This window comes from Cornus florida, unplaced genomic scaffold (assembly GCF_030987335.1).
Source record: "Cornus florida cultivar Cherokee Brave unplaced genomic scaffold, ASM3098733v1 CherokeeBrave_3.0.0_Hap2_Chr08, whole genome shotgun sequence".
Classification (NCBI taxonomy): Eukaryota; Viridiplantae; Streptophyta; class Magnoliopsida; order Cornales; family Cornaceae; genus Cornus; species Cornus florida.
Window position 1 is genome coordinate 9,318,815 of NW_026775578.1, and position 71,439 is coordinate 9,390,253.

Genomic DNA, 71,439 nt, shown 5'->3' on the forward strand with positions numbered 1-71,439 from the left:
TATACTCAATTTTTGTCTTATAAGCAAGCATCTAATTCATCTTCCACGGCTACCTTTGCCCAGCCAGGTACTGTACACACATGTCTATTGTCTTTCACTCACAGTCCTTGGATCATAAACATTGGAGCATCCGATTATATGACTGGATGTTCTTCTCTTCTATCAGACATTAATTATGTACCTCCTTCTCAAAGTGTTACTCTTGTTAATGGTTCATTCACTAAGGTTTTAGGTTTGGGAACAACTCAACTTAGTGATTCATTGTCTCTCTCGTCTGTTTTATATGTTCCTCAATTTCCTTTTAATTTAATGTCTATCAGTAAGCTTACTAAATCTCTCCAGTGCTCTGTTACATTTTATCCTACTTCTTGTGCGTTTCAGGATCTCAAGACGAAGAAGAAGATTGGTACGGGGCATGAAACTGGTGGCTTATATTAATTTGATTTGGAACCTTATCTTGTGGCTCTTTAGTCTTCTCTGTCTCCATTCCAGTGGCACTATTGTCTTGCTCACCCGTCATTTCAAGTTTTGCAGCGTCAAGTTCCTAGTCTTAGTCATTTAAAATTCTTGTCATGTGAATTTTGTCAACTTAGTAAGCACCATCGCGTGTCTTTCAGGTCTAGGGCTAATAAACGTGTCTCTAGTCATTTTCATTTGGTTCATTCAGATGTATAGGGTCCAATAAAGCATTCTTTAATCAATAAATTTCATTATTTTGTGACATTTGTGGATGATTATTCTCGCCTGACTCGGTTGTTTCTAATGAAAGATCGTTCCAAGTTATTTTTAATTTTTTAAAAATTTCGAAAAGAAATCAAAACTCAGTTTAGATACCCAATTCGTATCCTACATTCTGATAATGCTAAGGAATATTCTTCAGCCCCTTTTGATACATATCTTAGTGATAAAGGAATTATTCATCAAAATTCATGTATTTATACTCCTCAACAAAATGGAGTTGCAGAACGTAAGAATCGATACCTCTTAGAAGTAACCCGTGCTCTTTTGTTTCATATGCGTATGCCTAAACGTTTTTGGGGTGATGCCGTTCTTACTGCCTGTCATCTTATTAATCGTATGCCGTCCTCTGTATTAGATGCAAATCTCCACATTTTATTTTATTTCCTGATTCTCCTTTGTTTTCTCTTACTCATAGAGTTTTTGGTTGTGTATGTTATGTCCACAATCTTGGTCCTGGTTTTGATAAACTAGACCCACGTGCCGCAAAGTGTGTATTCTTAGATACTCTAGTTCTCATAAAGGTTATCACTGCTATAGTCCTGTTTCTCAACGGTACTTTATTAGCGCGGATGTAAATTTTTGTGAGTCTATCCCATATTTTTCAGATACTATTCACTTCTTGATATCACTTCTGAGTTGCCTCTTCCTGCTGTTACTCTTCCTTTACTTTCTCTTCAACCTAGATCTCATTTGCCTGTAACAGGTGTACACTTGAAGACCAAAGCCGTCTGCTATCATGCTTCCTCTATCATCTTCAGAGTATTTGGATCGAACACCATCCACTGTGTCTGATTCCTTGCCTATTACACTTCATAAATGTATTCGATCTTGTGTCACTAATCATCCCATTGCGCATTATGTCTCTTATAATTCCTTATCGCCATCCTTCTTATGTTTTTCATCTCAGTTGTTTACTACATTTGTTCTTAAGATTATGCAAGCTACTTTGTCTTATTCGGGCCGGAGGAAAGCAATGCAAGATGAAATAGATGCTTTAAATTTACATCAGAATGACACGTGAAATCTTGTTCCATTACCTCCAGGTGCCAAACTTGTTGGTTATCGCTGGGTATATAATGTGAAGTATCTTCCAGATGGGTCCGTTGAGCATTTAAAAGTACGTCTTGTTGCCAAAAGTTATACCCAGACTTATGGTGTTGACTATGATGAGACGTTTGCCCCCGTTGCTAAGATTTCTTCTATTCGTTTTTGATTTCTCTTGCTGCTAATCGAAATTGGCCTCTGCTTTAGTTAGACGTTAAAAATACCTTTTTACATGGTGACTTAGCATAAGAGATTTATATGGAACAACTACATGGGTTTGTTGCTTAAGGGGAGTATCGTCACATTGTTTGTCGCCTTAAAAATGCCCTATATGGATTGAAACAATCTCCACAGGATTGGTTTGGAAAATTCTCTGAGGCGGCATTAAAATTTGGTCTTAACAAATGTCAGACCGACCATTTAGTATTTCACTAGCGCACTAAAGTTGGCTTCATATTTCTTGTGGTGTATGTAGATGATATTGTGATCACATGTGATGATTTTGAAGGCATTGCTAAGTTGAAGTTGTTTCTGCAACATCGATTCCACACTAAAGACTTAGGTAAACTTAGGTATTTCTTGGGTATTGAAGTTGCTAGATCCAAGAAGGGTATAAATTTATCTCAACGAAAATATGTGTTGGACTTATTAGAAGAAACAGGTATGTTGGGTGGTCGTCCGGTTGATACGTCTATGGATTCAAATACAAAACTTGTGTCTGATGAGGGTGATCTATTTAATGAACCAGGCAGATTTCATCGCCTTATTGGGAAATTAATTTATCTCACTATCACTTGACCTGATATTTCATATGCAGTTAGTGTTATAAATTAGTTCACGGGAGCTCCTAGAATGCCACATTGGATTGTTGTTCTTCGGATTATCTGATATCTCAAGTAAGCTCCAGGTTTTGGGTTACTATATAAATCAAATGGTCATCTCAGGGTGGAAGGTTTTACAGATGCCAACTAGGCTGGTTCTCATTTAGATAGGAAATCTACTACAAGCTACTGCACATTTGTAGGAGGAAATCTTGTTATATGGCGAAGTAAAAAACAAACGGTGGTAGCTCGATCTAGTACTGAAGCTGAGTGTAGGGCAATAGCCCGTACCACTAGCGAGTTGACAAGGATACAACATTTTCTAAAAGAACTTGGGTTGACAGTTGAAGCTTCTACTCCATTGTTCTGTGATAATCAAGTAGCAATTCACATTGCATCAAATCCTGTATTTCATGAGAGGACCAAACATATTGAAGTTGATTGTCACTTCATTCGAGAAAAAATATTATGTGGGAGCATCTCTACTTCATTCGTGAAGTTTGAAAATCAATTAGTTGATATGTTTACCAAAGCATTGGTCATAACCGGTTAAGAACTATGTGTTCCAAGTTAGGATTATTTGATATATATTCTCCAGCTTAAAGGGGAGTGTTAGAATGTTTATATATATATATATATATATATATATATATATATATATATGTGTTGGGTCATTATGTAATTACATATAATTGGTAGGGCCTTTGTGTTATTAAGCAAGTCTTGTATCTTTTATATAAGCCTGCATAGGCTTATTAGGGTTAAGCAATATATACAAAATGTCTGCACACACACTCTCTCTCTCTCATGATTTTGAACACTTTCTTATGGCCTTGAATGGCACCGTTTGGTTTTCATATAATTATTTTACTCACTATTAATCTCTAGCTCTTACTAAATTTTGGGCAGTTTTTGAAGTTCCCAAAATCATGTCTTCTAATCTTATAATTAACTTCATTGACATGCAGAAAATTGAGAAATATTGATAAACTACCGACAATGATCTAAACTATAAAATTCTTATTTGATATATAAAATTGTAATGGTCCAATTTTATCCGAATAAAAATGAATCAAAAATTGTAAATTTTCTTCTTATTCATTATTTTCAAGGTATAGTTATTATACTTTATAAGTTGATTTGTTTGAGAGATCTTCCTTAAGATATAAGATTATAATTTTTAGGAATTTTTTTAATACTACTGAGTTATAGTTTAAGAAATAATGATCATTGCTGATTAATTTCAAAATTTTGCCAACTGTTTATAGGTGTTTCAAAAGTATGCATATCAATCGTTTGCAAATATCAAGTTGTCATATGAGTTGTTATTGAGATTGTCTATAACCCTAACCACATTCTTTACGTATGCATGAGCTTAGAATCATTCAGAAAAGATGATATATTAAAACAACAAAGTGAGAAGGGACCGTCTCTATAAATATTCTATAAAGAGCATTTTGGAATGAAACTTGTTTTCTTGATTTTTTTTTTTGGAAGTTAAAGTAATTACTCACACATAAAGAAGCCTTAATTTTTTAAATTGGTAAATTGCAAACTAAAAAGAAAAAAAGAAAACGTTGGATTAGAGAGAGAGAGAGAGGAGGGGGATGAACTCAATGAGTTATTATTTGTATTGGATGTCAATTTTGTCATCTAAAATTTATTTTTAAAATGTTTATCAAACCTTTAAGCGTTTTTGACCAAATTATCATTAAATGATCACTTATCAATTAAGTTTTTACATTGGTCACTATTCACCTTTTCTTGACTTTAAGATCACTGTAGAGCAATTATGTTTAATTTTGATCACCAAAATATAATTTTTCCATAACCATATAGCAGATAAGACACAAGACAACTTTCAGATAATTTCTATGAATATCACTTTTAGCATCAGCAAAAGCAAAACATTCTGACACTGTTAACGGATACAACATAGTGCCAAAAAACTAATCACAAGAGGGCATCACAGGATATCTTTCTAGGGTGACACGCACACACATATATGTTACCATGTAGATATGCCACACACACACTTATATGTTACCATGTAGATATGCCAGACCATTACAGATTACTCAACAAGGATATGATACACATAAGAAGATGAAAACAACACTTCAGAGAAAAGGGCAGGTTAGAAAAATGTACAAACATTAGATAGGTTGAGAAAATCGGACATGTGAATATTCAAGGAAGCTGCTTCTACTCCTGCAGAGATGGTGCTTGTTGGTGCTGCTGCTGCTGTTGATCACCCTGCCAAACCCAAACGATATCTCGAAGAGCAGGTCTAATACCCTCTTTCAATATCTTCTGATATTCGAGAGTATCTCCGTTGCATTTCTTCACCTCCACCAAATGAAAAAATGGTGTGACCTCAAATATCTCTGCATCAATGGATAAGATCCCCTTTCTACCTTCCTCTGTTCCTTCCATTTTTAACAACCCTCCATCTTTTTTCCTCACCTTCAGCCTCAGATGCTTAGCAATTTCTTCCAGTTTAGAGATGATGACCGATGCAGGTCTCTGAGAAGTAAATACTGCTTCTTTCTTTAGACAAGGTTCCTCAAACAAGCCAGATAGGTCAAATCCAGCAGAACGGGCGATGATATCAAATGCATTCAAGTTAGTAGGCTTTGTTAGGTCTTGCTTTTCCACAGCAGTTGTACTGCTGTTCTCGCAGGGACTAGAAGCTGCACCCATATTTGGAGGTACCATCTCCTTTCTTTTTGCCTCATTTTGCAATGTTTTCGAGTCCAATCCCCTTTTGAACCAAGAATTTTCCTTAATTTTGGTAATCGAAATTCTAGTATGCGGATTGGGATCCAGTATCCTTGACAGTAGCCTGCGGACTTCTGCTGGAAACCAGCTCGGGCATTTAAACTCTGCTTTACCAATCTTCCTATACATCTCCATTAAATTTGAATCATTAAAAGGGGAATAACCAGCCAATAGAATAAACAGGATCACCCCACATGACCAAATATCAGCTTTGGCCCCATCATAACCTTTCCTACCAATCACCTCAGGGGCGACGTAGGCAGGGGTACCACAAGCGGTGTGAAACAGCCCATCGTGGTGCTTGGATTCAGCAAGGGTACTTAACCCAAAATCTGAAACCTTCAGATTATCATTTTCATCTAGCAGCAAGTTTTCTAGTTTCAAATCCCGGTGGTAAACACCTCTACTGTGACAGAAATCAACAGCTTTAATCAACTGTTGAAAATATTTCCGAGCAACATTTTCCTTTAACTTTCCTCTAGACACCTTGTTATAAAGCTCGCCCCCTCTAGCAAATTCCATGACAAAATAAATCTTGGTTTTGGTAGCCATGACTTCATAAAGCTGCACAATATTAGGGTGTCTGACCAGTCTCATAACAGATATTTCTCGCTTTATCTGATCGATGAGACCAACCCTTGGAACCTTCTCCTTGTCTATTACTTTGATGGCCACGTTCTGGCCAGTCTTGAGACTCCTTGCATAGTAAACCTTAGCAAAGGTGCCTTGGCCAAGTAATCTCCCTAATTCATATCTTTGCATCAACACACTTCCTTTGTTATCCATCCTAAAGCTACAAAATCTGCTACAAATTTTTTTGTGCAGGAGTAGTCAACGTATAAGCAGTTCAACCATCTACACAAAGCTCGTGCATTAACACAACCGCAACTTTATAAATCATTGGTCTGTTTTGCATTCGGACAGGAGAGAATGGGCTACTATGGACACTCCCACTCTCATCAAGAATAAAGAAAGGCAGCTCTTGTAAGGCCAAAATATTGTGCACTTCAATGAAAGGACTCTCAGCGCTCAAACACATCTTACAAAGAATGCTGAAATGACATATACGCAATCAAACAAAGAACGTTCAGCTAAATACTCAATGAAATAACACAGAAATTCTGAGAATTCAATTTGCAAGCATACAACACAAGGAAAAAAAAAACAAAAAGGAATACGTTTTTGCTTCAAAACAATAGATACAGAATGAAATGGAAAAAATAATCAATAAATGCTGAAATAAATAAACGGTAGAACCCACCTATAATAACAATCATTCAGAAGAGGATGCAAAAAGACCTTATGCATATATGAAAAACAACTACCATTGTTGCTTTAGATTTTATGTCAACAAACTATGAACATAAATTTCGAGAGATAAGAATCATACACTTGCTTTCTGAAATTATATCTTGCAATTCTAGCACATGAAGGTCAACTAAAACGTTTTCGTGCCACAAATCCACATCTTCAAAGTTCAAATACTACCCAAAAATGTAAATGCTGACAGTAAAAAGTAGAAAAGAAAATTCACCAAGACTAACCCCTCCCCCTTCTATGGTGAATTGAAGCACACAACCTGAACTCAAGGTCTAATTTTGAAAATCTTCCATACAAATCTATGCTAAACCTCGCCCATTTTGATGTCCACTTATATGAAAATCTTCCACATCATGCACCTAATGCAATAAATAAATAAAATATTAAAAAAAAAAAAAAAAAAAATTCAAACTCTACTCGTCGATCACTTTGATCAGATTCTAGAGAGAAGTAATTGATTGAGATTAATTTTGCTTATAAGTGATGGTCCTAGGATGAGTAAAACATAAACAAATACAACCCAACGAATATTTGTACGAGTACAGTTAAAGAATGAACTTAGAAAAAACCACAATTCTACCAAACCTATTCGCAGACAGAGTTCTATGCATAAAGAATTGAATTTTGATTACCTTTTTTTCTTCAAACTCAGAATTTCCAACGGAGAACAAATTACAGGGGGAAGAGAGAGATACTGCAATTCAGAGCGAGCTAATTCACCTGACATTAAGTCATACTTATATATACATATTATATATATATATATATATATATATAAACCCTCGCACACTATGTGCTGTTTTTGGATGATTTAGTCCGTCTACTATTTATATTTTTTTGAGTTAAAGACAATGTGTTACACTTTGTCTCAATTTGATAATTGGTAATAATTTCTTTCCCACTGTTTTGTAATTTCATTTCAATTATTGAATGTTATGGTTTAATGAGATCCGCACAATTCTAGTAACTTAGTCGTTTGTAGCATCATTAATTCAGGAGAGAATTATTATTTAATCATTTTCTTTCTAATTCCTCGGGCCCACTTCACATCATCACATGTATTTATGTAGCTGTGCATTGATTTTCATACTCTGCATTCCGAATATTCTTAGGTTTTGTTTTATTTTTCTTTTCTGGGATTTTATAAATTATAACTGACACTCATGTAAATACTTATGTAACACATATCATATATATTAAGTGAAAAAAAAAAAAAAACATATAATATATTTATATTTTAATATTTATATAATAATATTAAGTTGCAATGTTATAACATTACAAAATTAAAATATATACTCCGTAGGTTCTTTCATTATCAATTTAAAATGATTACTTTGTTGATTTATAAGTCTAATTTTCTCCTTGGTAGAATAGAACTAGCTTATTCATGAAAACCCAATTCCTAAGTATAGAGAATACAGTGACGGAAACCTATTTTTCTGTAACGGCAGCGAGGATAGCCGTTACTCAAATTCGAAGATTGGCGGGAACGTCAAGAAGACCAAAGCTTACCAAAGAAAGAAAGAAAGAAAGAAAGAAAGAAAAGAACTGCAAGGAAACTAAAAATTCAATAAATAAATAAATACAGTAAGAAAAATGATGTTCTGATTCTGAAGCTCGAACTGTTTGATTTTGATGAATTCGATTCCCAAAATTATTCCATCTCTTCTTGATTACATAACATCCACACTTCACCATAAATTCCTAAACCTCACCCAATTACAACAAATCCATGCTCAAATCCTCACCAATGGATATATCCATTCCACGCCTCTCCTTACCAACTTCGTCTCTTCGTGTTATCGATCGCACAAACCTCAGTACGCAGTTCTGTTCCTGCAAAATCTACCAAAGCCCGGCTCACTGCTATGGGATTCGATGATCCGTGTTTCGTTAGAATCCGATAATTGTCAAGATTTTGTGCGTTTTTTTAATGGGTTACGATGTAATCATGTCATTCCCAGTAAAAGTACGTTATCTCTAATCCTCCGTTCATGTGCTGGTCATTGTGCGACCCAACTGGGGGAATTGTTTCATTGTCATATAGTAAAAATGGGTTTTGTTTTTGATTTAGTTTTGCAAACTGGGTTGCTTGATTTTTATGCAAAGGTTGGAAATTTGGGGTCTGCGAAGCTGGTGTTTGTGGAAATGCCTGAAAGAGATGTTGTGGCATGTAATGCAATGATTTCAGCGTTGGGTAAGCACGGATTTGTTGAGGAAGCACGGAATCTATTTGATGGTATGCTGGAGAGGGATTCCTGTTCTTGGAATTCCATGATCAGTTGCTATTGCAAATTGGGTGACATTGATTCTGCTCGTTTGATCTTTGATGGGAATCCAGTCAAAGATGTGATCTCATGGAATGCAATGATCGATGGATATTGTAAGTCAGGTCAACTAATGAATGCTGAAAGGTTGTTTTTTAGGATGGGATCTGCTAAAAATTTTGTCACATGGAATACCATGATCTCGGGATATGTGCAATATAGGGAATTCAGGAGAGCCATTTATGCTTTTCAACAAATGCAAGCTGAGAGAGTGAAGCCAACCGAAATAACAATGGTTGGCTTGTTATCTGCATGTGCTCACCTTGGCGCTTTAGATATGGGTGTATGGTTTCATGCTTACATTAGAAGAAAAAACTTAAAAATTGATGTTGTTTTAGGTAATGCTCTTATAGACATGTACTGCAAGTGTGGGAGTATAGAAGCTGCATTTGATGTTTTTCATGACCTTCCTGTGAAGAACGTATTTTGTTGGAATTCTATCATTGTAGGACTAGGAATGCATGGTTACGCGAAGGAAGCAATAGATGTTTTCATGTCAATGGAGAAGGAGGGGATAAAACCGGATGGGGTCACCTTTGTTGGGCTGTTGTGTGGTTGTAGCCATTCGGGATTGATATCTGTTGGTAGAAGCTATTTCTCCCAAATGCATGCCATTTATGGGGTTAAACCTGGAATTGAACATTATGGCTGCATGATTGACCTTTTAGGGCGAGCAGGGCTTCTTGAAGAGGCGTTAAACCTCATATTGACCATGCCCATAAAACCAAATTCAGTGGTGTGGGGAAGCCTTCTCCGAGCATGTCAGATTCATAAGGATACCAAATTAACTGAGCATGTGACCCAGAATCTAATGAAGTTGGATCCATGTGATGGAGGAAATTATGTGTTTTTGTCCAATATATATGCATCGTTAAAGCGTTGGGATGATGTGGATATGTGCCGGAAATTAATGATTGAGAGGGGAGTGCGTAAAACACCTGGATGCAGTTCAATCGAGGTGGATAATATAATACATGAGTTTGTGGCAGGGGATTCTTCACATCCCCAATTCCCACAAATTAATGTGTTTCTGGACAAGATTGCAAAGGAATTGAGAGGGCATGGGCATGAGCCAGATACAGCTTCTGTGCTCCATGACATAGAGGATGAGGAGAAAGAGAGTGCAATTATATATCATAGTGAGAGAATTGCTGTTGCTTTTGGACTAATGAACACACCACCTGGAAAGACAATTCGAGTGGTGAAAAACCTTCGAACATGTAGTGATTGCCATACTGCCATGAAGCATATATCAGAATTATTTAAGAGAGAGATAATTGTGAGGGATCGAAATCGGTTTCACCATTTCCGGAATGGGATCTGTTCCTGTAAGGATTACTGGTAATTGATGGTATGTACTCATCTTTATTGCCATTTTGTTTTGTCATATACATTGAAGTGAAGGTTTAGTTACAATGCTCTTCCTTACTTGGGGCTTTGAAGAGAAACATCTTGTTCCAGTGCTGGTATTACTTTACCTTTGCTTGCTGTTTCACATTCTAGCACTGAAATTGCAGGTTAATATTCTCTGACCGGTTACTGAATGCTTCAACCAATATGTGACCCTTTTTGGCCAATCTAGGACTATGTGAATCTTTGAATACGCTAGATGTCAAATTCAAATTTTTTACACCCTTGGAGTTGCAATAACTAAGTAGGTAGTTTCTCATGGGTATATCTCCATACCAATACGTGCGTAAGAGATGTCAACTTCAAATTTTTACACCTGTGAGTTGCAATAACCAAGTACTTTCTAATTTGATGATTTATTAGGATGTTTGAATATTTCAAGCATCGGTATCAATACATCTCAGAAATTTATTTTTTGTGGAAAGACAACAGTATAAAATTCTCATGTCCGTGATCCTTATAATTATAAACAATACAAAATTATTTAATTTAAGTAAGCCCCACCATTTGAAAGCTGCAAAGCTTACAGTGATGTGGTAAAAAATTTGTCTAGGATGGGTAATTGATGGTTGGTGCACTTGGGTCTTAAGACAGTGCTCAGGTGAATACAGAACTCTCGAAAGAAGAAAATTTCGGTTGGGGAAGAGGTGAAGGAAGGATATATAATCAGTCATGTTAATCTGGCATGAGCTGTCTTTATGTGGCGATGTTTGGCTGAAGATGGAGTTTTCGGAGAATGATTTTAGCTGTCCGATTCTCTGTACTGGGTGTTAAATCAGATGCTCCTATGGTTTCAGCGGCTCAATACCATTATTAAATCAAAATGCAAATCAAATTTGTAATAGAGGCAATGCTCAAAAGCACCCCCTGGAATAAATATGCAGTGCAGGTGCCGCAGCAGTTGAATTCTTCTTATTTGGCATCTCTACCTTGATCATCATATGATGAAGTAAGCCTACGAAACCATATTCCTTCATATACTGCATCTTCTGTTTTATCCTCTTGTGGTATTCTTCTTCGTTTGTTAAATGTACGCATCTTCTGTTTACGAAAAGGCCTCTAACCCAATGGTATAACTTCCCCATCCTCAATAAGGAGGGGAGGGGTTTGAGCCTGGGCGAGGGAAAAAGTGTGTGTGTGTGAGTACTTACCTGACCAAAAAAGAAAAAAACATGAGTAATCAACTTGTACCTCCTCTATCAAACTGTCGATATATTTTTTAATCCATGTATTAAATTGGCAGTTTTTGCTGCAAAAAGAGATGCAAAACAAAAGTACTGGTTCATTATGTATGTAATCTAAATTGTCCAATTGATTGATTGTCATGTAATGTGCATGATGACCCGTTTCATTTGGATATTTTGTACCCTTATTACTTTGGTTGGGCTACTGGATACATTCGATCGTCCATCCAATAAGACTTTGGTTCATTTGTGACAGATAATAATTACACGTGGAGGCTATTATACTGTTCTGATTTGTCTTTCTCGGTTTGGTACCATTCAACTGTCCATCTAAGATGATGGGTAATATTCACATGTGGATGTTATTACTCTTTTTCCTCTCCTCTTAATCGTTATGATAAATGCCTCTTCCCAAGATGATGCATGCATGCTGACAACACTTAGAAAGGATTGGAAACATGGAATCTTCTACATGTTGATGCTTTAGGTGTTAAATGAAAAGTCCAATAAGAAGCCTTCATCCTTGAAATAGCCTACAGCCTTCCCTGAAAAAACAAAAACCTTTGCCTCAAAGGACAATACAAGGTCAAATGCTGGAAATGTCGCCTCGGGTAATTTGTTATCCAAGAGAACTTTTCCATGCCAAAGTCAAACTAGAAACCTCAATTTTTTGAATGATATACAGGAAGAACTATCTTTGTAAATCATTGAAGAAAAACATGGTTTTTTGGGCATTGAAATGCTCTATGCTTTGATTTTGATACCCTGTTTAAGATTTTTGAAACATTCTACTCAGATATTCTACAAGTACACTGAAATCCTTTTATGTAATTTCGCTTTCTGGGTAATTTCCTTTAAATATTATTAAGAGTCTACAAGTTTAAGAAGTTCCATATCTAGTGTTTAAAATGTTTAGAGCTTTCATGATCTTTCTGAAGCCCTGCTCACATGATATTACTCATGCATGTTGAAATAAATAGAAGTTTGGACACTGTGTTTCCATTACTTTTACATGTATTTTTCTAAATATGCAGAAATTGGACTGACTTCACATAGCTCAGAAGAGGCTGAAGGAATATATTTTTGTGTGAATTGCCTCTTTGTTTGTGTATTTCTAGTATAAATCTTTCAATGCATTTTGGCATGCTGCTTTATTATGTATCTGGTAAATGAGATACAGTATTTGAAAATTTTCAAATGCTAGAAGTTCATTCTTTATTAACCTCACAAAGGGATTGCCTTGTTTTTTTAGAGGTAAGCATGGCACTCATAAGACACTGTTTGCGTAAATGAGAACCATATAAAAGGTAAAGTGCATCAGAACTGAGTTATTTGGTAGATCCTTGTTTAGGACTGAGGTCTTACCATCTTAGGATTATATTCGGTGGACTCAACCAAGTGGCTAAACCAGCGGTTTTGTAATTCTGTATTGTATTGGGTTAAGTTACTATGTTCATCTGTGTATGAAAAATGGAAGGAACATTCCATTAACATGGATCGTAATCAAGTATAGGTAGACACACTAAAATATGATAAGGACCTTGTAACAGTTCGATGGTTTTGAATATGATGTTAAATTTGTCAATTTGATTAGTAAAGGTTTGACAAATTAAACGGTGATGAGGATGATGGTGATAGATTAACTAATAAGTGTAGGTTTTCAAAACATGGGTGTCCCCCTAGTTGATGTTTTCTAGGATGTGTATTTTTGCTACAGGGCAGAAGAAAAGAAAGGGGGTTAGAGGGGGGCATTGAGATGGGACATGTCAGGATATGCATGTGGCCTGGGCTTCTGTATGGGTACCATCCTCATTGGCATAAGCCTTTGTACGTTAACCTAACTATCTCACCTGAGGCTACAGCTTCATTTTAAACTTAAAATTCAAGTTTGGCATTTGAAAGATGTGGTCAGAGGTAGACTTCTGAACTCTTTTACCTAATATATTATTTCGATATTTTTGCTGAATGATGATAACAGTATTGGTTTTAGCTGATTTATGGTCATGAGGTTAGAAGATCTCAGCACTCCATTTTTCTGATTTTTACTGTCATTTATTCGAGAACTTAGTTTTCCACAATGCCAATATATGATAAAGTTGGCTGATTCTGACTTGGGGTTATCAACCAGCTGTGCACCCGGACTTGGTCTAGATTAGCTAGTTTAAATTGATATCACGTTTAAAAGCATGGGATTGGCACCTTGGAATTGTAATTGTAATCGGAGGAAAATTAGTTTATCCAATACCTCCAAAAGTAACATGAGTGTTTTTCTAATCAGATTGCATCTGAATTAGATTCATCAACCTATCACATTCAAACCACTTCATCAGCAATTTTTCCTATATTTTAAAATTATTTTATTTAATTATTATTTTTTATATGTTTATTAACTTCTTAGAATTTGTTTGGCAGGTTGACCTTAGGGTTGTGTCCTCCTAACTTGGTCAAGTACAAGATGGACCATACAGGGTCCTTCATTTCCTTTATAGCTTGTAATCTGCAACATGGCATGAGCAATGGGTACATGGTACGTCTACTATTTTTTTGGAACTTCAAATTGATTTCTGCCATGGTGAGTTTAAGTCATTCTCAGAGGTAGTTGTGCATACACAGTGGGTGATATAAGTTATGGCTTGGTGGGGACATTTTGTGCATTATTATCATTTAGAGTTGGGTTTCTCTTTAACTTCATAATTTTAATGTTAAAGCACATAGTGGCGCTAAACTACAATATGCTCATCCAATACAGTTGCACCCTCCGGTAGATAATTTAATGATACTATATGCTAGAATGTGGATCTCACATGTGCTTCCTTCCTGATCTATATAAATACATCTGTGCATGTAAATTCTTAAGTGACATAGTTCATTCAGCTAAGATTAGTGTGTTTTCTAACATACTGCTTTTCATCCTTTTTTCCCCCTTCTTTTCTCTAATTATCAATTTAGTTGACTTTGGGAATTCTAAATATATGCAAGTAAACTGAGTCATGCCCTTATGTTAGGAATTCATGTGCAGGAACTTAACCTAATTATTCAAAATGCCAAGAACCCACAAATGCTAGCCACTCTATTTAGCTAAACACTCCATCACCATTGTTATCTACTCCCTCTTAGTTTCAGAAGCATTTTGAAGTGAAAATGCATACAGGTAGCTCAGGTCTCCCTGAAAGGTTGATCAAGATCAAGCAGGGTGACAAGTTCCCGAATAGGCCTCCGTCTAGGGAGAACGCCATGACCAACCCCTCTTTAGAAGTCTACTATGGAGGAGTATCTGTTGCTATTCCATTCCAGTGGGAATCTCAACCAGGGACGCCTAAAGTCAAGTTCCATGATGTCCCCCTTCCTCCTCTCACACCTCCACCTTCTTTCCATTTCAGTCCTGGGAACAAACCCATAAGTAAGCACTCAAAGTCCAACCTTTTACGTGATGTTCTTCCTAAGCTCGTTCTGAGGAAAAACTTTCTCCCTCAGTATCCTGCTTCGTCATCTTCATCACCATGGCCATCATCACATTCAGTGCCATGTTCTCCATGTGCTCCAAATTTACAGAGACAATTCGCATTGTCGAGATCTTCTACTGATTCTAGGATCGATGAGCAAGATGAACATGGATCGCCTGCTTCGACTTTCTGTTTTGGTATCGGTCGTGGTGCAAGTGCTAAATCGCATGGCTGCTCTTCAAGCATAATCAAAGTATTACTCAGAGATATCACTGCATGAAGCATTGTTATTTTTAGAATTTCTGGAGGCTCCTGATTGTAGTTTAAGGTGCAATATATATGCTTTGTTAAAGATCGTGTGATCATGATATGATAAAGAGATGCGTGATGGTAGTTATTGTTAATGTTGTAAGAAACAATGTTGTTCATAAGATGATTAGTTTGATGCTCCAATGGATGCTATCATCATTTCTTTCTTGTGCATGAAAAGAGGTTACTTATTAGGGCACTCTTTTTTCTTCTTTTTTTCTTTTTTCTTTTCGGGTTCTTGGGTTGGTCAATGGTGGGTTGTTGGGTTTTAACTTTTAACAAGTAAAAATAGTTTTGACCTCTAACTCCTCTTCTGGTTGATCATGGGAGATTTAAAATTCTACACCGTCTAAAAGAATGCGTTGGAAGTTTTTTTTAAGCATTTATGATATTCATAAATCATTAAGGAAATTGTCATTAATTTGTAGCGGATATATAGTATATACAATCAAAGCAATCTATACTTGTCTAGATCTTTGTCTCGGTGAATTTGGGTCTTAACTCTCAAATTTCAGGTCAAGGTTTTGAGACCGATAACTCTTTAAAAAATCTAAGCAACCTCCCATTAAAAACTCCTGCATCGATCTCTTTAGCTTTACAATTGAGGAAGGGCATAATAATTTTTAGATGAAGCTACTATTATTTGTTTAATGAGTGAAGTTTAAAACCATGTTAACTTTTATTTATTTATTTACTTATGTACTTGAGGTGTGTAGCATGGAGAATGATATGTTTGTGAAAATTAAGAAAAAAATGGAACAAAAATACAATCCAAAATCTGAACTATGTACACAAAGTTGTAAGGATTTCACCACGATAAGAGATTAAGAGGCTACATAAAATTAGAAAGAGTCGAGAATTTATATATTCCACCACCTCCACTAAACTGTTGCTATAAAATTAGGAAAAAATAAATAAATTTAAGCTCCACACTTCTTATCAGGATAGTTGACTACATTGTTTATGATGCTGAAAAAAACAGTCTGTATGTGTATATATATATATGTCTGCGCGCGCCCGCGCGCGCTATATGTTATGAAGAGCACATGGTATTGGAATTTTTTTGGTTCTCATAGGAATGTGCGATGTGGATGGTGAGAGACGAAGAACAAAGTCAGTAGACCCTTATTGAATAGATGCGCACCCTCACCAAATTGTAAATGTGCACACTGATACACCACCACATTATCTAATGTGAGATTTTAACCTCTTGAGAAGATAGTTGGATCAACCCCTCCTTTACTAAGCCTGTGTGTGTGTGTGTGTGTGTGTGTGTGTTAGAGTGAACATTTTAATTTGATATGACAGTCTACCCCTCTTCATTAATTGTAGTCCTAAATCTAGAATGGCAACCACGTGCAGCTCATGAAATCACATCAGGTGCGTGTGGTAAAGTGATCTGTTACTGCCACTGCACTGCACTGCACTATAATAATATATCTTATTAATTTGCATTTATATGTTCTATTTGAGGTTCTGAAACAGTTCCATTGGGGGTATAGTGTCAGTAAATGGCTTAGTCACACAGTTGGCATCTTCTGTTGAAACATTATTGCTATTTAATTCGAATTCTTTCCAATTCACTGCCTCAATTCGAATCCTTACTCTTCAAATTTCAAACATTTTGGTAAGGGTTATCAAATTGTGCATATGTATCCAATAATATTAATAATAATATTAAATAAATAGCCCCTAAATTATACATGAAATTTCTGTGCTATATTATTGGTAAAGGAGACAATATTTCATTGCCTACAAAGAACTTAAAGAGAAACAAGAAAAATTAGTTAGAGTTTAAGAAACATGAGATGTTTGAAATTCTATCATGTTATGTTTGGATGAGTGAATCAGTATCTTGAATTTGGAATTGAGACTGTGTTCGGCTACATAAAATTGAAAAAAAAGAAAAAAAAATAGTTCAATTCTGTAAGTTGCTTTTCTCTAATTCCAAAACTCCAATTCTATGCAATCGTTAATATTGAAACTGAAAATGCTATGGGCATATGTGGAGGTTCAAAGAAAGAAAAATGGAATTGTAAATTGTAATTAAGGTTTTGTATTTATAATTTGGTGTTAGAGTCTTGAATTTCTGTCAAAAAAGAAAAAAGAAAAAAAGAAAAAGAACAAAGAAGATATAGGGGTTTTGAATGATAGTTGGATTTTGTAGTAAATGCCAAAAACTTTTGATTTGAATTTAGGGTTTATTGTCAAGATTATTTGATTACATTAATGGCATTTGAAAGGATACTTAATGGTAGAAATAAATGGCATTATGGTAGAAATAAATGGCATTTTGGGTAGTTGCAGTGCTTTGGGCCTTGGGCTGGTACAAACCTAAGGCCACTAACCAAGTCTATAGTTGGACTCTTACCAGGGCCCAAATATAATCAGTTTTTATCTTTTTGGGCCAGAGATCTAATCAGGAGAAAATATTTTGCTGATATACGGTTCTTCAAATACTCTATCGTTAGATTTGAAACTGATGCGAATACATAATATTTTGAGAGAGATCCCCATTTTTGGGGGGTAAATTTTGGTGAAATTAAGGTTTATTTGTCAATAACTCCAGTTATCGTAAAATTAGGGTTTATTTATTTATAACTCCCACTTATCGTACAGTATTTGTTTAATTATTTGTATTATGACCGACAAGAAGATTTGAACCACGGGTTTGCCTACTGAGGTCTAGGTCTAAGAAAACTCATACTAGTTAAAAACACGAGGGTTAGTCTTTTCTAAGAAGTTTAGAGACATGGTTTTGAATGCATTCATTTCAATATGTCTTGTCTTCTTTTTTTTTTTTTCCCTTATAAGAATTAAAATTTTTATTAAATGGATCGATTCAATGTATATGAATATGTCTTACTTCTTTTTTTTCCTTTTAAAAATTATTAAATGGTAATGATTTATGTATTATTTATTTGGCGGTTTAGTCCAATCAAAACGAATGTACTAATGTTTGACACTCTGATAATAAAGTGGACAAGTGAACGGTATGGCTTTAGTTACTCTCAGATATTATGGACACAAAATGGGCATTAGGTTTTCATTTTGACCTAGTCCATACTCATTGACCACTAGATGCGTGAAATGAATGTTTGTTGGGACTTAGCTAGATATTGAAAACGTGCAGTGGTTTGTAATACCATTCAACATGGAAGGTTTTTGAAGGAATGATCATGTTGCATGTTCAAATTTGTTATTCGGTGATTTGAAATAATAATAATAATAATAATAAATAAATAAAAGAAGAAGAAGAAAAAATGAATATCACACATGCTACGATAAAGAAGAAGAAGAAAAAATGAATATCACACATGCTACGGTAGGTTTAAAGGGAAGACTGAAGACTAACCTACTCTTTATATTTTAGATAAGTAAATGTTTAGAAATTTGAATTAACTTCTTAACACCTCACTATTGTATGAAATATCAACAATTCCATTGAATTAATATAGTGAGAAATTGAGAAATGAATTGGCTAGAAATAGAGCACATGGTTGAACTTTATATTTGTACACATCAATAACTTTTAAGTTGGTGTAGCAGGGCGGAGTCCGGATTTCAATTCAGGGGCACAATGTCAAAAACAAAAAATTATAGAAAAGAAGAAAAAGAAGGAGTATTATTTTAAGTAGTAGAAGAAAAAGAAAAAAGAAAGAAGCTAGAATGACATAGCTTGGAAAAGAATTAGAGCATAATTGAAGCATGATAATTTTACTTTTTTAAGGAAATTAAAGAATTTAAAGAGAGAAAGAGGAAAAAAAAAATAAAAAGTTAAAAGAGAAATTTAGAAACTAAAATAGTTTTAGGGGGTATTATATACAACTTTTCATATATATATATATATGTAAAGAAATAAAAATAAAATAAAATAAAATAAAAAACCATAGTACATACCCTTGGTGTACGTTTTGAAACAATGAACATTAAGTTCATGTAGTATAATCTGCAGATGGGGATAGATCATTGCAATTGTTGGTCTTTAACTAGGATTTCCTAGTAAGCCAGCACAAGTCATCAGATTGCGTTGATTATGTCCCTGCCCTTTGTACATACTGTTTGTCACTCCTACCGATTGAATGGTCCGATAAAATATTCGGATCATGACAACGTGAGCAATTCGCTGTCGGAGACGTCGCGAGAATTCTACCCAATCTTATAATATTTTGGATGTGTGTGCTTTGTTTAAAGGTTTGAAAAAAATAAAAAATAAAAATAAAAATTAGAAAGTGAGTAGGCTAGAGAAGAGGACAAGGGTGAACTTTTACCATTGTATGAATGAGTGTAGGTTTAATTAAGTGGGATTTGAAATGGTGAAAGATTGAGGCAAGATTGCGACTTTTTAGCCTTAAGAAACGGGTCAAACAAATCAGATGGGTCCATTTCCTTGCATTTAAAGCAAGTCTAATGTTACTTAAAAACTTCTATCACTCCCGAGCTCAATATATATTTATACCTCTTTTTAGGTTTCCCTCCTTTTCTCCACCTACCTTGATATCAACACCACCCTTCGAACATTATCTTCTTTTTTTTATCACTGTCTTGGTTTAAGCTCAATCAAATACTATTGCTTATTTATAATAGGTTATTTCATTGGATTTGGGCTATATTACCCACTTAAACTTCATTTTAGAGTTTCTTGAGAAAAAAAAAAACTCTAAAGATTCTCAAATGTGTTTTAGGTCTACAGTAGCCAAAACTATAATGGTCCTTAATCTTTTGCATTAACATTACGAATGAGACATTGGTTTCTGTAGATTATTAGGTTTTGCTAGCATTTCAGCTCCTTTGTCTCATGTGCTGTGTAAGACAGTGAAATTACCTAAATGGCTTCTTAAAAAGAGTTTTTTTTTTTTTTTTTTCCTCCGAACAGTAACTTCTTAAAAAGAGTTGTTATCTTATGCTAATACTTGAATATTTTGGGATGGGTAGATGTATATACTTGAATATTTTGGGATGGGTAGATGTATATATAAATCCTATATATATATCTTTTGGTGATAATTGCACAAAGTGAATCCAAATTTTGGGGAGCAAATTGTTCTTGTCAATAAATCGCATCCGTTGAGATCCATACATCAGACAAATTCACACACTCCAAACTAGCTGCAGAATTTTTTTTTGACAAAATTGTGTAAAGACAAAATTCCAACTAAGACTTTATTAACAAACAAATCATAAAAAATGACTCCCAAACTAGTCTTAATTAACAGAACATTAATTCTTTGCTTTGGGCATATGACGGATCAGGTAGGTCATTGATATGGACAAGAACTAAGAAATTCAGCAATACAAATTCTAGTCCATCCTCAATTTCTATATTCCACCCCCAAATTTTTTTATAATTACTCAGTACATGTGAAATGGGGGACTGAAATACGAAATGTTTTAGAAGGCCCTAGAAGGCCCCAAAAAAAAAAGAAAAAAAAAAATTCTATATTCCATCTTTCTCCTATCCCTCCATTTGCAGCTTATAACTTTGGTGCTCTTGTCAAACCCTCATTTTCTATTAAGTACACTTCAAAATGTTGATGTTTAAAAATCCAAAGCCCTAGCTTTAATAACTATTGTACGTGTGAAGCAATCCCAGTAGTTTGCTGTGAAAAGTCAATAGCTGCAAGGAGCCACACGTGGGCTAGCTAGCTTTGACAGAGCTGGCATTCTCTCTCTCTTTCTATTTGTGGAATTAAGGTGCAAACAATGGTGTCTCTATCTCCAGACCTAGCTGGATATATCTTCTATTCCAAGCAGTACTTCCTCGATCCTATAGACCATTCCAGTACTATCTCAACTCTAGCTAGCATATATCACCATCTCACATAGTTATCCTTGTGTTTCTTTCTTATAAAAAATAATTGACCAACTCACTAGTTATATCTTGCCTTTTAAGCACTCTTTTCCTTCCTTCCCATTCTTCTTTCCTCCCCCCTTTTCAATTCTCTCCTCCCCTTCAAGTACTCCATCTACCCACAGACCACACTTGCATATATGCTTGGATGTCCAGAGAAAGGTAAACGTCAAAGAGATCTAATTCAACTCTCTATCTCTATCTCTCTCTCTCTATCCTTATAATAGCTAGCTAGCATCCAAATCTTTCCCTATATGGATTGGATTTATGGACTTTCCAACTAAGGTGATCCTTATGAAATATACATCTATCTCAATCTCGAGATATATACTAATCGATACATATTCTTGTATATTGTTTGTTAGGGAGAGATTTCATGAGATAGGCAAGAAGATCAAGAGAGAGATCGATGCCTCTTCTCAAATGGGAAGGAGACACATGTTAGGTCCTCCAGGAACCTTGAACACTATCACACCTTGTGCTGCATGTAAGCTCTTAAGAAGAAGGTGTGCTGAAGAATGCCCTTTCTCTCCATATTTTTCTCCACATGAGCCCCAAAAATTTGCAGCCGTTCACAAAGTCTTCGGTGCCAGCAACGTCTCCAAGATGCTCATGGTAAACCCTAATTCTCTCTCTCTCATATATATATATATATATAAGGTCAACAAATTCTTTGGCACTATAGATCACAGACATAAGATTCATGTTCATACCGGTCATGACAAAGTTTTACACTGGATACCTAACGTTGGGACGAACAGTGTAAAAAGCAATTTAGGCGGAATTAACCTTTGGCACTATAATATATAGATATATAACAAAAAAAATTAATATTCACCCTCTTTATATATCATCTTTGAAATTGAAAGTATTAATTTTGATGGGTAATTTAGGAGGTGCCAGAGATTCAAAGAGCTGATGCTGCGAATAGTTTGGTTTATGAAGCAAATGTGCGGCTTCGAGATCCAGTATATGGATGCATGGGAGCAATTTCAGGTTTGCAACAACAGGTTCAATCTTTACAGGCTGAGCTTAATGCAGTGAGGGCTGAGATACTGAGACACAAATATAGAGAGGCTGCTACTAATATCATTTCTTCTACTCATGCTGCTTTAGTCTCTTCTGGGGCCGTGTCGCTTGCTGTGCTGCCACCGGCTCCTCCTCCTCCTCCCCCTCCACCTCCTCCGCCCCCGCCACCTCCCCCTTCTATTATTGTTGTTTCTTCTAATTCTACTTCTTTGTACACACAGCCTTCTGCTACAGTGGGATATAATTCTATTCCCACTGATAGCGTTCCATATTTTGACTAATATATCAGTCATACTTAGTTCTGTCTTCACTTTATTTTCAGAATCATGTTTGCTATAGTAGAAATATTATTACTTTGATCAATATTGGAATTGACCTGTTCTTTAGTTTGACAATCCATTTCATGGCTTTGAAGTCATAACTTAGAAAAAGAGATCGAGCATTGGGTCTTAGAACAACCATTTGATCAATATTTGAACAACATGTTACAGGATTCAAAGTCTTCACTTCTTTTTACAATTTCTCAGCAACCAAACGGAGCAAATTTGAAAAACTCATTTCTGAGTCATGGGTTCTTTCTTGTTTTTGTTTGTTGATATCAACCTCTAATGATTAAATCACTTCTTCTTCTGGCCTTTAGCCAAAAAGAAACACACCCTTTTAAGCTTAAGCCACACACAATTACAAAATGTCTCGCATTTAAAACTTATTTCATTACTCAAAACTATCGGCCAGTATATCATGCTATTGATATGTTCACCCAATAAAAAGACTTTTTTAAGTAGATGAACGGTGCATTTTTATTAAATGAATGTACCTGCCACCTGTGGTATACGTTACCAATGACTGTAGTATGTGTGACTCACCCATTACGATAAATTAAGTGATCGATTACTGATGTTGTAGCTTTGATTTTCCGAGGAGTCTTGAAAATTTGGGGTGAGATTGAGAGTCTTGCTCAGTGGATCATTGCACGTGTGGGGTATATGCTTTTGACTGGACTTTAAAGTCTATGAGTGTACATGTTAGTCTGTGTCATATTGATGGCCCTTCATTAAAGGATTTGGGGGAGACAAAAGGTATGGTAGTTGTAAGTTAGGAACTTTGATTTGAAGTCTGATCATAAGACTCAATAACTAGAAAGCTGTAACATTACTTTTTTTTTGTTTCTCGTTTTGGTTTTACCTTATTACCCTTGTATTCAAAATGTTGTTTTGTACTTGCAATCAGCGAGTAATTTGCACAGATTATCTCATACTGGATATCTAATTTATATTATAATGTGTTTGAGAGTATTAAATGGATATCTTGGAGAAAATTTGATGGTTGCTTTATTATATATGTAGGGCTTGTTTGTTTCGAGACTGTATTGTCTACTTACTAAGCATTGTTTTGGAAGCAAAATTTACAATAGATATATGTTGGAAGCCCTTGTAATGTTTATGCACCCTTTTTTGGCTCTTCTGGAACCATAATTAATTATGTGCTCTCTCATATATATATATATATATATATATATATATATATAAGTCAAATGGACATATACAAGCTTAAGTTTTGGTAACTTTGACAGATCATAAAAAAGAAAATGAGTACATTAAAAATTCATTTTAATTTCTTCTAAGCTGGGAAATTTTATTCTTGTATATACACACAAACACGTTTAGCTAGCGAGGTGGTCAAGGATAATATAAGCAAGGTTTGACTATTTGACAAAGTTTGTCAAGCTTCCTTAATTGGCGTGTGGAAGTAGCTGATCTAGAGTAGTGGAGGTGATAGGTAGGCTAGGGACTGAATTATAAAATATTATACATGAAAGCAAGGGGTTTGTGTGTGTGTGTGTGTGTGTGTGTGTGTTTGTGTTTATGTTTGTGTATATAATATATATTGGCCAGCAACCTATAGAGTTGTGAATGTGAATTGAGAGATGGAATTTGGTCTGGAGTCGTGGTTGCTTGAAGTAGTCGCATATTTAGATTCTCTATAAATTCAACACCAATCCACATTTCTTTATTGAACATATGCTCAAAACACTTTCAACTTCATTCCTCCAAAGCCTCGTTGATTACACTATCTAGCTACAAGAAGGTATGTATTAATAGAGTGAGAAAAAAAAAAACAAAAAAAACAAAAAACAAAAAACAAAACAAAAACAGAAACAAAAACATATACATGTATTAATTATTGAAAAAACTCGTGTTATGCTATTTTCTTTGTACTAACGATCTCTAAATTATCATTTAGTATGGATAAAATTAGGGGCGGAGCTCCTCTGGGCTAAACTGGGCTAGCCCAGGTCCAAAAACTAAAAAATAAAAATTAGTATTACTATTTTTTATTAGTTATAGCCCAGTCCAAATTGCCCAATCCATAATAAAACATAAATAATAAATGGCCTAACTCAGAAAATAAGCCTACAAACAAATTAGAACTAGAAGATTAAAGAAGACCTAGGAGCTGTTTGGCATGATGTGGTATTGTTTTTGGTATTTTCATTTTCTCTGTTTCAATTTTTTTTTTTCCCAGTAAATTCTCTACTTAAATTTTTTCTTTAGCCCCCTTATTTTCAAATGTTGGCTCCGCCCTTGGATAAAATTGGCATACGAAAGAAAATAATTTTTGATAATTTGAAAAGATCATTGATACACTTACCCAATAATAATGCATTAATTTAAAAAAAAAAAAAAAATTGACCGATTTACTTATAAGCAATTAAGCAAAAAACCACGACTCCACCCAAAACAGGAGTTTTTAACCAACAAGGAAACCTGGTATAATTTTAGCTAGGGAGATTGCCCTTGGCGTTTGTTGACTTTAGTGTAATATCCAAATTTTTTTTTTTTTTTAATAAAAATTTGTTTGCTTACTCCCGAGAAAAGAAAAGAAAAAAACAAAATTATCTTAATAAAAAATATGCCTTACAGAATATTATATAGTAATTAGTTAGTGGACCGATCATGATATCACTTTTTATATAGTTTTATTTGCGAGTGATAATTTCTATTTGATACAGTCATACAGATATCAACAAGAAAATTTAGAATTTGCTTGTGAGGGTACTGTGAAATTTATTATGTAGTCATAATTACTTATTGTAATTCATACTAATGATTTATAGTTTAAATCAACAAAGAAACAAATCTACCATAGATTCCATATTGACTTGAGTTAAAATCAAAATAGACTGCCATATTAAGTACTTTAATATATATATACACGCACAAAGTGGCACATAATTTCTGCCAAAAGACAGATTACAGCTTCCAACAGTAATTGAAATTACTAATAAGTCATCGTATGATAAGTTAACTAGTTTCGATGCCGTTTTATATACATACATACATACATATTTATATATATATATATATTAATAGATGTGTGTGTGCTGCTTATAAAATAATCATAACAAAGAAGTACATGGTGTTTATAATAAACTCGGAAAATAGCATATCATTGAAAATTAAGCGGAAACAGATTAAAGTATGTATTTGGAAAATTCTTTAAAGGATTCATGCAGGCAATAATGTTGGTTGTACTAATTGTTTTCCTTCAATCTCAAGGTGGTCTTCACTGTCAAATGAACATGAAGAACATCGTTCCAATACCTAAGCATTAGTTGACTTTTCTGATTTTAAATTTTCGTTGACAAGCCAAACATGTTTTTATAAATCACTTTCAGTTTCAGTATAAAATATGTTGCCTAATAAGTCGGCAATGCTATTTCTTTATCAAACATTCAGCTACGTCGATCTTTGGTTCTATATATATTGGAGTAATATATATAAATCATTTATAAAGATGGTGGTGCTCTCCCACGCACTATCATATGAATCTGTTAATCAAGTTGTACTGTTGTACAAAGCTACCCTTGAGATATCTCTTAATTGATGGTGGGGTCAAAAGTTGAAAACACAATAAATAGAGCAAGTACAGTTTCTGTTAAATTTGGAAAGAAAAAGGGTTGTAATTGGTGACTCGATAACTTAGTGATCCGTGGATATAATTTGATGACTCAATAACTCTATTAGATTATAAAGATCTTGTGATGTAACGGTATTTTATTTTATTTTATTTTCTTTTCAAAGGAAAAAATGAGGGTTTGAGTTTTTAAATGAGTATAGTGGGGTGTGTATAGATATGTCAATGAATGGAATTCTAATCCTAATCTAATCCGATTACTCGACTATAGATTGATCAAAAAATTCGATAATCCTATTCATTAATAAATCGGATATGAATTTATGTTGATCCGATTAAATTTATATATATATATATATATATATATTATAATGTTTTATATTATATATATACAATAATCCTATCAGATTTATATCGGATGTAACCAAAAACAAAAAACAAAAAAAATCATAATATTATATGTACAATAGTGTAGTGTTCTCGCCCATATACTAATAAATTTCTTAATATACTTATCAAATTAATAATGTCATAACATTTATTCACTAAAAAATAGTAAATGATCTATATTTTTTTCCTTTTCCTTCCATATTTTATTTATCTTTTGATTTTTATCATTTTTTTTTCTAATAATTGTTTTTTATTCTTTTTTGACATTAATTTTTTTTCTTTCTTTTTTTATAAAAGAAAAAAAATTACACTTTTATCAGATCGAATCGAATTATCAGATCGAATATCCGTTTATTAACAAATCGGATATGGATTTACTTACAAAAAATTCATTGGATTATCGGATCGAATCAGGCCAGAACCGATCTGAATCTGACCCATTGACTAGTCTAGGTGTGTGAGTGGCGTATGTGAGTTTCTTGCCAATGACAAAAAATAAAATAAATAACTCTGTCAAATTCCCTTTTTATACTGTTAAGAACTTCAAAAGCATCATTTCATTTGGAATAGGGTCCTCTGCCGTAACAATTGTAAGTTGTATCCATGTTGTGGTGCAAATAATGTATATTTTTAAAAAGGGTAATTTTGGAATGAGACAGAGAAAGCCAGTGGCATTATGGTAAAATATTAAAAAAATAATAATAATAAAATCATCTCGCCTCCCTCGTCACAGTCCCTCCATGATCTCCCTCCCTCATCACGGTCCCCTCAGACTAGTATAGTTCTACTGGGTTGTTCTGGCATCACCTCATCCCTGTCTCACAAGAGTATGTTTTTTGTACTACAACATGAGTACAGCAGGACCCATTAACAATAGAGGATGATGTTAGTCACATTTCTAGAGAGACCAACTAATAATCATAAAAATGAAAGGCTAACATAATGGTAAAAGTTCGAAGGGACAAGAAGAATGAGATCTCACTAAGGCCATCTACACTAGTCTTTCCGGATTTTGTCTCTTTAAAAATGTCACTTCAGCTTTTCCAAGAGACACGTCAGTAATTACAAGAGCTTTCGCTCTCCAAAAAACAAAATTTAATTAATTAATTTTTTTTTAACTTTTCCTAAATGGCTTAAGGCACTATTTGTGTCAGCCAAACAGTGCGTTAACAGCAGAATTTTTTTTTTTTTTTTTTTAAAAGGATTTTTAATTTATTTTTGGCCCAAATAAATTTTTTTTTGGGACAAACAGTGCCTAAACAAAAAAGGCAACCGCAAAAAGGCGCACCGTTTTGCAACAGAAAAAAATAATATATATATATATATATATATATATATAATGATCATGGGCAAAAAATTATGAGCCAGCCAGCGAGGCAAAGTTGGCCCCACGAATTTAAGCTAGCCCGTTGCGCGGCCAAAGGGCCATCTGCTCGCGGAAATGGGCTTTTCGCTAGCCGCTGCGGCTGCTCTAAGGTACCATGTATTATTTTTTCAATTTTGATGAAACCTGAAAGCCCTCCACGAATTTCTCTCTGATAACACTATACTATGAGGCAAAGGTGGACAGAAATCCGATACTTTGTTATAGTATTTTTCAATAAATTTAAATCATGTTTCAACGCATTTATTCTATATTTCAACACAATTTTAATGTATTAAAATACAAAATAATTAAAAATATCAAGTTAAAACTAGATTTAAGTCTGTCTAAAAAAAATATCAAGTTAAACCATTTTTAACATATTTGTTTCAGATTTCAACACAAATCTTGAACAAATATGTTAAAACTAGATTTAAGTCTGTCTAAAAAAAATTTACAGCAGACACACTGGTCTGACACTAAGACCATTGGACTCGATATTTTGGATTGTGACAGCTGGATTCATAAACCTGCCCAAAGGCCAAAAACTAGAGAATCACAACTTTCAGGCCCAAACTGAATTTGGCGTAAAGGACTTCTCATAGCCAAGCCCACAACCTACCATTTGCAACAATCTCGTTCAAAGCACCTCCGTCTGATGGTGTTTTTGATCATTATTTCTGTCGGATTAAACTAGGGGTGGGACTTGTGCGGATTGGGAGGGTTGGGCTGGCCAAGGGCTAATGCACGGATTTCCTCAAATTATCCCAAATTGTAATATCAGCATACTAATAAATAAACATTATTATATTTTTTTTATTATTAGAATATGTAACTACTTACACTTAAAATAAAATAAAAACACTAATATCATGTGAAAAAAACCAATTTATAATTTGAAAACTAGTGGAACATAATAAATTCCTTCTCAGAATATGAAAAGAACCCAAATCTTATAATCCTTATTATTTTGTTTTCTTAACTAAAATTCAATTACCATAATTTTTTTACTTGAAAATTTTAAAGCTAAGTGTGTTTAAGTTAGGTGAATACCTACTATAAATATTAAATAATCTAATTTTGACTTTATTTTACATATGCAATGTATAACATTAAAAATATAAAAATTACAAAATTTCCTTGTATTTCGGGTTCCTTGGATTGGTAGGGTTAGTAAAATATTTGTCCAAATCCCGCACAAAATAAATTTGGGCCCTAAAATTTAAACCCAGTCCCGTCCCATGTCCTAAGTACCTTGCCCAAGCTCTTGAAATTTTCAGGCAAGACCCAAGTTGCCCGGGTTACACCCACCCAAGTCCCAGCCGTAGATTAAACCCATATACGTATACATGCAAATGTATAAATATAGAAGTAGAAGAGAGCAACATTTTCCTTTGGAAGGTGCAAAATAAGGATCAGTTCATCCCCAGATGAGATTCATGGGCAAAAATTAAAGCACTCAAAATTCAAGCAGTTATCTGATTCCTACATCAAACTTGGAAGTTGTTTGTTGATATTCTACATAAAAAGGAACAAATCAAAGCTAAACATAGAGGAAAGCTTGGAGGCAGAAACTAGTGCCTATAACATGAACAAAAAGTTAGGATTTCATTTAAAATAGTTGGCCACGATCAAGGTGGAGTCTTGCAACGAAATCCTGTTTTTTATTTGTCGAACTCCCAAATGACTCCTCCATCCTCTGCAATAGCAGCAAAGATCTGTTAGTCAAAAGCCCTGCCTCAAAATGTGCAAATACAATTAAGAGTGAGAATGACGGATCTTTGAACTCATTTCGTGCAACCAAAAGTTAGCTACAATTATATTTTGAGAACAAAAAGATCCAAATCTCTCTGAAAACAAATTGCAAAATCTTCTACAAAGATGAGAAGATTCAGAAGAGTGCCTACCTAAACACACGCCCACAAGAGAGAGAGAGTTATTATATTACTCTATATGGATTAAAGAAACCACTCTCACAATATAGGCTTCCATGCACCGTTCAGTTTTACGTCCCACACACAAAAGAACTGTTTTTTTTTTTTTTTTTTTTGAAGTATAGAACGCTCTTTTCCATCTTTCTGTTGCCATCAAACTTGTTTCCTTTCACTTTTCAATGTTCAGCTAAGCAATAAACACAAAAGCCTCCTTTACTTGGACTCAAGAAAAGGATCTTGGATTTTGGCCAAAGTGGAGGAATAAGAAAAACCGAGTACGAGGAAAGAAATCCAAAGGTGAGATTCTTGTATTTTTTTAGCAGGAGAGTTAGTCTAATCTGCTTTCTCTACAAATGTGATACAATACATATTTACAATATAATAAATGGTTCGTCGCCCTTTAACCTCCAAAGCCATGATTTATCTGAAAAAAACTAACATATGTAATATATGCTCTACAAGTCAGTTCTCGTTCAAAAGACTATTTTAAATTTCATCCATATATATATATATATATGTGGGAAACAAACTGCCAAATGCTACAATAGCCATCCAACATATGATCAACATTCTGGAGTCTGGTTTCAGCCAGATGTTATCTTGCAAGTGTGACCATGAAAAGTAGATGATGTGGGTTCAATCCAACCATATGAACGGTAAATAATTCAGAGCAATGAAGGACACAAAAAGAAAGGTTATTAGCCGCTGAAACCCTACCTTTGACCTTCTTTTTTATCCAGATTTCTGCCAGCATTCCGGCACCAACTCCAGCAACAATCCATGTCCCGTAGAAGGCAATGGCCGATGGAATTGACCTTCGAGGAAGAAAATAATAATCTGGAATTTGCCTGATCTTTCTTGGAAGTCGTTTTTTTGTAACTGGTCCTGCACTGGGCTCGTTTTGCACAGAACCACCAATGTTTTTCCACTCCATCCCTTTTAATGGGCCTTTTGGCTCTTCAGTCCCCATGACAGGATATTAGTTTCACTACGGTTTTGTTCTGCACAACAACGTAGAGACTGTGACTGCAATATGCCCTTCCGATTTAACAAAAAGCACATTAAAAGTGGGGCCACAAATGTTCATATGAAAAGGGCAAAAGCTATGTTTGGTAGGCATGGAATTGAAACTTTGGAATTGGAATTGGAGAAAAGCAACTCAGAAAATTGAACCAAAATATTCTCCAATTCCAATTCCAATGCTCTAATTCTATGCCGCCAAACACAGCAAAAATGAATTTACTGGTCTCCGCAAGTGTTAGATCTCTAATTTGCTTTTAGAAAGAGTAATAAACCAAAATCTACAAAAAAAGGGAGAAATCAGGTAGGTAAGCGTTACAAACATCAATTTCAATCAGGTCAACTACAGGAATTGGGTGTTATATATTATATGCCTTAATTTCTCATTGTATCAACAAGACTCACTATTGAAACAAATGGCTACCAAATTTTATGCAATAAGAACTACTTGAATTTTTTGATATTTTATTAAACACATGTTTATGTGGCTTAATCAAGCGAATGCTCATCAGAGTACATGAACAATAATTTAACAAGCATGAAAGGCAAAAATAAGATACATCCTTCCAACAAAGGAATGATCCTATTCTCCCTCTTATTCCTAAAATATAAATTCAAACACAACCCTATATATTAACTTGGCAGTTGGTTGCAAGCATATCAAGGAAAAGAAAACAATATAAATAATTGAATCTTAAGATCTTTATGAATTTTACTGAAAAAATCTTTATGACTCATATTTTAAATGTAAAAAACCTTATGTCAACAAAGCCAACTAGTTATATTGGGCAAAGTGGAGTTGCAGTTTACTGTCTTCTAGGTCATGTGGAACCAAACATTCAAAGCCCATGGAACACCTAGACATACTTAACAGCACATTTCTTATAAAATTTTCCTTTGGTAATGGAAAACCATTATCGTCACTCAAATAATTTGCTACATAACTTTACGCGCTGAATAATTTTAATTGATTTCAACATGTAAACCGGAAAATTCTTAATTTCCCCTTATCAGGGTCATTATCAAATTTGTTTTCCCGTCTTTTTTTGGAGGTAGGAGGGGTGTTGGGCTGTGGATTATCAAATTGTTCCTGTGAACTAAAACAATGCCTAGAACATGGTTTATTAGTAAGCTAGTATCTAATAAATACTACCAAGAACAATAAATAAAACAATACCTATGGGGAGATGGGGTGTGGGTTATCAGTAACCTAAAAAATCTTACAATAAAAGCAGCACAAAAGCTATTTAAAAAAAAAGGCTTAAGAACACTCTCAACAATTTGTAGATTTGGAGTTGGCAACTGGGTGTAGCCAAGGAAATGAGCTATCTTTTGTATAGAAATGAATTAGATTCACACTTTTAATGGTCACATTTTGCACTGTTAATTTAAAATTTGGAAAGAGAGAACTCATTCCAGAGAAGTACAAAAAAAGAGGGAAAGATCTGCAGATACAATCCTTATATAACATACCAAGCAGCAGCAACTTCCATACTGTAAGCTTAATTTAGTATCACTTCTGTAATCGAAGTTTCATTTCCACTTTCCAACACTACCTGACCTAGTGAAATTCACCACTGAAACTCCATTTACTGTAGGGAATATTGGAAAAAAAAAAAAAAAAAAAAAAACACTTCTATTTATTTTCTTCTTCTTTTCCTATCAGAAAAATCAAGTTATTTTCTTTTTCAATGAGAAAACCATGGTTTATAGAAATGGTTTGTCACCAAATATCATAGACTCAGTTCTTAGGAATTCTGGCAGGGCTGCACTAACACCAGACAACGCCATGACATAAAAAATCTCACAACAGTAGCACAAAAAGAACACAAATGCACACAATCATAAACACACAAGCGTGTGTGTGTGTGTGTATATATATATATTGGATTGGAACCCACGAAAATCTTAAATGTGTGCCGCCCCAATTACCTAACCCATATTTCGAAATTGGCATAGTCTAAGATTATTCAGTTTGAGAATTCAATGTATTCTTGATTTTCCGACCACTAACCTTCATAAACTTGGAGCCTTCGATCTTTAAATTTTAATATTCATTTTTCAACATCGCGATATCATATTCTTTCAATCTTGATTTCAGCAATTTTATTGACAAAATATTTGGGGGCGGTTAGGGTTTACCTGGTGGTGGCAATCACCGCACCAGAGATGGCAGCGAGTTTGGCTGTCTTTGTTTTTCGTCGTCCAATAGGCCCAATAGGTCTTGAACTTTTGATTGTTGCAGACAGATAGATAAACTGAAATATATGGGTTTTGAACTTCTGATTCTTGTAGATTTTGTAGTTTGCAGTTGCATAGAGAGAGACAGAGAGGGCAAGTTCAGAGTTGAGAACGAGAATAGAGATGGAGCCGATTGGGGAGGCTGAAATGATTTGCCCTAAAATGTTTTTTTTTGTTTTTCATGGTGGCCCAGTTGAGGTCCTAAGCGACCGCCTTTGTTACCTTGGGTCAGGGCCGGTCCTGAGCTTATTTGGCTTGGGACTTATTTTAATATGGTGACTGAGTTAATCTGGGCTTGATTAGGTGGGCTAATTTTGAAGTAGGCTACTACTTTTAATATATATATTTTTGAACTAGGCTAAAATTAGTATCACAAATTTATTTATTTAATTTTTTTTGGAGTGGGCAGCCCACCCCTACATCCGCCCTTACACAAGTCACAACAAAATTTACCATGACTCTAATTTCAATTTTATCACACTATTCTAATTATAAGGTAAAAATGTTGTTTTTAAAATGATCCTATAAAATTTGATGTAATAATTCAATAAACTTCGTTTTAATGAATACACCATATTAATTTTGTAAATGACTTGTTAGGCTCAATATTATTTAGATTAAAACGTGAAGTTTATATATCATGGTCAAGGGCGGATCAAGAATTGTTAATGGGATGAGTTAATATTTTTTGGGTGAGCTAATATTAGTAAAAAAAAATTTTGTGGACTCAAACCCACTCCTACATCCGCCCTTGATTCATTGTCCTATTAACGTTTTTTTTCTTAGAGTAAATGACTTGTTAGGCTCAGAATTATATGATTCAGTATTTCAACATTGAATTTATAAATGATGGACAAAGTTCTATTTATTATTTTTTTTATGGATGAAGTTAAATAGAAATATAGAAACATTAAAAAATATATATATATATATATATCATGAAAAAGAATCGAAGGGGTCAAAGAACTATTCGAAAAAAATCGAAGATCGAAAGAATTTTAGCTAAATTGATAAACAATTGGAGTTTTATGTTTTGTGAAAACATGTTCTCATTTAGGAACTTTGAATAAGGGATGCAAATGGGCCTGCTTAGTCCTACCGGACGCCATCCAAGCCCAGAAGAATACAGGCCATAAACTTTACACCAGGCTAGTGCTTGTTTCGGGCCTTTGAAAATAATTATCTTTTAAACTTCATATACTTAAACAAAACAACACTTGCATCAATAATTTGTATGTTACCTAAAAAAATTCATAGTTATTAACTTTATACAATATAATATTTTAATAATTTTGTTACCATTCCAGAGGGTCCAAAAGGTTTTATGATAGTCATGGCCCTCATGGGCCAAAAATATATGCATTCACTTTAACTTTAATTATTGACTGACTTAACAAGATTCAATTTTTTTCAATTACAAGAAAAAAAAGGCAAAAACAAATATATATATATATGTATATCTTTGTTTTGTTTGGGATGCTAGAATTGTCAAATTGTCCACAAAAAAGTACCGACTGGGTCAACTCAAAGGAAAAAAGTAAAGACAATAATTATTACAGTGAATCTATGCCATATATAGCAGAACATTCTATCTGAATAACATTTTATTGATCATGAAGACTCAAAAGGCTTTAAGCCCACAACTTAATCATGCACAATTGATCACTCTTAGTCCTGCTTAGCCCTTCCAAACCATTCTAAATAAAAAGAAAAAAATTGCCTCCCTAGTCCCTATAGTTTGGCAATTAAACCAAACTTGTTTTATTGTAATGGAAAATGAGATACCCTGTCCTCTTCATGGATTGACCTTCCCGCAGTTCTTCCTGATCTGGCCGTTGGATCCGGTAAGCGGACTGATATCTCCCATCTTGATCATTGCAGCAGAAAAATCAGAAAAGAAAGTGTTGGGGTTTTTGCTGTAAGTTTCTACGAGGGAATCAGTTGATACACCGTTGTGCAATTCTTGATCAGAGTGAAGAAGGCCTTTCTTGCTGATGAGGTTCTTGTAGTAGTTGTTGTCGAAAGCAGTGGGAGACTGAAGGTCCAATGGTGCTAAGTTTTGGTCTCCGGAGCCAATCTTGCTTGGGCAACTACCTTGCCTTGTGGTAGCAAAGGAACGGTCTATGTTGGTGTCATTGTAGACGTGAGGTCTGAATTGGACGCACCTTGCTTGCCCAATTGTGTGTGATCCTGCAGGTTCCATCATTTTAAATAGACATATACTATATAAGTACATAGATACACATATACGTGTGTGTATAGAAATTGTGGCTCAATTTTGATTCGGAAAGAGTTGCAACCCAATATATAAGGGCATAGAATCGAGTTGCAAACTCTCTTATAGCCCAATGTATAAGGGCGTTTAAGCATTGGGGTGAACACTAAAATCCATTTTAGATAGAAATTCAGTATTTGAGGGCTGAAACTTATAATATCGTATTATTCACATAGTGAAATCTTTAATCGGATCTTCACTTTAGAAGTAGGCTTTACGCTGAACTATATATGTAAATATTTGTGTTATGTAAATGGTGCATATTTATTAATAATTGTTCTGTCAAATTCTTAATTTGTTTTTGGTTCGTGGCGTTTGTCGATCGTAACAATATATTATACACAGATAGAGCATATATACCAGATAAAGCAACCATGTCCTTAACGGAGAGACCAACAGCTTGGAACGTAGAGATGAGGTTGCTAAGGCTAGATGAGGGAGCTGGGATACGACCACCGTTGGCACCAGAAAAGCTTGCTGTTTTGGAGTCCCTTCTTCCAAGTTTCACATTCCAACTAGGCCCTCCAAGCTGCAACACGCATATATATAGTAACAACATTTTCTTGAAGAAAGAAGGCCTATTGAAACATTTTAGTGCATGTTAGATTCAGTTCTTTAAAACTACTTGGAAGAATTATAAAAAGAGAAAACACCACTAAAGAATTTATGAAAAAAAAAAAAAAAAAAAACACTTCTAAAGAAAAATACGAACATTTTAGTGCGTATTTAATTCATTGATTGTTACAAATGGGTTAGTACTTACAAATTCGACGGAATCACGAGCAGCAATAGCTAAGATATCAGCACATGAGACAACGCCGGGACAAACTTGCTCCACCGTGGACTTGATATCATCGATCACATTGAATCCCCTAGCAGATTTATTGTTGGGACGGGCAGTCTGCTCCCCCGTGAAAGAGGAAGTGTCATCAAGGAGAATCGACCCATCACAGCCCTATTACCAAACATGAGAAAACCCATGAAAAATACGAACGACATTTAATTTATTAAATTTTTTTGTATTATTAAGGTCAAAATGAAGATTAGCTAATTTTACACTTAAGAGTTTCGTGAAGTTCATGATCCAATACTCAGAAATGAATTAAAAAAAACTACAAGTCATCATAAAATTTCATATTTAAAATTTCATGAAAAATTCTTGCAAGGTTAGTTTAAATAGACTACCTACTAGAATTCATCATAAAACAAAGTCAGTTTCTCAAAAAATTATTGCGGAAACATGATTAAATCATAAAATATTAAATATTTAATATTATTAGAGCATTCACTAAATTTTCTTCTCAGCATAAACATAGACCACGTAGGATAAACTTTGAGCATACATTCCCCCGTCAACCTACTTGTTACAGAATGCTTGTGTCACACTATTCCAAAGTCAGAATAGCTAACATGGACAGCTATAAATAATAAATGATTTGTTCCACCAGCTAAAAATCATTAGGTAATATAAGGATAATTTGAACAGCTTTTATGCTAGCAACTAAATTTTCACTTCAAACTGTTAAAATATAACTAATTGTTTGTCAAAATGACGTTATGTGATTAGATACATACCTTACGACATGGTACCAATAATTCGCACCGGAATGAAAGAACAACATCATATAACATATATGTGTGTGTGACTGAATGATTAGCCTTTGGGTTTTGAAAAGTCAAGTGTTATATGCGGACATGCATATAAACTTATAAAGAAGATGTACAGTACTATTAGGTAATTAGGGTATGTTTAGATAGAGAAAATTATAATATTACATTGACAAAGCAGTCATGGAAGTGGAGACGAAGGAGAGAAGCACCCATGCGCTTTTCCTTTGAGACAGCAGAACGAACCACTGGTTTTACTACACTTAGAACTTTGGGACAAGTTTTAGAGTAGAAGTTAGTAGAGAGTTGAGCAGAGCAGGAGCCACTCATTAAGAGCAGAAGACAAGCTACTACTGTAATTATGGCCATTTCAATTATATTTGCTAACTAGAAATAGCTGTTGATCATATATTTAGCTAGAGTAGTATATATAGTATGTTGAGAACATGGCAATATAGTAGAAGTTATATATAGAAGAGGGCGAATGGGGCATGTTTGGCACAAGCATCTCACCTTATCTGTTAGACCAGTCCATGGCAAAACTTTTCTACGTCTAGAAATTAAAGAAAAAGTTAGTATATAGACAGGTACGGCTCAATATAATTTGAGGGGCAAAAAATATAAAAGTGACTTCTTAATATCTAATATATATATTTATAGTCAATCCAATTAGAAAAATGAGGAAAAATTTGTCAAAAATAAGAATGAAAAAAAAAAAACAAACAAACAAAGGAGATAAAAGTTAAAATAAGAATATGAAAAGTTCTACAAATTTAGGAGAAAAAAGAAGCGTGAATGAGGAACTAAGAGAGAGAAAAAAAAGAGGTAAGATAAAGAATGAAATTTTTTTGCCACTATTAAATCTCTATTGGTTAGGGTTTAATAATAGATACAAATAAAAAATTTAAGAAAGTTATAATATAAGAGAATAAAAAAATTTGAGGGCTTTTTATGGGGCAGAGTTGAATAATAAGAAGGAAATAACATTTTTAAAAGGATTATAATATAAACAAATAAAAAAATTTGAAAGTTATAATACAAGAAAATACAAATTTTATAGTCTTTAAATGGGTCTGGAATGATAATAGAAAGGAAATAAAAATTTTAGAAAGAATATATTATGAAGAAATAAAAAATATTGAGGCCTTCTGCCATCCTATTAGTTGGGTCCTTAAGCAACCGCCTAAATCACTTAAGAATCCAACGGGCCCGCATGTAGATATGGATAAAATAATTAGCTGGTAAGATATATAATATATACAAAGTACTAAAAGAAACGTGATAAATTGTCAATTGTGGGCCATTCGAATACCTTTAGTCAATTGATTTTACAAAAATGTCATGCAGAATGCCAACAACTTCGATTAATCAATTGGCCATTCAAAAGTTCAAATATAATACATACGTACACTAATGAGAGAGAAAAATTTTCGACTTCCCCAGTGGAAATTAATAATATAATTGATCCAGCTAGGCAACTCTCTGATCTCACCTAATTGAGTTCCTACAAACTTTAAGGCTCAGTTTGGTAGAGTAGAAATGAGTTTGGTAGAGTAGAAATGAGAGAAAAAGAAAGGAAAAGTGATGAATGGTAATTAAAAAATTGTATTTGGTTAAAATGGGTGAAAGAAAAGGAAAGGAGACGGAAGAATTTGGAGGGTTATGTATAACTTTGTACAGTAATTTGTTTATCCTCCCAAAAATGAGAGGAAATGGAAGAAAAGGGAAGGCAATGGCTGAAGCAATATTTGTGATGTCAATTTTACCCTCAAGATTATATATACATGCAAGTTAGCAACTGCAGAGAGAGTGAGAGACGGCGGGCTAGCGGCTAAAGCTTGCGACTGGCGAAACCCGAACTGGAACAACGGCGATGGAAATTAAAAGATATGAGTTTTGATTTTCTGAACAATCTGAAATGATATACCGATACGGGTTTTGAACTTTTGATTCTTGCAGACAGATAGATAAACTGAAATATATGGGTTTTGAACTTCTGATTCTTGTAGTGTAGGGAGAGAGAGCCGGGGGGGGGGGGGGGGGGGGGGAGTTCAGACTGGAGAACGGGAAAGGAGATGGAGGCGAGATTGGGGAGGCTGAAATGAGTTGCCCTAAAAAAAAAAAAATTTCTTTTCTTTTGGGCCTGAGGAGACAATATAAATATACATATACATATATATACATATACATACATATAAACATACATTTACATATACATACATATACATATACATATATATCAGAGAGTTGAGAACTAGAATATGGAGGCTGAAATGATTTGCCCTAATTTTCTTTTATTTCTTTTCTTGTGGGCCTGGAGACAGTATATATATATGTATATATGTGTGTGTATATATATATATATATTAAAATATAAAAGGGTATAATGGTCAATATATTAAAATAATTCCCTTTCTTTTCTTTTCCCTTTTTTTTTCCAAACGTGATTATTATCATTTCCTTTCTTTTCCTTCATTAATCAACCAAACACAATACCAAATTAAAATTATCTTTCCTTTTCCTTTCCCTCGTAACTAATATTATCATTTCCCTTCAAACCTACCCTACCAAACATAGCCTAAAAGTACTCCATGTCCTTGACTCAATTGGGCTCATTTTTTTAGAATTTTGTGCTTAATTAGGCTGACTGAGAACTAGCAAGCGAGTCGCGACTGTGAATATCAACAATGTCGGTAAAGCAAACTATTAAAATATGAACCCTGTCGAAGAATGTTAATTAGAAAGATAAAACAACCATAAGCAATCTCAGAGCAATTCAGATATTATCCAATCAAATTCGGGCCTGGGTACTTTTGTAACACCTCCTATAAGTAAATGTATAATTAATCTTTAACTACACAAATTTTCAGAATTCTAAACAACTTGTTAGGATTACACAGCCAATTATCCTAAATTATTAAGATTATTATTATTATTTTTATATGGTCTAAAAAATTCACATAGGATGACGTTATTCAGACTTAATAATTTAACCGAAGAGTTTAGCCGGGAGCTCCTTATTTACATATATTAAGTTTCAAAACACTCTTTTCGGTGCAAGAAATAAACCCGTCTTGCACGTCGAGAGATGGGCAGACAGCAAACAACATAGTTTAAATTTGCAAAAATGGAAGTAACCCAGAAATAAACAAAGAACAATACTTACCTCTGCAACGGTAGGAAGAACCTTCTCCACACTACTGATTATGGCACAATGATAGAATGTCGACACGTGACAATTTTAAATATAAGAGAGAAAATTAAAAATTATTTTATTTTTTATTACATTTTTTAAATTTTAAAAAGAACATTGTTTCACACCAGTATAGATGAGCTTCCTCCATAGTCGTGTGTCGACAAGTATTGTTCATAATTAAAGACGTGAAAACATTTGAATCTAGTCTTATTTAGAACCAAGATTCTAATACCATATTAAATAATTTATTGTCCAAAAAGTTTAAACTTTTAAAATAATCAATGATTTAAAATATATACATCATAGCTCAAACAGTGGACAAAACTCCCACCATGAGTGAGCCTAATTGCTTTACCTTCACTTTTGTTATGAAAGATAGTTAGTATTCTTAGAATTCAAGTATTGATGAGTCATGTCTACTTTATTTTGGTCACTATGCCCTATGGTGATATCTCAACAACCAAATGTTCCAATTACAATGTATTGTACAAATATTTCATGCTAGTAATATAGCCCATGTAAAATTAATTTTTAATTTTTTTCACATTTAGATCTTTCCTGTTTACCAAAAGGAGATAAGCCAATATCAATCACATCAGACCACAAATAATTCCAGAATCAGAGAGACCAAAAACAGTAGTAAGTTAATTGTAGAATCAGAGAGACCAAAAACAGTAGTAAGTTAATTGTAGAATCAGAGAGACCAAAAACAGTAAGTAAATGAAATTTCGTGGATCATATGAAAATGGCCACAACAATCAACAACAGAAATCCACATTGTCAAGAAAAAGAAAAATAGTAGATTCTAGGCTGGTATCTTTTATCAAGTCTTTTTTTTTTTTTTTCAAGTCTCTTTTATCAGACTATTCAACCCCCATGTCAATTTTTCTCTATCCGTAGGATGATTACCCTGGTTGATGGTTATTGCTTAATGTAGGTGTGGTAATTAAAGTCCATGCATGTTCAGTAAACTAATTTGGGAAATTCATACAGAACATAATAAATATACATGTGGAAGTGATTTCTGAACCTAGAAGGAAGTCGGAAAACAGAGATATCCTCCAACTTTCTGCTTGATCTTTCACTCTCTCCACTTAACTCACACATCTGTTCAATAGGGCAAGACTAACCAAGAAAATGAGCAATCGTGTGAGAGTGGGGACCTAGCTATATATATATATATATATATATATATCTTATAAAATCCCTCCCATCAAGGAAACTATATACATAACACATGATAGAGCGATACATACATGTATATATATATTCTTAACTATATCTCTGAACACATGATCACGAACCCAAATAATTTGTAGTAATCATCTCAAGTGCAAATTACGTATTTTGTTCTGCAATTACCAATCCACGGTTTATAGGACTGGATTGAAACCAAAATTCATAGACCGAGTACTAGGAATTTTGGCAGGGCTGCATTAACACCAAACAACAATGCCATGACATACAAAATCTCACTACAATAGTACCCAAAAAAAAAAAAAAACAATACTCGAATACACACACACGCATGGGATAGGAACCCAATAAAATCTTAAACGATTATTCAGTTTGAGAATTCAATGTAATATTGTTCTTCCGAACACTAACCTTCATAAACTTGGAGCCTTTGATCTTAAATTTTAATAGCCATTTTTCAACATTGCTATATCGTATTCTTTAAATCTTGATTTCAGCAATTTTACTGACAAAAGATTTGGTGGTGGTTAGGGTTTACCTGGTGTTGGCAAATCGGCAATCACCGCACCTGAGATGGCAGCGAGGGATGTCTTTATTTTTCGTCGTATTCAGCAACAAACCCCTCTTCTTTTCATTTCTCATCTCCCATTTCTTTCCCTTTTCTGTCCTATTCGCGTTGGATGAACCAACCTCTAGCTTAAACCCCCAAAATCTGTGTTTGGCAAAACTTTGGACAGAAAGAGCAATGCTAGACGTGAAGATATTTCCTTCCTTCATGATAAAAGTCACAAAAATAAATTACCATGACTCTAATTTCAATTTTATCACACTATATTTATTTTGTGAATTGGAAAAATGCTTAGTTTTATTTGATTTAATAAAGTGAAAAGAATGTAAAATAATATTCAAATTTAATTAAATAGGCTTTATTTTAGTAAGCATGTAATATAAAAAAAAAAATCTTACCTCAATAAACTCACACGCCAATTTGTTTATTTATATTAAAATCGATTTTAAAATAAAGAAGATACAACTAGACAAATTTTTCGTGTATCATCTTGTTAATGAATCAAAATAGATTGACTATATTAACCTCTCTTTTTTACTTTCAAAAAAAAAAATGAATTTTTTTCACTCTATAATATACGGAGTACAATAATAAATACAATTCTTTTGAAAAAAAAATAGAGTTTATTATGGATCTGCTTAAGCGGGCCTAATTTGGTCCATTGTAATCTTCAGTCTGTGTTGGTTATTATTTATATAACGAATAAACAAAATTCAAACTTTTTTTGTTCAACTGCAAGGAAAGGAAGGGAAAGGGGAAAGGAAATGGTTTGCTTTTGTTAGTATTGTCAATTTGTCAAGAAGAAAGTGTTAACTGAGTCAACTCAAAGGCAAAAAGTAAAGAAAGGAAGTATTTCACTAGTGAATCTATCATACTATATATATACGCGAATATTCTTTCCGAATAAACATTTATTGATCATGAAAACTCAAAAAGCTTAAGCCCACAACTTTAATAATGCACACTTGATCACTCTTAGTTCTGTTCTAAAAAGAGAGACAAATTTCAAATTTCCAAACCATATGCTAAAGAAAATGAAAAAGAAAAAAAATGCCTTAAACCAAAACTTAAATTATTGAAAATGAGAAAGCATGGGCCGGCCTCTTCATGAATTGACCTTCCTGCAGTTGTTCCTGATCTGGCCGTTGGATCCGGTGAGCGGACTGATATCACCCATCTTGATCATTGCAGCAGCAAAATCAGAGGAGAAAGTGTTGGGGTTTTTGTTGTAGGTTTCTACGAGTGAATTGGTTGATCCACCGTTGTACAATTCTTGATCGGAGTGAAGTAGCCCCTTCTTGCCAATAAGGTTCTTGTAGTAGTTGTTGTCGAAAGCAGTCGGAGACTGAAGGTCCAGTGCTGCTAAGTTGTTGTCTCCGGAGCCACTCGCGCTTGGGCAACCACCTTGCCTTTTCGTAGCAAAGGAACTGTCTATGTTGCTCTCATTATGTACGCGAGCTCTGAAGAGGACACACCTTGCTTGTCCAATTGTGTGTGATCCTGCACCAGGTTCCATCATTTTAGTTTCACATATACTATATACATACAAATATATAGATGAGCAATTGCCTCCACTGAGCCCATCACAGGTCCGTGCGCGGTACATTTTATTCTAGCTAGGAAATAACACATGGAGATAGGACTACGCATATCTGACCTTTTCAGATCCCGTAGTGTTGGGAGTATGTATGTGCACTAGACTAGCCCTTGTATAAATTATATATATAAACATAATATAGAGAGAGCATATATATATATATATATACCAGATAAAGCAACCATGTCCTTAGTGGAGAGACCAACAGCTTGGAACGTAGAGATGAGGGTGCTAAGGCTAGATACGGGAGATGGGATACGACCACCGTTGGCACCAGAAAAGCTTGCAGTTTTGGAGTCCCTTCTTCCAAGTTTCACATTCCAACTAGGCCCTCCAAGCTGCATATGCATATGTAAGTAATAGTAATTAAAAACATTTTCACGAAGAACGAAGGCTAATTAAACGAAAACTGAAACATTCATTGAAGAATTATAAATATAGGAAAATACAAATATTTTTGTGCATGTTTGATTGTTACATATGGATATATTAGTACTTACAAATTCGACGGAATCACGAGCAGCTATAGCTACAATATCAGCACACGAGACTACACCGGGACAATCTTGCTCCACCTTGGACTTAATATCATCGATCACATTGAATCCCCTAGCCGAGTTATTGTTGGGACCGGCTGTCTTCTCCCCCTTGAAAGAGGAAGTGTCATCAAGCAGAATCGACCCATCACAACCCTGTTACCAAACATGAGACTCAGAAATCAATTTACAGGAACGACTATAAGTTTCCCTATGACTAGTTCTTTGAAAAACTTGTTGCGGAAATAGGTCTGATTATGTGACATGAACCCCTAGAAATAATAAATATGATTTCCTCCACTCGTCTTTTCACTTTTTACCGTTAAAATATACTACCTCCGTCTCACAATAATTGTCAATTTTAAAAAATTTGACTCACTACCACCTTTTATTTCTGAATTATTTGATGTCATTTTTAATCATATATATTTAATATACTTATATACTATCTATATCCCATACTAGAGGTTTATTTCGGTAACTTTGACTCATAAAAATTGTAAGTCAAAATTTTTGAATTTGACTACTAATATGAGACGAAGGGAGTACTTAGTTGTTGTCCAAATGACATTACGTGGTGATTAGACAAAGATACTAACCATACAACATGGTACTAATAATTCGTACCAAACTAAAGGAATAACGTGCATTATAAATCCTTTGAATTTTTTTGAAGTACTTAGTGTTATATATGGACATGCAATATATATATATATATATATACACGTACAGTAGTATTAGGCAAATAAGGGAATGGAGAGAGAGAGAAATATAACATTACATTGACAAAGCAGTCATGGAAGTGGAGGCGAAGGAGGGAAGCACCCATGCGCTTTTCCTTGGAGACAGCAGAACGAACCACAGATTTTACAGCACTAAAAACATTGGGACAAGTTTTAGAGTAGAAGTTGGTAGAGAGTTGAGCAGAGGATGAACTACTCATTAAGAGCACAAGACAAGCCACTACTACTGTAACTATGACCATAGAATATGATGAAGAAGAAGCAGCCATTTTAATTCTTTCCTAAAATTGAAAGATATAGGGCTAATATATATTGATGATGGTTACTTATATGTGTATATATATAGCTAGTGTGTGTTGAGAACATGGCAGTGCAGAAGGAGTTATATATAGATGGCCGATGGGGTATGTTTGGCACGAGCAGCTCACCTAATCCGTTAGACCAGTGCATGGCAACTCATTTCTACGTCTAGACGTTGAGGATCGAGGAAGCATATTAAATTAATGATAATAATTACAGTTGAAGAGTTTGAACGAAATAAAGAAGGAAGAGGACTCAGTTAAATGTATTTATTGGATGTGAGGGAGTCTTCAACTACTCTATATTTCGTTGATATTCTTTGATATTAACAACATTTGAAAGTACGAAATATGTGCCTTAAATTTGAAAAACTAAATCCAAGTTATGAGTATATTAGCGTATACGTTGAATGTGGAATCGAACTCTCTTTTTTCTTCAAATTCTTTAACGTAAAAACATTTAAATGCACAAAATTAATCCCTTTAAGATTGAAAAAATTAAATCTAACTCTCCATCTTGTTCACTTTTTTTTTGTTTTTTACTTATTTCTTTTTTTCCTTAATTGCATTTGAAAGAATTTGTGTCTTCAAATTAAAAAATTAAATCCAAAATCATTTAGTGCTTCCAATCAAAGCATTAAACTAATAGGCTGCTAACATATATTTCCAATTAATCAAAGCATTAAACTAATTGGCTGGTAACATATATAATACTATATACTAATAATAGAAAATAGAGGTAATCAATTGTCAATTGTGTGGGCCACTTAAACAAACTTTAGTGAATTGATTTTATCAAGACGCCATGCAAAGTGCTAACAACTTGTATTAATTTAATCGATTGACTTTTCAAAAGTTCACATGACATATATATTAGACACTATTGATAAAGAAATTCGACTTTTCAAGCAGAAATTAATAATAAAATTGATATAGCTAGCTAGGTAACTCTCATCTCACCTACTTGAGTTTCAAGAGTTTTTGACTCGGTGTGGCTCATTGTTTTAGAATTTTGTGCTTAGTTAGCTAACCGAACGAAATGATAGAAGCTTGTCGGGATAACTCAAGGAAAACGATAAAAATATGAAGCCTATGTTAATCAGAAGTAAAAGAGTAGGAAAATTATATAAATATATGTCGGGTTTTGTAAAGATAAAAGAGAGTTAATTACCAAAAAAATAATAATAATAATAAAAGAGAGTTCATTTTAATTCTTTATTGAGTTTCTATTGGACTCTATTTATTAGAATCACAACAAAAATTAATAATTTTTGTTAATTAAGATGTCCATTCAATGGATTTACATAAATCAAGTTCAAAAACACCTATTTCTCGTGCAAGTGCAAGAAATTAAACTAGTCTTGCGTGTTTAGTAGAGTGTAAATTTGCATAAATAGAAAGGAATTGAAAAATAAATAAATGTGCATAAATACAAACATTGCAAACACTTGAATCTAATTAATGGGTTATTAGTCCAATGATACAATCTCTCTTCCCTTAAAAGAGAGTTTTAAGAGATTGTGAAATATGTGTGTGAGTATTTACCTGCCTCCAGGAAAAATAATAATAATAATAATAATAATAATAATACTTTAATTTAGTAATATTTAGAACCAAAATAAGATCCTTGTACCATAATATATTAGACAACTTAGAATTTGTTTGGTTTAGTTCCTGAGAACTGTTTTTAAGTTTCATAAAATTGACTGTACATGAACTCATTTGATCGTAATTTTTTGAAAAATCAGTTAAAAATGAGTGTACGTTCAAAGAATTGGACAAAACTCAAAACCAAAAGCGTGCCCAATTGCTTTCCCTACACTCATGTTGTGAATAATACCATTCTTAGATTTCAAGTATTGGTGAGTCATGTCTACTTTATTTTGGCCACTATGCCCGAATGTGATACATCAACAACTAAATATTCCTATCACATTGCACACAAACTTAATATTGCATTATGGTAGGGTATATATAGTCCATGTAATTAAAATTACTTTTTTTTTTTTTTTTAATTTATCTACTTTTAGATGCTTCCTGTTTAGTTACCAAATTAAAGCAGATTAAGCCAATATGAGTCGCATCAGACCACAAATAATTGTAGAAGCAGGGATTGAACCGGAGGACAATGCAACTAATCCAGAAAGACCAAAATCAGTAAGTAACAAAATTTCGTGGATCATATGAAAATGTCCGCACTAATCAATGACAAAAGTCCACATTGTCCCTGGATTATTAGACCAAGTACTAGATTCTAACCCTCTTTTACCGTGCTATTCAACGCGGGTGTCAATTTTTTTTTTTATCCTTTCTAGAAAAGGTTGGATTATTACATTGGTTGACCGTTATTGTTTCGTATAGATGAGAGTAGATATTAGATGAGCCAGGTCAATGGCGGAATCAAAAATTTAATTGAGACACAACAGTTATTATAATAATAGGGGCCTTTTATAAATTTTGAAAATATGCAGGTTGGACAAATGAGTTAGAAAATAGAAGATATTTTTTAAGGTCTTTGTTGAAGTTTTTGGAAGTTCAATTGGACACTTTTAGAATTACTAAAATTGTATAGCAAAAATAGAAATAGTAGAAAAATCACTGGACCTAAAGTAACTCCGCCACTACGAGCATACCACTGTCTTACACATTAAAAATGCAGCATTTCATAATTTTGGTCCTATTTATTTATAAAAATTGCTCTTAACAAATTAATATAGTATATTTTCATTGAGTGAATATATCAACGTGATATGCCTGACTAATACTCCACCCTGTCTGGTACCACATTTTCAATGGTCACTTTTCTATACGAATCAAAGCAGATCAAAGAAATAAAGCTGGGATTGAGACTAGGGCATCTTGTTTTGGGGTATTTACTTGGAGTGATCAACAAGCAATCTCAAGTAGTTACGTCCAGCGGTGGTTAGGGGATGACTTTGGCAATTAATTTGGCATACACTATGCTATACATACAGCAATATTTTCATGTTCAATATGAACAATTAATTAAATTAGCACGGTATTGTCATTATTCATGATAAGAAATAAATTCAGTTTGTGGATGGCATAATCAACTAATTGAGCAGGTACTCTTTTATTATTTTTTTTTTTTTCTCATGTCATTATTATTTTACACTAAAATTTATTGATATTTTCAAAGTTAGGTATCATTTTGATAAGCTATTTCGTTAAGGGGTGATTTTCTGTCATTTTCTATCTATCCAAACAATCGAAGTCCATGCAAAAGAGAAATGGTCTAAATTATGATAGTGTGCTACCAAATCCTACCTAAATCATACATCCGATTTTTATTCTGTCATCTCTTTTCAACACCTAATCTTTGATACATCTCCTTATTGGCTATTCTTAAATAGTTATATATGATCACCAAGTCTTACCAAAAACCAATGGCCCTACCCTATCGTCAAATATATATTCTGTGTAGGAGGTTTAAATCTGACAGCAATTAATTATTGATTATATCTCATTCCAGAATGATTTTGTTATTTTCTACCGTCGTTATATATTTGTAACTATATAGTATATATATACATGATGATGAAGTTCAACATGATTATATATATATATATTACATTGACAACATGATTATCTCACAATGTCAAAAAAAAAACGTTTCAAAGGAAACTATTATAATATAATGGTGTGGGGGTTGTCAAAAGCATTAAATTTTCGTAGAAAAAATTGGACATTATTGAGAGTAGATTCCTCTACAATTTTTAACCATCCTCCAAGAGAATGTTAATTCTTGACCCTGATATATGATAATTAATTACAGCTATCACCGTTAAGTGATCGTGAAATTCGGATTCAAATCTAGTCCTCTATATAGAGGGAGAATTTTTATTTTTTATTTGTATCAAATATAGAGAAAGAATGAAATAACGTTGATGGGATATAACAATCCAATTGTAGAATGAAATAGATCGACTAACTGAATTTTATTAACCAAACCACAATTCAGTTAATTAATTTTTTTTTTTTTTTTTTTTTTTTTACATGGTTTATTTGTAGGCAGTTGAAAACTTGAGACTCGGGAAATTATTTTTTTAGAAAATATCTTAACCTTTATGGTAACCTAACAAAAACTCGAATTTGACGCATGCTTGCTTTATAATAATGAAATTTTGACGCATCAATCCTCCTGCTAAATTCATGGATTTTTTTGGCTCCAAATAAATATTTTTTTGTATTTCAATAAGTGTTTTTTTTTTTTTTTTTTTTTTTTTTGCAAGGTTATTTCAATTGGTTCGCTATATTAAAATATAAAGTATTAATTATAAAATTGAACTTATGCCAACCAAAATTTACAAATAAAATAAAATGCAGTACCTTTTTTCTTCAGTTGAAATTTTGTAAACCAGCAAGTACTCGTTCATTATGCTCATATGACCATCTTTTTTTATAACATCAAATTACATAACCTTTATATTTAAATATGTTTCTAAGTTTATTACTTTTAGATACACTTAGGCCCGTTTGTTTTTCTATAAGATATTTTTATTGTAGAACATTTTTCTTGAAAAAACTTCTACTTGAAGACCCCGTTTGTTTGGATGTAAAATATTTTTCAGGCATATTTTTTATTTTTATTTTGTAGTGTTTGATTGTCGTAAAATATTTTCAAAGTAAAAAAATATTAAAATTTAACCAAAAAAAAAAAACCTATTCATCAATTTTCGACAAGTCATTTTACGTGCCCCGCTCAATGGATTCAATCTCAACCTCAACTTAGACTTTTGGCAAACACCGAAAAAGTAAAAATAAAATAATATTTTATCTTAAAAAGGACAATATTTTTTTAAAAATAGATTTTACGTCGAAACAAATAGAGCCGAAAATTGTATTTTTCTTCTTATTTTTTCGTATTTGGTATGAAAGTGCAAAAGAATTTTGGAAAATAAATTCTTGAGTGGGCAAATTTTATTATGGGAGCAATTATAAGCCCAAATTATCCCTTGTTTAAACCTCTGGTATTCGCCCCGTTTGGCCCCATGCATTTAGGTCCCAACTCCATCAGGACTATCGGGACTTTATATATTAATGGGCACGGAAAGGCCCATGCGTTAAGTCAGGAAAACAACATAGGCTTTGTTTAGATAAATGAGAGGGAGAAAAAAAAAATATATATATATATATATATATTATTAATTATGAGAGAAAAGAAAACAAAGTAATGATAGCAATAATCTCTACGGATAAATAGAAGAGAAATGAAATGAAATGGTAATATTTTTGTTTGAATATGATAGAGGGGAGAAAAAAAAAAAAATGATAACATTAAGTAGAAGGGATATGAGTAAAATAATAATTTTTTTATTTTCTCTCATGAGTTTGAGATTTTCTATTACAAACCCTTCGCATTGCAATCGGTTATAGAAAAAGCTAAACAATTAGCTCAAACATGATAAATTAACCATAATTGTAAAACTCCAATTATTATTGGAATTTAAGGAAATCAAGTTGGCTTCAAATTACAACAGGTGGTGATAAATCTCAAAAATTTTGATGCCATTAGAATTATGCATATTTATTAATTGGTTGGCTTCTTGAGTCATTCTATAGATGGGGTTGCAACAGAGATGGCAAGAAATGAATGTGGCGGCTTGAATCATCTCTAAAGATTGGATGTAAAAGATTAGGGTTTGGAAATGGAGGATGTAGCAAGTAGTGGAGTGGTAGAGGTCGGTTGGCGGAAGAGATGGTGGGCATCAATTGGGATTTGGTGGGAAGAGAGAAAGAATCGCGAGTTAAAGAGAGAGCCCACTACCAGGTCTCACACATGCGTGAGAGAAAATCATTTTCCTTTTTGGATGATCTATAAAAAGATTCGAATAATTTAAGTTTAATTTTTTAATTTTTTTTTAACACGTATCATATTGTCATTGGTCCATATCAACATCAGAAGGAGAGCCCTGCTTATACGGCCTAAGGCAAGCTTTTTCCAAAATAAATAGAGCCTAAGTTAAAGTATCACTACCTACAAAAAAAAATGACAGAATTAAGTATGAAAGAAAAGTTGTTCGTAATGCTCCAAATGTCCTGACATTTTGAAAACGTAAACACAAAGGAAAAATGGACAATATCGAAAGTGAATACTTACGAAGAGAGGATAATATTTACAAAGTTGGGACTTTAATTGCGCCTGAAGTGTGACTGTGTTATTCAAATAATAAAGAGTAAGACCTTAAATGCCTCTTATGATTATAGGTTTGAATTCCCTTCTCCCATCCCCCTTAACTACCACTAACTCTCATTGGCAAGTGTGAAAAAAAAATAATAAAAAGTAAAAAATTCCTAGAACTATGCTTGAATTTGTAAATAATTCCTTGAACTATATTTTGTGCATATTACTCCTTAAACTATCACATTTTGTTGCAAAATACCCAAATGCCTATATTATATTTCATTAAATCACCATAATGCCCCTTCTTATTGAATTACACTTAAATTTTTCTTATTTAAATAAATTATGGAAAAAATTATACTAATTTGATGACATATTCCGCATCGAGTTTGCATAAATTTACCATTAATTTTTTAAATTAATTGTTTAAATAAAAATCTTTAGTAGAATCTTTTTATTTTTCATTATTATATTACATGACAAAAGGTATTTTTTATTTAAGTAATTTATTAATTTGTCATTAATATATTATATAAAAAATATATTTTTTATGATAAAAAAGTTTAAACCGGTTATAATAAGTTTTATTATAAATAATAAAATTTTAGTAATAGGTTCAGCTTTTAAAAAAATGCTAGTTACACTAATAATAAAATTAAAGTAAATAGTATAATTAATATTTAGATAAGAAAAAAGATAATAAAAATAATTTAATAAAAAATAAAAATTTTAATGAGAAAAGGTAAAATAGTCTTTTGTAGTGTGTTTATCCTTAATTGTAACAAACTAATAATTCAGGAGTAATTTTTAGTTCAAATGGATTATTTATAAAAGAGTAATAGTTCAAAGAAATTTTTTTTTTTTTTTTTTTTTTTTTTTTTTTTGCAATTTACCCATAAATAAATAAATGTGTCCAAATATCCAACCCTATATGCGGGAAGGGCCCACTTCGTGAAGTGAATTGATTTCTGTTCGGTTGTTTCCGACCCGTTTGGGAACTCATTCCGGCATGTACTCACCACAGCTTCCCCTGGCTGGTCGCTTCTCGTCGTCGTCCTCCTCCTCCGACTCGCACGCAGAGTTTGGACGGTTGGAAGCTTCTCTGCTTCAACTGATCAACGATCACCAATATACCTCTCTCAAACTCCGCCAACACACCGGTCACTTCCTCTCTCTACATTTCCTGTCAACAATCCTTCTTTTTCTTTTTCTTTTTCTTTTTTTTTTATAAAATTGAGCTAGGGTTTTGTATTCCTGACTGAAACCCTACGTGATGACTCAAATCTTGATTATTCTCATTTGATTTGACCACTGATTTAGAATTTTTTTTTTTTCCCCTTCTCTTTGCGATTTGAAAGAACAGAGAAAGCGAAGAAAGATGCGATTAGAACAGCGGTGCGTGTTTCTGATCTTTTAATGGATGCGGTGAATGGAGGTGTGCAAGAAGCTTTCATAAACGAGAAGCGAATCGAACTCGAAATCAGGGCATTGGCCTCCACAATTATGCGATTCGCCAAGCAGACCGATCACTGGCTTGCTGCTTCTCATGCTATCAACACTGCTGTCAAGGTTTGACGCTCTCTTTTCTCTTCAATAGCTTTTATATCTCTCGATTTCTATTCAATTATAGATTATGTAGTGTATAAAGTTCTTGATTTTGAATTGTTAGCATTATTGCTGGATCTCTATATAGAAATTTTTCTGAACACTAGTTATTCATCAACAATACAAGTTTAATACCGAATTGAAGTTAGACATATGTCTCTTTGGGAGAACTAGAGCTGTCTGTTTTAGGATTAGACATGATACTGTAGATAGAAACTCAATTTTTATTATTATTATTTTATTTATTTATTATTATTTAGAAAGTGACTCTTATATGAACTGAGGCTACATGGACTTCTTATGCATACAATGCCATTGCCATTTGCAATTTTGTCAATCACTCAAGTGTTGGTGAAATTGACTATGGAAAGAGCTTGGATTCAATATCTCTTTCTATTTCCAAACCGATTTTTTTCATGGAGACCTAAGGAAATAGGAAGGAGAAGAACACTCCAGTACTCCACTTCCCTACCTGCTCTTGTGAAGGAAATAGGTAGCTAATTTTAGCCGTGGAAGTGCGGCTGAGTCCATATTGGTGGTTATTGGTTAATTTTGACACTACTGTTAGGTTTAATTATGGTAGGGAATGATTTAATAGAGATGACCTAAGAATGCATTGTGCTTGTCCCTTAAATATTTAGTTATGATCATTGTGATTACACCAGGAAGGAGCAAGAGCTGTTGAAAGCATTGTAGTTTCGGTTGACTGCAAGGGTAAATAAGTAGTTGATTGATGATCAAAGCTAATGTCTGTGCTTTAATGATACCAAAGCCTCCCCTTGCTGGGCCAACTATCTCTGCAACTGGAAATGCTAAGTTAGTTGTCAAAATCCCGTGTCCTGTCCTATTCCCAAGAGAGATTCAATGGAATTCAAGTTTTGCCATTGTTTCTTAGTTGGATTTGAATGGACCTGATGTGCTTCTGATACCATTCAAACGAGCCTCGAATTTATGCAACACGTGGTTGATACAAGTGCCTTTTGGGATTCAAATGATTGACCCTATTTCCATTTGATTTTGTGGATCGCTGTGATGACTTCATCAGCAAAATGCATCTTCAAAGACCAAAATGCTCTGGGTTGATTCCTTCAGCGTTGGATGTCTAAATACCCAGTAGTTTTATGATTGCTAAAAACTTGCCAGAAAATTGAGAATCATGATTGGGCGGGTTATAAGTAGAAAAAGCTCAGGCAATATGATGATGTTATAATACAAATTTGTTTTAGAGTTAAGGGTTTTCTATCACATAGGGTAATCATGAAACTGTTGGGCAGTTGTGAGTCTGTTACAAGGAAATTTTTTTGTACGAATACTGGCTTCAATTTTTGTTGGATTTTTTTGTACCCGTTGATTCATCGGTTGACCTTGATTTTGTAGGATCTCCTTGAGAACGTCACTCTTTTTTTTTTTTTTTTTACAAAGCTTCTAGGCTCTAGCTCAAGTGGTATGTATCACCTCTTCTTCCCATATGAGAGATTGAGGGCTCAAGTCTCCATAGGAGCAACAACGAGTGTGAAAAAAAAAAAAATTAAGGATCTAGATGTCTTATTTTCTCTTTCCTTCTTTTTTTTTTTTTTTCCCATTTTACTAAATGATGATTTTTGTCAAGGATAACTAAATTCTTCTCTTCGTTACATATGGATTTACTTGGTCAGGAAATTGGAGATTTTGAGAACTGGATGAAGACTATGGAATTTGATTGTAAGAGCATCAATGCTGCAATCCGCAACATTCACCAAGCATGACCTCACTCTTAAAGCTATTTGTAATGTAATTCTGAACTCTTTTTTTTATTAGTAATTCTGAATATTTTGTAGAGGTTTTATCTTCTATGTACAGTCTCATGAAACCACTTCCCATGACAAATTTACCAGAAACTTATAAGAAAAGTCTCCTTTTCCCTTTGCTTTCCATGGAAGTTATTGTGAGGTTTGGATTCTTAATATGATTATAGATCACCGTCCATGACGAATGATGCAAATGTTGAGAAATTCTATTTGCATATGCAATGTTTTGAGATTGACTTAATGTTGAGAAATGCTTAATTTTGTCGTGCCAAATACCATTTGCATATGCAATGTTTTGAGGTTGACTTTGCCCATTCATATGGTTTAGATTTCTCATCAATGTAGACATTTCTATTCACCTGTCACTCTATTTGAATGCTTAACAAGTTTCGCATCCCAACACCACCAATCCTAACTTTCTACATCTATGTTGGGTTTGGGATTACCGAATCGGTGCTTTGGATTTGGGATTAGAGAAAGTTTAGTTCAAAATTTTAACAGTATATATATATATATTTAAATTCCAAATCCAAACCAACGATTCGGTGCTTCCAAACATAGCAATAGAATTCTTAGCAAACAAGCAGCCCCGTAGAAGACGGCCAATAATTAGATCAACCAGGAGGGATTTCAGGAGCTTTAGAAAAATAGGTGTATGCAAGGCTGACAAGATGTTAAAGGGTTAATTTTAGTTGTGTATGCAAGGCTTACAAGATGCTAAGGGTAAAATTTTACTCTTAATAATCTAAAAAACCATCTTTGTGTAAATTTGGTTTACTTATCAACTTTAAGGAGGCATAAACCAAACTTGAAAAGGTGCTCAGTAGGAACCCCATCTTGATCAAAATTGCTATCATGTGCCCATCACTCGCTACTGCTTGCGTGCTGTCTTAGAATTTGAATTCTTCTTCTTCCGACTCCATTTGGACGTCCTCTGTCCCCTATCACTCAGCAGAGCTGCTGCTGTTGATTCACTTATGTTCAGCAGATATCGCAATGGCGACAGTTCAGCAGGCGAAAGGTAGCTCTTCATGTACCAGAGGAGAAAATTTCATCCACAGTTATCTTAAAGAGGTTCTCCCTTAAGCACTTCGATTTCACTTTAGTTGTTGTTATGCTTTAATTATTTTTTGAGCATACTGAGGCGGCGAACCAACTTGCTTCTGCAGCTCATTAAGCTGCTCAGTCCTGACTTTCGTCGATTGTCCATCAGCTAAAATCACTTAAGCTTGTTGCCGAAAACCCTGCTCAGCCAAAGCTCCTCTTGTGTACATCCACGATCCACTTGCTAGTTGCTGGTCAAACCCAGGAGTCCTCCAAACTGGTTGAGCAGAAGAAATTTGGAATCATCCTTCTTAGTGGTAACTGAATTCTAATTGTTAACTGGGGTATGGAGCCTATTATAACAATTGGATAGTTTTAGGATTTTGCCAACATTTGAAAGGTGGGTGGATGAGAGATTTTATGCAATTTGCTTATATATAGTTTATTTGAGGAGTCCGGACTAAGTCACAAATAATTCAGGAGGATCACTGTAACGTTTTGTATAAAGATTTTATGTTTTTTATAAGGCAAAAAGTATTACAAGTTAAATTAGTAGAAACAGCGAGTCGAAGTCACTGCTTAAGGCATCTGCAATCTTTATATAAAGATACTTATCTCATAAATTAAATATAATAATATTTATATGCTATTTCCATTCAATTTTTTTAGATAAAATAGTATCAAGTAAGATTAGAGTTATCCCGGTACACTAGGCTCTTACCACTACAAGAGTTTGAAAAAAAATATTATCATATTTAATTATTTTTATGTCATTTTTAGTCAATGTTTTGGTAAAATAAAAAAGGCTGATTAAATAGAAATTTAGGCTGTTTATGGATGTTATTATGAACAAGCAAGAATTAATGTTTTGAATGTATTGTATAACATCTTACTCTATCCCACATCAGACCAACGGGCTAGTGGCCTAGCGGTATCGGGCTCTTACCTTTCAAAAAAAGGTCAGGAGTTCAAGTCTTAAAAAAGACGTGTGTGTGTGAGAGTACCAACTAAAAAAAATAAAATAATCCTTTCTAGAACTTGAAATTTCAAGTTAAACATTCATCTATTTATAAATATCATTGGGTTAAGATATACCTTCTGAGAATCACTCACAATTCTTCTAAAATTCAACTTTAGTCTGCCATGCAGAATTCTTCTTAGTATTTATGTGTAATCCTAGTAAATCGACATTATGTGACACCGTGGTTGGAACGAATGATATATCCCAATTAGTGATTACTAGTCTGCTACCCATTCTGTTAAACTAATACCCATTTCTTGTTAAAATAACAATAGGATCAGGAGTATACGACAACATCAACTTTTAATATACGACACCTTAAATCACACTAATTGTATTAGAGATTAATTATATGTCACGGTTATTGTGACTAATAATTTAAAAAAAAAAAAATTCAATAAATTTATTTCAAATATTACATTACCAATTATTTAATTACCACTATAAAAGAACAATTATTTTTAAATATAACTCTCCTATATTTGCATCCATGCACTCAAAAAGGAAATGCTACAAGGCGCACATAATTTTTTATAATTATAAAGGGATAATATTTACTAACTCATCTAGATGTCCTTTCTTCCTCATCATGGACATGATCCAATCATAAATATACATATCATTTTTAATTACAAAATTAAAAATAATAATAAATAAAAAAAACAGAGGGTGAGTTATTTACCATAGATTAGTTATGAAAACTAAACAGGTGAGGTTGGTATGAAAAAAAAAATTTTAAATTAAAATTAGATTGTCCTTTTTAATCTTTGCAAATCAAAACAAAGTTACTAGATGTCATGTTTGAATGGGTATAATCTTTAAATTTGTACTTATTTTGTTGATCTCTCTGCACCTCTTCAAGTGAGCCTTAGGCGACAATTAAACAGAACGCTTAAGGAATCTTTGGCATCAATTTAATTAATTTTGGACTAACCTAATGACAATTATAAAAGAATCATGGACAAACAAGTGCATTAACGACAAAATATTATTTTGTCTTTTAACAAGGATATATTTGAAAATTCGCACTTAATACAATTAAAAAATATTAAATACTTAATTTCATAAAAAATAGGTCAACAATTTTGGGACAGAGTCACAGAGGTTGTACTAAGAGAAGAAACTGTATAAGAAAGAGATCAAAAGGCCCGAAAAAGAGCCCAGAGGCTATCACAAGCTAAAACAGGCCCAAAATCGACCCAAACAACAAGGTAGCCCGCAACGGTTACAGAAGCTATGAAGATCATCTGAAATTAACAAACGAGGGAGAAGGACATCACACAAGTTCAGGGATGAAGACAGAGCTGACAACGAATGGTATCAAAAATCAAATTTTGAACCCTTGTATTCTAAATAAAATGATAAGAAGGTACCAAAACTCATTAATGCATCATCTTTTATTTTTATAATACTATAACTATCTTTTACTTATAAATCTTAACTTTTTTTTTTTTTTTTTCTTGTCATGAAAAAAAAAGAAAGATAATTTATTCAACAAAGATCACTCTTTTTTGAATTTTTAGTTATTTTGTGGTCTTATCAAAAGAGAGACTTTATTCAATAGAGATAATTTATTTTTATTTTTTTAAATCCTATCAAAAGAGATTATGTATTCACCAGAGACAACATTTTTTTGATGTTCCTTTTTTTTTTTTTTTTTTTTTGGCATTTTTTAATTTTTGAGTCTTGTCTAAGAACCTTTTTTTTTTTTTTTAATTTTTTTATATTAAAAATTAGAGAAAAAGAGAGATACCAACTAGGGGTGGGCAAAAAATCCGCCAATCCGCGAGCCCGTTCCGATCCGTACGGATCGGATGGGATTACCAGACCCACGGATCGGTGGCGGATTCTAAAAAATTGAATCCGTAGTCCACAGATCAGATCACGGATTAGGCTGTCAAAAATCCGATCCGATCCGTGACAATCCGTGGGTAATCCGTAATATATATATATATATATATATATAATATTAATATATAGCAACTCTATCCGTGGCAATCCGTGTGCCACATACCTGACGTTTTTTATTTTTTATTTTTTTTGGTAAGTATTTATTGATAGTTTACGATTTGAGAAGATTCATGGAGATTGTTCTGCTACCCTTTTTTTTTCACTGCACGGCTAGTCTGCTACTTCCTTTTTCTTTTTCTTTTTTCACTTCACTGCTACTTTTGGACCTTTGGTTATGTAATATTTGCCTATTTGGTTCACTGCTACTTTTGGACCTTTGGTTATGTTATATTTGACATATGGATTTGCCATCCCTTTTTTTTTATTTCACTTCACTGCTATTGTTATCTAATATTGGCATAGTCCTACTATTTTTTCAGATAATTTGGATAACTACTATCCTCTTAGTTATGCAATATTTTACAGTTTGATTATTCTTGTTATTATGCATTTAAATTGGGTTAGACTAATTTAGAAAATTTAGTCCACGGATTAGATCCGATCCGATCCATCATTTCACAGATTCAATCCGTGGACTAACGGATTGGTGGCGGATTCAACATTCTCCAATCCGTTGTGAACGGATCGGATTAGGAATGATGCCTAATCCGATCCGATCCGATCCGTGGCCACCCCTAATACCAACTATAGGGCTCCATCCTTACCAAAACGGGGGCTGTATAATTTGAAACAAATTTTGGGACCCTATTGATGCTCTTCAAAAGGCTCTTAAGGATTTTCAAGAATTTCGTGAGGTTTCTCGTCAACACAGTTTTCTCTCTTTCCATTCGTCTATTGTCTCCTCCCCGTCGGAAAAATGGTATGCACCAAAGAGGGGTTTTTACAAGCTTAATTTCGACGCTGCTTTTCACTCCTTTTCTCATTCTTGTGGAGGAGGTATGATTCTCAAAAACCATTTGGGTTAACCCATAAAGATTGCCTCAATGTTTCTTGCTCCTGTAAGTAGTTCTTCTTTGGCTGAAGCCTTGGTGCTTCGTGAGGCTCTTTTGCTTGTAAAGAGTTGGGGCTATATGAATATGGTGTTTGAGGGGGACTGCCAATCAGTTATGAGATTGCAGCCCACTGTTGAAGCCTTCTGTGTAGTGTTCAATGATATTTCAACTCTCTTGAAGGAATGTGTAGGTTCTTCTTTAGCTTGGATTCCTCGTGGAGGAAATGTTGTAGCTCACTTGTTGAACAGGAAGGCTCTTGAAGCCAAACGTGGTGATCTTGAGTGGAGTATTTGGCCCCAGTGGTTGTTAGATACTTTTCTCCCTGATTGTATGTGTTCTCTTACTTATTTGAAGTTTCTTGTTGGTGTTAAAAATAAAAATAAAAATTTGAAACAAAATATTCATTAATTTACTATGAAGTTAGGTTATAAGAGTCATTTCTTCTTTTTTAGATGGGAGTACAAATAGTAGAAAAGCAATTACAAATATCCCCTCCCTCATAAAATTGTGTGTTGAGTGAGTGTGCTTTTGAAGATTAATTAAGCCATTAAAGAAAAAAAATCAAAACAAGTGAAATAAAATTATATGGATAATTTCACTGACCACCCCAGTAGTTTGGCCAAATATCAGTCTAAAACATTTTTCGAAAATAACTATCACTTAGGTCCAATTTCGCTTTTTCATTACAGTTTTCGTTAAAAATACATAAAAGACAATTTTACCCTTAATTTTTTTAATCTCATTTATTCCTAAATTCCATATTATGTAAATGACCAATATACCCCTTATCATTACACGTACCAACCACTACACCCGACATCAGAAACCATCTCTCTCCACCAAGCCAAGATTATCACCAACAACCATTGTTCTCTCGTCTCTGTACCTTCGCAGAAATTCATGGTAGCTAAAGCACGGTACATTTGCAGGGCTTTCATGGTCACTAAAACCCCGTTAGATCGCTGTTCACTCGATCTGTGAAACTATCTATATTTTTGGTGTTTGGTCCTCAGCTGGGTATAGAGATGAAGCTTACACCGAGTGAATTGGTTCAATTGGTTCATGGGAGAGCATCATTGCCTGTATATATTTGCTATTGAATGATTTCGGGCCTTATTAATTTGCAATTGAAACTAATTGAATTCATATGCCAATTTTGATTTTGATCTGTTATAGTTGTGTATGTGTGTATATTTATATATAATATTATATATTAGAGAAATGAAAAAGGAGAGAGGGTGGGAAGGAGCCACAGTGGCGGTGGTTGGCGGGCAGTGATTTGTGAATTGAAGTATTGCGTCAAAGGGACGACACGGGTTGATCCCACAACTTCATTGATGCGGAAATGTTGAAAATGATCTGTTTAACTCGGAGCGAACCCACTTCGAAGCTCAGTTTCGGGCTCTCACCGGCACCGATGCAGACATCCTCGCAGTACACAGCGTGTTGTATGTGTATATATGCACGCATATATATATATATATATATATATATATATATATATATATATATATATGTCTGTCTGTGTTGGTTATGGGTTTGGAGATGGAAGCGTTGGTTTAGTGTGAGGATGAAAAAAATAAAAAATAAAAATCAAATATAAATATAAAATGACAGAAATATACTTCAATTCATATGCTAAAAGATAAAAAGTAGGGCCTTTTTTTGTCCAAAAAATATGAAGACAAGCATATATATATATATATATATATATATATATATATATCTGAAATAATGGAATATATGAATGGGTGATTGATCATGGAACCAGACACTTGTAAATTTTTTTTTATTTTTCTCTTTCTCTTTTTAAATTTCATTAATTTCCTTAAAAAAATAAATTTTTCTTACTTAAAATTTCACTAATTTCTTTAAAAAAATATATTAATGAGTGATTTTTTTTATTTTATTTTTCTATTTTAGTTTTTAAATTTTTTCGTATTTTTCTCTTTCTCTTTTTAAATTTCATTAATTTCCTTATATGAATGGGTGATTTTTCTTATTTTATTTTTCTATTTTAGTTTTTAAATTTTTTTCTTATTTTTCTCTTTCTCTTCTTAAATTTCATTAATTTTCTTTAAAAAAATATAGAACCAAACACTTGTATGGCGTATAATAGTTCTCAATACCAAACTGTATGATGTTGATCACCTACTTTATTTATTCTTGTATATGGAAAAGGAAGGGTAAACATGTCATTTAAATAGTCAAACTAAAATCAGATGAGGGTAAATATGTCATTTCAATTATTAAAGAAATAATTAAATGGGTCAAACCAAAGTCAAATGGTAAGAATGTCTTTTTACATGAAAAAAGTGATCTGACACATCTGTCAACTAACTTTTAGGGTGTGAGTGAAAAACGGAGAAAACGTTTGTAATGTGAGTGATAGTTATTTTCGAAAGATGTGATAGTTATTTTCAAAATATGTTTTAAATTGATATTTGGCCAAACTACTAGGGGTGTCAATGAAATTATCCCTAAATTATATCACATATTCACATTTGCTTGCTTTTACTCTCTCTCTCTCCCTGGTCCTTCATCCTAAGCCTCTTGAGTTCTCATGCAAAGAAAGTAGCATTTTGGTAATTTTCGTGCCTAAGGTGAGAGAATTTTATGCATACGAAGTAATTATACAAGCATATATATATATATATATATATATATATAGTAAGCCAAAAGGGTGATCCCAACAGTAAGAAAGACCGAAAATACAACAGCAAAGGAGAATTTTAATAATAACAATAATTCCAGAGCTGCAGGCCAGCCCTGAAGAACATATTCAACTGAAGGTAGTGACATTAATAACCCTGGCACCATAGTTTCATAACTGACATATTTACTTGTCTATATTTTTGTTAGGTTTAGCTTTGTGTTGCACCAAATTTTACATATATATGTAGCTCAAAATCGCTGCAGTCTTCATCATTTCTTTTACTAGCTTTACATGTCTTCATAATTAAGTACTAGTTTATTAATTTTTTTCAAGGTACTGTAGTTTTTAAATTTGTTATATTGTCATATTTTGCTAATTACAACATAATTCAAGTTATGTTGTGACAAGGTACATACTAAAGTACTATATATCTATAGCAAATACAGTTACAGCCAGAATATACATAAAATTTTAACATTAATTATTTGGTTATATTTTGTGAATTGAAGCACATTAAGGAAAAATATACAATGCAACATATCTATTTCATTGATAAGTATGCAATATATTAAAGGAATTAGGGTTTGAGAGAGATCTAGAGAGAGAAGAGAAAAATTAAGTTTATTCTCCTTTGTTTCTGGTACGTAGGACATGAAATAGCTAGCTAGCACAGATTCACTCGCACTTAACCTAATTGGCGATGATCGATTCACATGTAACCCATAGCTTATTTGGAAGAGTGATCGAGATCATCCTTTGATAGGCAACTTACAATACCCTAGGAAAAAAGGGGAGAGAAGAAAATAGGAGAAAAGTAAATTAAGAAACATGCATGCAAGTTTGAGGTAATTAGAAGCTGGTTTTCTTGATTATTCTTGCTCACTGCTTTCTCTCCAGTTTTGAATTGCTTGTAGAATTGCTTGCTTCACTGCTTGGGCATCTATCTTCTCAGCTTGTCCTTGATTCTCCTTCAAACAAAAAAGTTTTGATTCAACTATTTTGTGCACAGTTTTATGAAATATATATATATATATAGTTGAAACAAACATATCAAAGAAACCTTTTAAAAAGAAAAAAAAGAAGAGTTCATTTTCTTACATAACCTCCAAGTACTGCTTCTAGATGAAAGTTGTCTGAGCAGAAAACCCTAGCATGGAACACTTCAAGGCCTAGCTCTTCAAAAGCTTCCAATACAAAAACAAGCAAACCTGTGCAACTTCTTTCCGATAGCACATCAATTAGAAATCCTTCTTCTTGGGCTTCCACTTTAACCTGCTCATGATTGATGATACATAATATAACAGATCATTAAATTACAGGGCAAAAACACACACATACACACAAACACGCGCGCACAGCGGTAATTATGCATGTAATTAGAACTATAAATATAATTTAATTTCAATCTACCGTAGGCAATGGATCTTGGGCTGTGGAGATCTGTGTCGTTGCCATATTTTGATGATTTAGTCTTTCCACTTTCTGCCTGGACTTTTCTGTGTTCTTGGATGAGTCTAAGGTAAGTAAGGATTTGTTCTGCTGCACAGATACAGACACACAGAAGCACATAATTAATTTCTAGAAAAGATAAAACTCAAGGAAGCTTGAAAATAATTTCTATATATGTATGTTTGAATCAGCTCTCCACTTAATTAATTAATTACTCTAGATAATCCCTGATCTCATTTTTAGAACAAAAGTTGAAAAGGAATTGTTGTATATATAGATATAATTTTTATTTAACATATGAATATATATATGAACAAGAATCTAGAATAGAAATGATCAATATGAGAATCTTCAATGAAAGGCTTAATTCTTTCGGGTTCACTTCCTAATTGATCAAGTTTAAAATCAATATATACCATCTTTTTCTTCCATGATTAATTCACTTGTTGAGAACTTCAAGCCCACATATTCAAGTAAAAAATAAAAAACCTAATGATCATCAAGGTTTCTCAAGAATTCCTCCTAAGGAAACCTAGATGATGATTAATTAATATACCAGTCAAATCAACACTTGAAGAAGATATAAGAAGAAGAAAAACTTTTTTTTCCAAATGATCTTGTAAAAAGTTGACACTAATCATCTCCTAGCGGAGAATGAGCTGGTAACAAGCTAGCAAGGCGACTAATATAAACAAAATGTTTCAGAAATTCAGAGAGATGGAATTACTGCATGAGAGTTCGTGATGGAACGCAGCAGTTGTAGCTTTCTATACATGGTTGATCTCTTGTGCTCCCTAGAAACCATTCTCTCCCTCTCTCTCTCTCTCTCTCTCTCACACACACACACACACACAACCTGGTGCTAACTAGCTGTTGTAAAAGGGATGAGAACTTTATCTCCACCTAATGAAATATAACGCGGATTGAAGATTATTGAACTACTCTAATTATTTGCCCTTTTTTTGTTTTTTTATTACTTTTTCCTTCTGCATTATGAAAAAGAAATATTTTTTTGCTACTATTGGTTGCCCAGAGACAAGGATAAGATGACAAAATTCTCTGTTTCCAACATTATTTCACAATTTATTTAACTCGTGAATCCGTGAGTGAGATATAATTTGAATTTTCATTTCAATTTCCATCATATAATAAGACCAACGCAGTTTAACTCAATCACTATCATGACTATTCATGAGTTAATTCTTAAATGTAGAACGTAAGGTGAACAAGGAACGCCTTCACTGTAATCACTTTGTACTGATTGCATTATTTTTGAATCCCTAATACCAGGAATGTTTATATATACCACTACAGTGACATACATACATATGTATATATATATATATATATATATATATATATAATCGTCTTAATTGGCATGAAGTGTAGAAAGCTATTTAATTAATTTATTGAAAATGAAAGAGATCAATCTAGAGTCCAGAGATGGGAGTATTAATGTGCAGACGTGTGAGGTGGGGTTAACGTGCATGAGATGGAAGAAGAATCCAAATGTGGCTCGTGATCTGGGGTAGCAAATTAAGGAAGCAAGCGCCAAAGCATGTTATGATCTGCTGTGACTTGTGAATGCCTCCAACACCTCTTCACGGGAAGAGAATACTCTCTCTCACTCGGTTTCGGTTGTTTCCTCGATCCCAATGGCCAGTCGCAAAACTCAATATGTGTGTATAAAAATATATTTAGGTTCCATTTGATTGAGGTAAAATATTTTTTTGTATTTTTCGGTGTTTGGTAGTCTCAAATTCAAAGAAAATTTTTTATAAACGAAATATAAATTTTCAAAATTTAACCGAAACAACTTACCAATTAATCAGTCGAAAATTATTTTCCGAACCTATCAATTTAACTCTTGATCTCCTCAACAAAACATCGAAAATGTCAATCAAGTTCGTGGAAAAATTACTATACAGTAACCAAAAAGAAAGAGAACGTGTAGAGAGAGAAAGAAATGAACCTTTAATAAAGAGATAATTTTGAGAGGAGCCATTTTACATGTAGTGACCAGAAACAAAATAACTGTTAAGAAAAATACCAATAGGCTCAATAGTTATCATGGGGCGAGAGACAAGAGGTCAATCTCTTTTTAACAACAACAATCATACAAGTTCCTAGATTTCTTCAATAAAAAATATTTTCACAACTTTTGTCAAATATTGGATTTTTTTTTTTTAAAAAAAACATTTTATATGAAAAGTGTTACTTAAAAAATATTTTACGCTCAAACAAACGAAGTCTTAAAGTAAAAATTCAATTGCACAACAAGCACAACATTCATCCAAATAAAATATAGTTTTTTTTATTTTTATTTTTTGACATTTGAAAAAGGGCTAGGTAGAGTCCATTGTGTAAAATAAATTGTGAAAAATTAATGTTTAAATTATTTTTATTATATTTCAATATTTATTGCCATTCGTAAATATTTTACCATAACTAAACATAAAAAACTAAAAAATACTTTAAAAAAAATATTTCACGTCTAAACAAATTAGCATTCGAATGCGCACATGCAAATTTCTCTTTGACGCTTTGGTATTGATAGTATATAATTAATTTAATTACTGATGGACTAGTAGTTCATGTGTAAACTGGAATATGCATGTACTGGGATTGCTTTGAACATTGTCCTCTTTCAACACTGACAAATCTATCTGACGATGCCTATTAACTCACATGATCAGTGCTTATTAATTAATCATCACAACCAAACAACATTCCTAAAGTGAATCTATTTCTAGGCTTTTTGAGGTCTACCACTCTACAATTCATTCAGTGTTTATCATATTCCATTTGGTTTAAAAACAAACAAAATTTCAATTTTTTATTTTATTTTCCCAAGCTCTATTCAAACACCCAAACAGTTATCTGATGATTCGACTCATTTTGAATTTTTCACAACTCTTGGGGAGTAAAAGGGTTTTTTACATGGAAATGAAGATTATTTATTTATGTTTTCAAGTTTATTTTTGGCAGTTTGAATTTTTTTATATCTGCATTATCTCAAACAATTTGTATAAATCACCGCAATGATTATGAGTGTGGCGGTATTACCCGAATAATAAAGAGTCAAGTTAAGTGGTCTACATTCAATTCAATGATTCTAAATTCGAATAAAAAAATACTATTTGGTTACAAGTATAGCGCATTAAGAACGCTATAAATACAATATTTTTATAACTTTTACAACCAAAAATAGTTATTTATCAAATCCCTTGACAGTTTTTTTTTTTTTTCGCAAATCATATACATCTCAAAATTCTAGTATAATATATTTCATAAAATCAAATATTTAGATCAAATTGATCCAAAATCACATATATATATAATATAGTCGTACCTCATGTCCGGCCAAATAATGGCACAAGATGCAGCACAAGGCGTAGCCGATGCTTCAATGCTAGTGTGTCTTCGAAAACTAGCTATACACTCACATCCTCGAAAACTCTTATCAAGCTAGACCTCATTTTCTTCTTCCGACAGACCCACAATGTTTGGAATTTTTAGATTCAGTGGATTCATCTTTGAGGGATGGTGTTGGTTATGAAAGTGGTGGTGTGAACCCGATATCGATGGTGGTTGTTTGAAGGCCTCCCCCAGTTAAAGGGGCGTTAAAGTAAATACTGATGCATGCAGCTTTCCGTAAGAGGTCTTGCTCATTCGGAGATGGCCAGTAATTGTCAGAGATGATTGTGGGATCCTAGTTAATTATGGCTGCAACATTTGGATTTAACTGTGTTTCTGATCCCACTCTTCCTGAATTTTGAACTCTCAAAAGAAATGCTCATTGCATTGCAGATGCTTTGATAGTCCAGTAGATTAGTGCCTCGGGTGAATTTTGGAGTGACAGGTTTTAACTCTCTGCATCTACTAATCTAACTTCTAACATTTCTAACCTAAACCAAAAAAAAAAAAAAAAAAAAATTCCTCTTTAAGGGATGGGGTCTGATATCTTCCTCCGATTAAAGATATATATCACAGAATTGGTGAGCAACTCTCAGTTGTCCTTCCCACTTAATCTCATCAGAGTGTTGGTCATGCTATGTCTGAGGGTACTAGTGGAGTGATCCAGAAGGATATTTTGGCTTGTATGGTAATTCTAGCAAGTATGCTAATTCTTAGCGAAGAGTTTTAGCTACTTAATTAATACGTTTATATTATGTTTGGGAATATCAAATCAACGCTTAAATTTTAAATTGAATAAAATTTAATTCAAAATTTGTATTAAAATTTACACCAATTCTAAATACGTACAAAGCACATAATGCTTCCAACATTAGTTTAATTTTCTGGACCCACCCCACCTGCAGGAAATAGATTGTATTAAAATTTGGTATATTCATTTTTATGCTAAGGTGCAGGGACTAATTAGAAGATACAATTTATATGTTAGGGAGTTATAAGTTCCTTACATATCCACGTGACTTGTGTAATGGGCTCACACTCTTAGACTGTTTGTTAGAGTGAAATTAGTTAGGAGAAAAGTAAAAGAGAGGAGAGGACAGTTTCATTTTAATAAATTTACAATTATATTATTATTTTTTTAAGATTTTTTTTTAAATAAAAATAAATATAAATTTGATATTAACCAAATTTTATTTAAAAATTTTATTATATTTTTGAATTTTTTCATGTTGTTATTAATATCTTATTGACTTTTTCGAGATCATTCCTTTTTAATTCTAATACATTTAACCTTTCGTACTAAACACAATTTATCATTTACCTTCGTTGCCATTCTTTTACTTTCCTTGCATTTATATTGTACCAAACTAGCCTTGTAGTTTAAAATTTCAGATGACAAGCTCACCTATTTATTCATAAACTCCGCTATTGATTTGTCTAACCCACACTCACTTTTAAGCTTGAAATTTTAAATGGTAAAGTTCACCTTTTTATAGCCACACTCATCCTAAATGGACAACTAGAATGTGTTGCATGCAATGAAGGGTGAAAATATACTTACTAGATCTCGCCATCTGAATATCTAAACTCTCTAATTTTCCAAGATATTATGTCCCGTGCAAATTCTTCAATATTCTAGATCTCCTAATTACTCTCTCTAATAAGTCTCAACACTCCTCAATTCTTCTAAAAACCAACCTTAATCTTACCGTACGACTCTATGTATCTCTCACATGGCACAAAATTCCTGTGACACTGGGGGTGGAAAGTACAAGAATGATAATTGGTAGAGAGACCCAACAACTTTCTTAAACTAATACTCCGTAGATACCGTTTTGTTGTTATAATAAAAAGTGGGGGAAAGGTTTATATATAAATAAGGGTAAAGTACATTGTCTATTTTTGGGACAGCGTGGTCTCAATTTTGATGGTTGTCAAACACACTTCAATGATATAAATTGATATTTTTATCCATTCACTATTATATTAACCAATTTAATGACCTCTCCACCCTCCTACCCAAAACCATTTTTTTACTTCTCTCCCCCGTGTTCTCTCTTCCTCGACCCCAACACAACACACACACTGTCACACATATATACACACCCACATATATATATACACACACGGTCACACCCCACGCATATATATATATATATATATATATATATATATGTATGTATGTATATACAGATACATATATATATTTACACACAAGGCGGCGGCGAAGACGGCGAGACGCCTCTCCTCCACCGTCGGCGTCATCGTCATCCTCCGCTTCTACATCAACGACTGGCCGACTGAATCCGACGTGGCCGAATTTAGATCCGCGGCCCGTCTTCGATTCCATCGACCCATAGTGGCCGATGAGATAAGGGCGGCGATGGTTCGGCCGGTGGAGGGCTTGACCGTGATGGGCGATGTTAGAGATGATGGCGACGGGCTAGTTCTCGGCAGAGAGCGCGGAACAACGGTAAACGGGCGGTGGTGACAAGGACGGTTCGCGGCGTGGCACCGGCGGACAAGGAGAACTAGGCCGATGGAGACGGACTGGTTCAGCCGTGGATGAATCGGCGGCAGCTCAGATCAGGGTGACGTCGGAGAGCAATATCAACCAAATTATCACTTCTCTATTTCACAGTAGCATCCGAATTAGTCCCATTATTCGGTTTCTTCGTCAAAGAAGATGTATGATTAGAATCCACATTTTGAGCAATATTTGGTGGTGAATTCCCAGTTTGATTTGCTATCACTGGTACTTTCGGTGCAGCAATTGGGTTCTGGTCTAACTTTGGTAGTGAATCCACTGTGTGATTTGCCATCACCGGAGTTGTTGGTGCCACAATTGTGCTCTGGTTTTGCTTCAAGACTTCAACTTTATCTCGAGTCTAATTTTTGGGAATGGATGGTTCTGTAGGCAAATTGGGTGATTGTAATGTAGTGTTTTGAGATCTGGAAGTATTAGTTGGGGGTGGCAGAGAAGTAACGTTGTGGTCTTGCTTGGTTGAATTTGGGAAAAAAGTAGGTAAAAATTGAAGAAAGCTGAGATCCATACGATGATGAGCTTGTATTTGTTAAGAAATACAAGTTTCTTTTCACTTAAAATGTTTGAAATTAGTAATTACTATATCAACACAATTTGAAAATATCTTTAATTTAAAATTTAATAATATCTCATATTATTTTAATTCCATGTAACGAATTTATCAAGGTGTCAATTTGACTGTTTTTGGCTTAATCTGCCAAAAAAAAAAAAAAAAAAAAAAAAAAAAAAAAAAAAATTAGTAATAAAATAACACACAGTTTTCTTTTATATAAAATATATAAATTGAAACGCTTAAGCAAATAGTTAACAATTTGAATAATATTTTAAAAAATAAATTGAAAAGAAATAAATAAATATTAAATCATTCTAGTTTCCTAAACTATTTTCTAATCGGAGTGAACATTGTAAGCATTAAACTTGTATATAAAAAAATAAAGAATCATCCTTGTACAACCAATAGAGATCAGTTTCCCTTGAATTATTGAAACTTTATTTTTCAGTTGACAGAATTGTCTCATCCTAGATGAGTACTCCTGAAGAAGAAGGAAATTTTTTTTTTTTTTTTGTTCTCTCTATTCACATTGAACCATGTTTCATCTTGTCTGGTTATTCATTACCGAAGTAAGAAAAGGGCAAAAGAAATGTAGAAGTCTAAGACGCTCTTTGTAATGCCCTATTGAAATATTTTTCTAATAGGGAGAGTAAGTAGAAGAAGAGAAAATTCTTAAAACCGAGGAGTTTTAGAAACGTCTATCGAATGATTCCACTATTTATAGATGCATGTAGTGAAAAGGTGTCTTAATATATAGATGTGAATTTATAAAGTGTAATCATACAATTGTATATGTGCTTTGTGATACCTCCGGATTATCGAATTCGAGTTGGCCAGGCCCACGCCCATATACCCAAGGATATCAAAAACAAATCGGCAATAAACGAATACAGAGTACAAAAGAATAAATAGGAATAAATAATTTGCTGAAAGAAAACTAAAATAATAATCCAATACTCCTCAGAATAAATTCTTATTAATAATAAAAACATTATGATACAATTAATCATCCATTAATACAACTCGTGAATCCATACTGTGTGGACCCCTAGAAAAATCCAAAAAATAGAACAAGTAATAGTAATGACTGTTTACATGAAACATAAATGAATCTCTTAATTAAATAAACTCAGAAAAGTGAAGTAGACTGATCCCTGCTCAGCACG

The 71,439-nt window shown here is 33.5% G+C and overlaps 9 protein-coding genes across 11 annotated transcripts; 4 read left to right on the top strand and 5 right to left on the bottom strand.

Moving 5' to 3' along the window:
• Positions 1–4,554: 4,554 nt before the first annotated feature.
• On the bottom strand, positions 4,555–6,642 carry LOC132268389 (CBL-interacting protein kinase 2). The gene has a single exon (XM_059769242.1). The coding sequence runs from the start codon at positions 6,171–6,173 to the stop codon at positions 4,812–4,814; it is 1,362 nt and encodes a 453-aa protein (XP_059625225.1). The 5' UTR covers positions 6,174–6,642; the 3' UTR covers positions 4,555–4,811.
• A 1,422-nt stretch (positions 6,643–8,064) lies between these two features.
• LOC132269274 (pentatricopeptide repeat-containing protein At1g08070, chloroplastic-like) lies at positions 8,065–10,966 on the top strand. The gene has a single exon (XM_059770414.1). It carries the CDS (start codon positions 8,346–8,348, stop codon positions 10,380–10,382), a length of 2,037 nt encoding a protein of 678 aa, XP_059626397.1. The 5' UTR covers positions 8,065–8,345; the 3' UTR covers positions 10,383–10,966.
• A 2,994-nt stretch (positions 10,967–13,960) lies between these two features.
• Positions 13,961–15,762, top strand: LOC132268390 (uncharacterized). Its single transcript, XM_059769243.1, has one exon. The coding sequence runs from the start codon at positions 14,773–14,775 to the stop codon at positions 15,352–15,354; it is 582 nt and encodes a 193-aa protein (XP_059625226.1). The 5' UTR covers positions 13,961–14,772; the 3' UTR covers positions 15,355–15,762.
• Positions 15,763–21,421: 5,659 nt separating this feature from the next.
• On the top strand, positions 21,422–23,548 carry LOC132269275 (LOB domain-containing protein 15-like). The gene is made up of 2 exons (XM_059770415.1): positions 21,422–21,849; positions 22,128–23,548. The coding sequence occupies exons 1-2, from the start codon at positions 21,502–21,504 to the stop codon at positions 22,542–22,544; spliced, it is 765 nt and encodes a 254-aa protein (XP_059626398.1). The 5' UTR covers positions 21,422–21,501; the 3' UTR covers positions 22,545–23,548.
• A 5,786-nt stretch (positions 23,549–29,334) lies between these two features.
• On the bottom strand, positions 29,335–33,305 carry LOC132269276 (uncharacterized). 3 transcript variants are annotated; one of them, XM_059770418.1, is made up of 3 exons: positions 33,031–33,305; positions 30,586–30,894; positions 29,335–29,633 (listed from the first exon to the last, which is right to left on the bottom strand). In XM_059770418.1, the coding sequence occupies exons 2-3, from the start codon at positions 30,836–30,838 to the stop codon at positions 29,599–29,601; spliced, it is 288 nt and encodes a 95-aa protein (XP_059626401.1). In that variant the 5' UTR covers positions 30,839–30,894; positions 33,031–33,305; the 3' UTR covers positions 29,335–29,598. The 3 variants fall into 3 exon arrangements, with proteins under 3 accessions (XP_059626401.1, XP_059626400.1, XP_059626399.1); XM_059770417.1 differs by having other exon boundaries at positions 30,586–30,906; XM_059770416.1 differs by having other exon boundaries at positions 30,586–30,869; positions 33,031–33,302.
• Positions 33,306–34,665: 1,360 nt separating this feature from the next.
• LOC132269688 (peroxidase 4-like) lies at positions 34,666–37,381 on the bottom strand. The gene is made up of 4 exons (XM_059770944.1): positions 37,181–37,381; positions 36,168–36,359; positions 35,765–35,933; positions 34,666–35,319 (listed from the first exon to the last, which is right to left on the bottom strand). Exons 1-4 carry the CDS (start codon positions 37,379–37,381, stop codon positions 34,925–34,927), a joined length of 957 nt encoding a protein of 318 aa, XP_059626927.1. The 3' UTR covers positions 34,666–34,924.
• Positions 37,382–42,796: 5,415 nt separating this feature from the next.
• Positions 42,797–45,184, bottom strand: LOC132268391 (peroxidase 4-like). Its single transcript, XM_059769244.1, has 4 exons — positions 44,888–45,184; positions 44,071–44,262; positions 43,740–43,908; positions 42,797–43,473 (listed from the first exon to the last, which is right to left on the bottom strand). Exons 1-4 carry the CDS (start codon positions 45,116–45,118, stop codon positions 43,079–43,081), a joined length of 987 nt encoding a protein of 328 aa, XP_059625227.1. The 5' UTR covers positions 45,119–45,184; the 3' UTR covers positions 42,797–43,078.
• Positions 45,185–52,245: 7,061 nt separating this feature from the next.
• LOC132269277 (biogenesis of lysosome-related organelles complex 1 subunit 1) lies at positions 52,246–54,809 on the top strand. Its single transcript, XM_059770419.1, has 3 exons — positions 52,246–52,453; positions 52,657–52,862; positions 54,554–54,809. The coding sequence occupies exons 1-3, from the start codon at positions 52,303–52,305 to the stop codon at positions 54,641–54,643; spliced, it is 447 nt and encodes a 148-aa protein (XP_059626402.1). The 5' UTR covers positions 52,246–52,302; the 3' UTR covers positions 54,644–54,809.
• An 8,369-nt stretch (positions 54,810–63,178) lies between these two features.
• LOC132269689 (uncharacterized) lies at positions 63,179–64,563 on the bottom strand. The gene is made up of 4 exons (XM_059770946.1): positions 64,486–64,563; positions 63,720–63,848; positions 63,408–63,581; positions 63,179–63,277 (listed from the first exon to the last, which is right to left on the bottom strand). The coding sequence occupies exons 1-4, from the start codon at positions 64,561–64,563 to the stop codon at positions 63,179–63,181; spliced, it is 480 nt and encodes a 159-aa protein (XP_059626929.1).
• Between the last annotated feature and the right edge of the window lie 6,876 nt (positions 64,564–71,439).

Coding starts and splice junctions, on each gene's coding strand:
- LOC132268389 (XM_059769242.1), bottom strand. CDS start 6,173: ATGGATAACAAAGGAAGTGTGTTGATGCAAAGATATGAATTAGGGAGA.
- LOC132269274 (XM_059770414.1), top strand. CDS start 8,346: ATGAATTCGATTCCCAAAATTATTCCATCTCTTCTTGATTACATAACA.
- LOC132268390 (XM_059769243.1), top strand. CDS start 14,773: ATGCATACAGGTAGCTCAGGTCTCCCTGAAAGGTTGATCAAGATCAAG.
- LOC132269275 (XM_059770415.1), top strand. CDS start 21,502: ATGGACTTTCCAACTAAGGTGATCCTTATGAAATATACATCTATCTCA. Junction 21,850..22,127: donor ACGTCTCCAAGATGCTCATG/GTAAACCCTAAT, acceptor TGGGTAATTTAG/GAGGTGCCAGAGATTCAAAG.
- LOC132269276 (XM_059770418.1), bottom strand. CDS start 30,838: ATGGGGACTGAAGAGCCAAAAGGCCCATTAAAAGGGATGGAGTGGAAA. Junction 29,634..30,585: donor GATAAAAAAGAAGGTCAAAG/GTAGGGTTTCAG, acceptor CTGCTATTGCAG/AGGATGGAGGAGTCATTTGG.
- LOC132269688 (XM_059770944.1), bottom strand. CDS start 37,381: ATGGCCATAATTACAGTAGTAGCTTGTCTTCTGCTCTTAATGAGTGGC. Junction 35,934..36,167: donor CTCGTGATTCCGTCGAATTT/GTAAGTACTAAC, acceptor TGCGTGTTGCAG/CTTGGAGGGCCTAGTTGGAA. Junction 35,320..35,764: donor GGACATGGTTGCTTTATCTG/GTATATATGCTC, acceptor TGGAACCTGCAG/GATCACACACAATTGGGCAA.
- LOC132268391 (XM_059769244.1), bottom strand. CDS start 45,118: ATGGCTGCTTCTTCTTCATCATATTCTATGGTCATAGTTACAGTAGTA. Junction 43,909..44,070: donor CTCGTGATTCCGTCGAATTT/GTAAGTACTAAT, acceptor ATGCATATGCAG/CTTGGAGGGCCTAGTTGGAA. Junction 43,474..43,739: donor GGACATGGTTGCTTTATCTG/GTATATATATAT, acceptor AACCTGGTGCAG/GATCACACACAATTGGACAA.
- LOC132269277 (XM_059770419.1), top strand. CDS start 52,303: ATGTACTCACCACAGCTTCCCCTGGCTGGTCGCTTCTCGTCGTCGTCC. Junction 52,454..52,656: donor CAAACTCCGCCAACACACCG/GTCACTTCCTCT, acceptor TTGAAAGAACAG/AGAAAGCGAAGAAAGATGCG. Junction 52,863..54,553: donor CTATCAACACTGCTGTCAAG/GTTTGACGCTCT, acceptor TTACTTGGTCAG/GAAATTGGAGATTTTGAGAA.
- LOC132269689 (XM_059770946.1), bottom strand. CDS start 64,563: ATGGTTTCTAGGGAGCACAAGAGATCAACCATGTATAGAAAGCTACAA. Junction 63,849..64,485: donor CCATCACGAACTCTCATGCA/GTAATTCCATCT, acceptor GTATCTGTGCAG/CAGAACAAATCCTTACTTAC. Junction 63,278..63,407: donor AAGCAGTACTTGGAGGTTAT/GTAAGAAAATGA, acceptor TTTTGTTTGAAG/GAGAATCAAGGACAAGCTGA.